Source organism: Coptis chinensis, chromosome 5, assembly GCF_015680905.1.
Source record: "Coptis chinensis isolate HL-2020 chromosome 5, ASM1568090v1, whole genome shotgun sequence".
Classification (NCBI taxonomy): Eukaryota; Viridiplantae; Streptophyta; class Magnoliopsida; order Ranunculales; family Ranunculaceae; genus Coptis; species Coptis chinensis.
The window spans coordinates 18972735-19044823 of NC_141460.1; the positions used below are offsets into that span (position 1 = coordinate 18972735).

The following is a 72089-nucleotide window of genomic DNA, read 5'->3' on the forward strand; positions in this document are numbered from 1 at the left end:
ACTTTTTCTACTAACAAATATCTGTGAACCAAGTTTTGTTTATTTTCATTAGCCACGATCTAAGTACTCGTAGGAATTTGAAATCTTGAACGGACAAAAAGAGTCTCGGACGAGACTGAATTAGTAGCCGCTTGAGACTAACACGGAGTATCAACACTCCGATTTTCAGGTCTGAGCCACTTTCCTTTTCAATTACTCTTATGGGCTCTTTGGTCTGTTTGTTTTGCTAGTAAGCATAAGCTCGGGAGTAGTCGATCGCTATACGAGGAATCGCAAGACGCCAGGTTTCAAACTCTTAAACTCCTCAAACTTTGTCGAGGATATTATTTGTTATAACCTATTTTACCTTGTATATTTGTTGGCATGAGAACTCCTTGCATGTAAAGGTGGTTCGTCATTACATATTCACGTTAACACAATATGATTCAAATATATTTTGATATATGCGTAGCGTCAAACCATCTGCTTAGAATATTTTTGTATGTGTATGTTACATCAATTCCATTACCGCGGTATTCAATTGCATGAGTTCGTTCTCGACATTCTCCTAGCTCACGTATAACTTACATATAGTTTGCGTTATAGGTAATATAGATTTGCATGGGTAGACTTTCTGCGTAAACTAGTATATGTTAGTTAGTTTCTATTTTGGCATCTATCGTTTTAATTGCATATTTCGTAATCACGTCTCCATAATACATTAATTACGTAAACAAAAAAAAAAAATAAAAAATAATAATAAATAATAAAAAACAAAAAATAAAATAAAATATAAAAAATAAAAAAATAAAAAAAAAGTAAAAAATCATAGTAATTAAAAATTTCATCTAAATCATCTTAATAACACCCCGCATAATACACCATCATAAATCATCATCCTATTTCATCAGTGCCTAGGAAACTTGAAAAAAATTGAGGTTGCCTAATTAAGGAACGTGCTAGCACGAACAACCTCCCTCAATTCTCTCAGGTGACCTGGCTGGTGGAATATTCACACGTTATCCTAGCTTCCCTGCTCGAGTTAGCAATAGCTCAGGAAGACGTGTTTCAACTCCCTCCTTCCTAAAATCTAAAACCTCCAGTCATTGTTCGTTCCTTATGAGCCTTAAATTAAAATTATATTTGTATGAGACTACGGTCCGGTAAACATAAGGAATTAGAACTTACATATCATCGTCGAAAATACAAGAAACAACTGTTTATGTTATCTCCTAGACATAGTCCCTCCTCCGTAAATCAACCTTATCAAACATCTCCGTTGCCATTATCTCCTTTAATTATGGCTGAGAAAAATCTCACAGTCGAAAAACCCCTTTCGGATTTCTATACTGCCTTATAGAAAGGACCTGCTTCCTGCATTAAACTCGATGCGATTGTAGGTGATTTTTGTATTCCGCCAAACATTTTCGGTTTGTTACCTGTTTACCATGGGTTAGACCATGAAAAACCGTACAATCATCTTCGTCGGATGCAACAAGTAGTTACCACTTTCCGCCATCCGACCGTTACCAACGAACAAGTCTTGCTTAGGTTGTTTCCCTTCACCTTAGCTGATAAAGCTTCAGTTTGGCTCGCCGGACAAGCGCCGCAATCCATTGACACATGGGCCAAACTTGTTCAAGCATTCATGATAAAGTTTTATACTCAGAAGAAAACTACAGAAATGCTTCAAAAGATTCAATTCTTTTCGCCCGGCACCCCGAGGGAATCCTTCGGGGCGTGGAGCAGATTTACTGATCTACTTCTCGAATGTCCCCATCATCAACTCAACACCGCTGTATTAGTCTGTTCATTCTTTAATGGTCTCTCTGACCATCAAAAGGAAACACTGATTCTTCTAGATCTTCTAAAGACACTCCTACCAAAGTTACGTCTATGTTCGAGGTCAAACCCGATCCGGAATTAAAAACTCTAATCGAGTCCCTAAACAAAAAGGTCGATGCTCTTTCGGTACAAGTAAATGAACAAAAACCCAAACAGGTCATAGCTGCCAACGCTTCCCCATGCCCTCTTTGCTTAAGCCCTGAGCACGCCGATTCTTATTGTCTTTTGGTATACGAGTGTCCTCCCCAACCTTCTGAAGAGGCTTGTGCTTTCAACATCCCTAATGCACCTTGGCGACAACATCCGAATTTAGCTTGGGCACCCCCTGTCCAACAACAAGCACCTTCAGGTGGCGACAACGTTCCTGTACGACCACCCACGAACTACAATTCCTATCGTCAAGGAAATCCTCCACAATTCCAGCAAGGGCAAGGTAATTTTCCCAACAACGCAAATATAGGATACCAAAACAACCGCAACCTTGTTCCCGCTAATCAAGGATATGGCTACCAAAATCAACCCGTGAATAATAACCGTGAACTAGTTCCTGCTACTCCTTTGGTACAATCCACAGCCGATAAAACGGCTGAAACTTTTTCGACATACATGAATCAGCGAGAATCAAATCCTAGCTTCTATCTATCTTTCTTCGGTTGTTAGCTCGGGATAAAAGTCAAAAAGGCGTGTTCCCCGCCAAGCAGCGGTTCAAACGCTAAGCCTACAAACACGCCTTTGAACTCAACAATGCACGGGACCTAGTAATCCAAGCGGGGGGTGAGGTAAATGCCATTACCACTCTTCGTTACGGCGAACCATCGACAATAATATCATTATGCGACCGACGAATCGGCGAAACTCCTGGCGTCCTTCCAACTCCTACCTCACCAACCTATAAGCGGACGAAGTTGTACCTTCAAAATCTACACCTCGTCCCTAGGGAAAGGCATGCGATCGTTATCGCGATTCCATCCAAAAGCTCCATTCCCTGCCCGTTTGGTAAAGAACAAACATGATGAACATTTTGATGATATCCGTGAAACCTTCAAAAATTTGACCATAAACTTACCTTTCCTAGATGCGCTAAAGCATTTGCCCAAGCATGCCAAGTTTTTGAAGGACATGTGCACCACCAAACGATGTACGAATGTACCTCAACAAGTGTTCCTCACTAAGTAGTTTCCCTCGATTACCACTACCAATGGTGTGGTAAAGTACAAGGACCCAGGTCGACCAACTGTATCATGCACGTTGGGCGACAAGTATACCGCTACTACACTTTTAGACTTAGGTGCCATTGTTAACCTACTTCCCTACTACTTATTTAAGCAGTTAGGTCTTCATGAATTAAAACCTACCAATATGACTCTGCAACTCGCGGATCGCTCCATCAAGTACCCAAAAGGCATAGTAGAGAACGTTATAGTAAAGGTCCAAGATTTTTACTACCCAGTGGATTTTGTCATTTTAGATACTGAGGTGGCCTGTGACTCCATTCCTATCATCTTGGGACGTTCTTTTCTTGCAACTGCTAACACTCTCATAAATTGTCGGGACGGTTCAATGACATTGTCTTTCGAGAACCTTTCTGTCGAACTTAACGTGTTCAAATTAATGAAACAGTTTCCCGATCCTATAATGGAGGGTGAGATTAGCCTGGTTGATAGTCTGGAACATGATTATTTCACAAACTCTTTTCCCCCAGACGAGGTACACCAATTTCTTTCTTTTGATAATCCGAAGTTTGACGATGACTCGTACATAAGGGATGTCCATGCATTATTGGAGTCAGTACCACTATTTGACCCTAATGCTTGGTGCAAACTGATTGAAGAACGGATTCGCTCTTTTCCATTGAAGAGATGATCCCTCACGAATCCTTGATCCCCAATCCTCCAACTCGGTTTAAAACCTCTACCCTCGATTTGAAATACGTGCATCTCGATCTCGATGGTAGTCACCCTATAATAATTTCTGCTCACTTGACTACGGGCGAAGAGCCGCGTTTGATTCATGTCATTCGTGAACACCGCTCCGCTATCGGATGGTCCTTAGATGATATCAAGGGAATAGACCCTAGCATATGCGAATCGTATACATCATGATGACGGCACAAAGACATCGCGAGAACCTAGCGCCGCCTTAATCCCTCCATGAAAGAAGTAGTGAGAGAGGAAGTTTTTACGTTTACTTGATCGCGGGTATCATATACCCTATCTCGGATAGTGATTTGGGTTAGTCTGTCCCACGTTGTTCCCAAAAAGTCCGGCATTCAAGTTGTACAAAATGAAAATGGTGAGTGCATCTCCACTTTCGCATTCCTTTGAAATGGAGAATTTGCATTGACTATCGCCAAACTTAATGCGAGAACCGTAAAGATCACTTCCCTCTCCCATTCATTGACCCGGATGCTAGAACGTTTAGCGGTCATGCTTACTACTATTTTCTTGATGGCTATTCGGATACTTCCAAATTGTCATCGATCCGCCCGATCAAGAAAAGACAACTTTCCGTGTCCCTTTGGAACCTTTGCATACAAAGCGAATGCCTTTTGGTCTTTGTAATGCCCCCGGGCACTTTCAACGCTGCATGCTTCACATTTTTAGTGATATGGTGGAGCGTTATATGGAAGTCTTCATGGGACGACTTTTCCATTTCGGAAATTCCTTTAACGATTTGTTTATCCAACCTTTCTAAAGTATTAAGCATTGTGAAGAGAAAAATCTGGTACTAAATTGGGAGAAGTGTCATTTCATGGTTACCAAAGGACTTGTTCTAGGTCATATTGTTTCAAAAGGCGGGATAGAGGTTGATAAAGCTAAAATTGTTAAAATTTCTTCGCTACCTTTCCCCCGTCGTCGGTTCGTGATATCCGTGCCCTTTTTAGGCCATATTTGGTTTTCTGAGGAGATTCATTCAGGATTTTTCTAAAGTTGCTCGACCCTTAACCAATCTCCTGCTTAAGGATGCGAGTATTCAACTTCAATTTCAATTGCAAACAAGCTTTTGATACTCTAAAAACTGCTCTGACTACCGCTCCTATCATTCAACCCCCTGATTGGTCTCAACCATTCGAACTGATGTGTGACGCTAGCGACTTTCTTATTGGTGTCGTGCTAGGCCAACGACGTGATGACAAACCCATTGTCATTTACTACGCTAGTAAAACTCTTAACGACGATCAACGTAATTATACCCTGGCTGAGAAAGAGTTCCTAGCTGTTGTCTATGCTTTGGATAAGTTTCGCCCCTACCTAGTTGGAACATCGACCATCGTATAAACTAACCATGCAGCAATTCGGTAATTACTCGCGAAAAAGGACGCAAAACAACGATTGTTCCGCTGGATCCTTCTCTTACAAGAATTCACCACGGAAATCAAAAAGAAAGAAAGGAACGAAAATGTAAGTAGCCGACCATTTATCAAAGGCTGGTTGGTAACATCGATAGTGATCTGAAGCTATCGGTGATTCCTTCCCGGACGAATACTTGTACTCTATTTTCTCATCCCCATAGATGCGGATATCGTTAACTACCTAATTCTTGAGGAATTCCCCTCTTTTTTGGTCCGTCGATCATAAAAGTTCTTATCCATGTAAAATATTATTTACGGGATGAACCCTACCTCTTTAAGTATTGTTCGACCAACTCATTTTCGTCATTTGCATTCCGATTGGGAACACACCGGCGTATTATCCTTTTGCCATGAACAATCTTGCGGAGGTCATTTCGATGGGAAGAAAAACTGCGGCCAAAGGTGTTACAATGTGGTTTTCTTGGCCTACCCTTTTTCGCGATGCACATGAACATTGCATAGCTTACATTCGTTATCGGCACCTAGGTCGAATTACCAAAGCGAAATATGATGCCCCTAAATCCTATCTTGATTGTGGAATTTTTTGATGTTTGGGGCATTGATTTTATGGGACCCTTCCCTATTTCCCAAGGTTTTCTATACATTTTAGTCATTTGTAGACTATGTGTCCAAATGGATGAGGAGGCACTTCATGTAAAGCTCAAATGACCACAAGGCTGTTGTGAGATTTGTAAAAGAAAATATTTTCTCGTTTTGGTGTTCCCAAAGCTATCATCGATGATGGGGGTACACATTTTGTAACAAAATTTTTGGGTTTTAATGAAGAAATATGGAGTTACTCACAAGGTTGCTACTCCATACCACCCACAAACGAGTGGCCAAGTGGAAGTCTCCAACGAGAGATAAAGTCTATTTGGAGAAAATTGTCAACCCATCAAAAAGGACTGGTCTCTCGCTTATCGGATGCCTTGTGGGCATACCGAGCGACATTTAAGACACCTATAGGGATGTCTCCTTACGCATTGTTTTGGAAAACCTTGTCATCTGCCGGTTAAACTTGAGCATCGTGCCCTTTTGGGCCATCAAAAGCTTTTTAATTACAATATCATCGAGGGCGAGAAGTGAAAACTGCAATTAAATGAGCTGGAGGAGATTGAATTGATGCTTATGATCTCTCGAAATCCTACAAAGCTAAATGAAAAAGAGTGCGACAAGCACATTTTCGCGTAAGGATTTCAAAATTGGCCAAAAGTTTTTCTTGTACAACTCAGATTACACATCTTTCCGGTAAATTGAAAACACGATGGTGCGGTCCTTTCATTGTGTCGGTGTGAAACATTATGGGGCAATCTCTTTGCTTAATCAAAAGATAACGAGTGAATTTCAAGTCAATGGACAAGCGCCTAAAACATTACCACGAATTACGCTCACGGATGTTGAAGCGGACTCTTCTTGAAACCGGTATACACCGACTAGATGTTTCATTTGGCGTACTCAATCTTGTTTCTATAGAGTGCACGCCATTTTGGTAGCGGGCCATCTTCTATCTTATGATCTCCAAAGTTTTTGAAGTGTGTGGTTGCAAAGCGCGGAACCTTAGTCCACGAAAACTCTTTTTCAGGCTGAGTATAAATGTCTTACGCGACCACGAGCAAACATACCTTTTCGGTAAGCGATGGGTACCTAAAATTTCACCTCCTTCCTTCTCTTCCCTTTTCTACTCTCTACCTCGCGAACTTCAGCTAATCATTTGGTGTAAGTCTCACTCATCCGCGAATAGGGAATGGTCATAGTTCTTTTGCTTTCGTAAAAGCGGCGTCTTGCGAAGGATGGGCTGGTGTATGCCAAACACCCTTCTGTCTAGGCTCTGACTTCCTATCCGATACTAGCCAGTTTAAGGTATACTTTTGTCTAACACCAGCTGCGCAGGATAATCTTCGTCGCCGCGCCGTTTCTCCTACAGGTTGGGATTCGTCTTGAGAATCTGACGTTAAAGGACTCAACTCGTCTTGAGGATCTGACGTTAAAAGACTCACCTTGTAAATATGTTTATATTGTTGCCTTTTCCCTTTGCATTAAGTTTTGCACATGGGATTCGTGTCAAACCTCAGATGTTGCATACTTGGAACACAAACGGGCAATGGACTCCACCAGACCAACCCTAGAATTGGTTACTTTGAGTCCCTTGGGGCGGTTTGAGGATAGCCGTATGTAATAAGGGCAATTTTATTAGACCGTGGTAGCGCCGCGGTCGGGGATGGTACCGTCCGCCCCTAACCCCATAATACATAGAGGTGAAGCCCGCGGTCGGCTAGATTGGGTTAAGCTCGAGCCGACATGACAGTTGTCTATGATTTAAGATGGTGACTCCCCTGGACATCCAGTGTTTTTCACGTATATCTCCCTTGTATGTAAATAAAACCTTTGTTTATAAATAAAACACTCTCTGTTTAAAAAAAAAAATTGTGACTTTCAAGAATGACTCATACAATTGGATAGCATTTTTTGTGCCGATCGTTTCGGTATCTCATTCATCCAATTCGGAGTCCAAATGAGTCGTGGGTAAACATTTAGATTTTTTATGTTTAAATCGCGCTTTAGGCTTGATTTGGGCTTCGAGAAATTTTTTGGCCCAACCAAAATATCGATTTCTCGGTCCATTTAAACCCAAAAAAACCGATAACACGCGTCACATTTCCATCACTCTTCTTCCTAAAAAACCGGATCTTGCCCCCTCTCGATTAAGTCTCGCACAAGACAGGCCCACATTAAAACCAGGTCTCGCGCGAGACCCTTACATCTCCGACCAAGTTTTCCTTCCATCAGAACATCCCATTTCTTCCCCTCATCAGTAATCAATAGTCATCCTCGCTCTAAGACCAGCAATGGCAGGAAACAAACGGATTTGTGTGGAAAGAAATTTTGGAAATTTGTTTGAAAACGAGATGTTTGCTCCGTTCTTTGATCACGAAATTCACTCTAGAGGATGGGAGAGTTTGTTATATGCCAATGGAGGGCTTTATTCCAAGGATTTGGTGATGAAATTCTACGACAATGGGAGCTTTAATGGCGACCATTTTTGGGTCACCGTCGAGGGTGTGCACCACGAAGTCACACCTGTGTTGATCTCTGGGATCCGGGCATTCCTCCTCGTGCGACCATGTACTAACTTCGGCAGCAGTCCGTGTACCCGCGGACTTACGACCTAATGCTTTCGACCGCTAATCGAGGGAGAGTACAACATCGGCGGAAATCGTGTATCGGTATTTCGGTCGACGTGGAACGGAACTAGCGGTGACTTCGTGACTCAATGGCTGGACTGAGCGTCATTGGCACCTCGAAGCCTTCCGACATCAACAAGACCTTCCTCCACCTTCTCTGGATCCTCCGGGGGCGAAAGGGTAACTTCTGCATCGTTACCTTTCTTTTTGATATTATCACACATGCCACTCTTAGGTCATTGACCCCCTTGCCATTCTAGTAAGCGCCAAGTCATGATTAATCTGGGTTTTCATGCGCCACCCCACTACTCCCTATACCACAATATGAGAATATGCTTGTCTTCAAGAAATGCATACGGGACCCTTTGGGGAACCCCCACCACCTAGGGCTGCCGAAAGCACGCTTAGCGTAGGATCCTCTCACCCACCATACTTTGATGAGACTGCCATGAATAAGATCACCCAACCCATAGAGGCCATACGTGCTATGAGCGGTGGTGCGAGAGAGACATGTACACTTTCGCCCGGTATCGATGGGGACGTACCTTGGGCGAAGTTAAGGACAGATATGACCACTTTCGCCCAGTCGATGATGACGATGACATGGTCGAATTCCAGCAGGAAATGAGAGCCTCCATAACTGCATTTCAGGACAATATGCTTACTCGCCAGAACCAGTTTCAGCGATTGTTCATGGTGAGCCAGCATCAATTTCAGGCTCAAGTGATGGATACTCTTGGTGATATCCAGGAGCAGTTAGCCTCCACGGGAGCTTGGACTGCACGACGTCGCAGGACTCCTGGTTCTTCTTCTGCAGCCCCTGAGGATTCTGCTACAGCACTTGAGGATCATTAGTAGCTAGATTTATTTTTTTCCGGTCTTGTATAATATTTATATCAGATATTTTATTTACGTGTTTGCATTTTCCAGCTTAATAGTAGATGGTTCCTAAATATTTCTATCTTGATATATTAGCTATATCTAATATTATAGTATATAGGTAGGAACATATATTGGTAATAATAAATTATATACATATATAAATATATATTTTACATGTCATACTTAAACAACAAATTTTAACGTAACTAACGTTTTATAAAACGTTCAGAAAACCGATAATGAAACCGCATAAAAAAGGTCGAGAAAAGCGGTCATGAACCACATCTAAAAAGCGGTCGGGAAAAGCGGTCATGACCACATCTAGAAAAGGTCGGAAAGCGGAGAAAGCGGCAATTTTCTCTCTATAAATAAGTTCAACTCTTCCTCCATATTCACTCATTTCATATTCTTCCCTCTACACTTCTTATTCTAAAACCGTTTTGGATCACTCCAAGCTCAAGATTCATGGATGCACTAAAAAAGTTTAAGTAGCGGCCAGATTGAATATGCTACTCAAGTCTTCATACTTTCGGTTGTTTTATTATAGTCATGTTGTTCATGTGGCATATAGTTCTATCTAACATTTAGGTTTGTATTTAAGTCATCATTATCATTATGTTGTGTTTCCATACCGTTTATGCGTTCTTACATCTTATTGTAATCATTATATCTACAGTTTTCCTTGTCATTCTACTTAAAAAAAAAAAAAAAAAAAAAGGAGCACTCCTTGTCACATGCCCCATTCTTCTCATCCACACTACATCCACTTTTGCGCATATCTTAGAAGATACACGTGGTCTAACTACCCTGTGACACATCGAAACGTATCTTTTACAGTTTCGGATGGGTGCTTATTTATACCAAGGATAGACACCTCAAAAATTTAACTTCCCTTTTTCCAAAATAATTTTTTTTTTTCCACCACTCCATCTTTAATGGCCCTCACTCAAAGTTTCGTGCCCGAGCAAAATTTTATGGAAAATTTCTAAAATGGTCTTTTTCATCCTTTTTTTGACACTGAAATATTACGTCGAGGATGGTACCCTCTTTTACACCATAAGCAAGCATTTTATTCCAGAGAGTTGGTCTTGTTATTTTATAAAAGCGGTTATTTCCAAAACGGACAATTCTTTGTCCGTGCTAACGGATGCGAACATGAATTAACTAAGGAAATCAGCTCTGAGGTACTTCAAATTCCTATTACAAACCAAGGAGTACACCTTCAGGATTCACCTTTCGATAATATCCGACATCTGATGTTTGCAACTATCCTTCACGGCGAATACAACCGGAAAAACCGTATTGTTTATCAAAGATCCTTACAAAAGAACCAATTATCTGTGATCCAATGTGTAGCTCATAATGTCCTAGGCACGTCTAAGACTTCCGAAATAACCAAACCCCTCCTCCATTTACTCTGGGTCTTGTAGAGTAACTGCAATGATTTTTGCATTATTAAATTTCTCTGGAATGCGATCGCACGTGCCAAGAAAAAGGCAGCTCCTTTACCAACCATTGTGACACTTATCATGATACATTGGGGTTTTTCTAGTACTTCTCCTCATACACCTCTTCGAACAGCTAACATTCTTACCATTCACTTTCGGTATGTAGGAGCGGATTACGGAACCCGGCGTTGCAAAGAACCATGTCGGTCACGAGGAACCAACAAAGATTGTTCCACCGACAACATCTTTACTGAAAATGCATTATGCAGCGTATTTAATCCCATGGAAGGGCTTAAAGCAATTCAACAAGGATTTGGTGACATTATTCAAGCGTCGAACATTATTATCACCGGCCTTCTTGAATTTAGGGGACTGCGGACAATAAGCGAAGAGGAACAAGCACAATTCTTGCACAGCCCACAACCAATTCTTGGCAAATCACACTCTCATAATGGAGAACCACGCCCGATATTTACGGATTGAGAAAACAAAATGTTGCAACAGGTCGCCGCGCGGATTACGGCATAGAAAATCTTATAAGCGGATCCCTCCCACAAAAGGATCCTCGCCCGTTACTTGGGCCAATGAAACCATTTAAATTTTGCAATTTTATATTATTTATCATTTTCTTTTTAGTTTTTAATTTTCATATGGTAATTTGTTTTTACTTAATTATTCTCATCATACTCTAATATTTGTTTATCCTTGTCTAAACAGGTCACATTTTTTTCACACATCTTCTACAATGGAAGCTCCAAAGATGATTCGAACAATCTTTCCACTTTCGTTCTTTGAATTCTCCGGCATATGGACATCTTTTCAGAGACTACATCACTCGAGTTGGTTGGAACTCTCTTATTCTACACCCGGAGTAGACGTACTCCCCAGGTTTGGCAACTTATTTTTATGATCACATGGAAGATCTACCAGCTGTCCAGGGTTTCCCTTTGAATGGTTTTACACTACGTATTGGTAACACACGACACGCTTTTTATGAGCCAACAGTGGCTATGGCTCTAGACCTTCCTCCTCTTCAGCCAGATCTCCCCATTCAATACATGATAGAGAATGACCTTAATGACTATTCTAGGGAAGACTTTGCTGCCCAGTATGGCGATGGCCTTGCCCACGTCAAAGAACGTGTCGAAGCTGGCCGATGGTCGGAATTCACTATTACACTAGCCAGTATGACCATGAATGTTGGAACTGCCATGCTATTTATTCTTCTCAACATCATGGGGGATTGGCATTTTTCCACTGCATCAAAATCAGCATGTAAGACATTCCATGCATTGGCCCAGCAACATACCACCTTCGACATTACAGAACTAGTAATTGAGAATCTTAAGAAGGCTCAGTCTTTTCGGCAACACTATATCACCCCCGCGATTAAAGATGCGGGATAGTGAGGACGTACTTCCCTGAGTTTGCGGCCACCTTTAGAACTGGGTAAAGGTCGACTCTATGTGTCCAACAAACAAGATAATTCGTTCTTTGCGATTTCAGACATGGACACGCCCTGCAAGGTATCTTAAGAAAGTTCGTTCTTTCCCTGATGATGATAAAATGATAGCTCATCTAGACAATGCAAAGAAGAGGAAGTGGAGTGAAGTCTGGAAAGCTATGATAGATTGGCGGGATGCAAAGGAATGGCATTTCTACAGGGACGAGGCAAGGAGGGACTATCCCCCTGTTCAAGGATGGGGCAATGTGAGTTGATGCATGTACATATTTGTTTTACGTTTTGATGTGAAATAAATAAATAACCTAACAATGTGCTACTCTAACAGTGTGCTTCTACTTTTATGATGTATAATATATAGTGTGTTACAATAAATTTCTGTGGAAGATGCCAGCTTTATTTTTGCTCAAAGCCTCTCAGGTATACTCTTTCTTCCTCTTAACACTTTGAGGACACAATGTCCGACTGTTTGGAGGTGGTGAGAACTTTTTGCAAAAATTAGGCATGCATAGTTGTATATAGTTTACTTAATGTCTAAATAAACGTATTTAGTGACAAATTCTCGTTTCCCTTTCTATGATGAAAAATATTTAGAAATCTCCCCCTAGCATCAGAATCAGGACTTGTTCTTAGAAACTTAATTTAATACGTATGCAATAGTTTTTATATCTTTTCATAAGCATTCATGCACTGACTATCATTAAATGTACACAGCAGTAAGTTTATGGGACCCATGGTTAGACAACTTAGTTTCCATATCCTGTAAGAATCTAACCAAAAGCCTCAAAATGTATGATATATGAGTAATGACACGGAGGAGTAGTTCTTAGAATAGAAGTTCACACGTCTACTTACTTGATCACTACCCAAATCCTAGGCGAGAATTTAGGCCTTCTTTGGATCGATATAGCCAAAAATTCACACCTGTAAAAAAAAAATAATAATAATTACCGCTAGTCGCCCCACTGAACCTTTCATTAATACTTTCTACTTCACCAAAAAAATCATTACCCATCTAGTAACCACAAATAAATAAGCCTACCTAGATGATGAGTATGAGAAATAGGATGAAGTGCAGAAAAATGAAGAGAAAAACATTGTCACAAATCAAAATCGGGTTAATTGTTTTAGGAAGAAAAGAAAAAGAACAAAATAGAAATATGTTTCCAAAATCAAAAGAAATATCAAGGTTAGAATTCCCCAAAAAAAATCAAATCAAAGGGAATACAAAAGCTTGAAAAATCCAAGTATGGAAACCCATGTTAGAAGCAGGAAAGAAAATAAGGATTCTCTAGTATAAATATCTCAAAGACCTTATTCTCTCATACTTATCATTTTTGAACTTTCCATTCCATTTTCTTCTACTCTACCACCTAAGCCCCATAACACCTAATAAAGACCTCTAGCTCAATTAGGAATAGGATAGTGTGATAATAAGTAGTAGTTGTGACTTCTCGACCTCGGCTCCTCTAACTGTCATTGAGTATGTGAGGAAACGTGTGCCCACTGCACACTGGAGATAGCAAAGCTTGAGTGGAAAAATAAGAGAGAAATTGTGTTTCGACACATACCTGTGAGAAGCTAATTAAGGACGCTATCCAAAGGATCCAGAAATGGCCCTGCTCGTACATTTCATTATTAGATTACTGCATGCATGCTCATACGTAGATTTTTCAATTATTGTATGTATATTAACTTGAATTTTGAAAGAATAAAATCCTTGTTTCCCCTGCTAGTGAGATGTCTAGATACCGGAGATTAATTAAAGAAACAAGTCTTTGTTACTGAGTCGTTGTAGTATAAATGAAGTTTGTGAGTATCTTCTCTAGAAAACTCTCACGAGGCTATAACTCGTCCACTAGGGAATTCCTAGTGGTTCAAGGCCTTGTTGCATACGGTCAATGCAACCGCACTCTGCGAAATGAGATTTAGCTTAAGACAACACATTTTTGACCACTTATCGTTTTAATGTCTCTTCTTTGCTTGAGGACAAGCAAAGTGCTGTTTGGGGGTGGTGTGATAAGCACCCAAAACTGTAATATTAAACCCCGAGAGACATAGCATTTTGGTCGATTATGTGTTTAATAATCATGTAATAATTATATTTTCGTACTTTTGCAGGATTCCGCAATTAAAATAAATATAGTGATAAAACATGCATCGAAGTACGGGAATACGGGAATAATTGAAGTTTCCCACTCGACCCCCGTGAAGCCCAACAAAGCCTGACTAAAGCCGAAGTTTCCAAAAGAACAAAACCCGGTAAGCAGGGTCGACATATAAAGAAAAGAACAAACTTCGAAGCTCAAATCGGATAAATCTAGATGCCGGCGTTGGCTAGTGAATTTGCCAGAAATCTGGGGAATACAGGAATATTTGGAGTTCCCACTCAATCCCTGTGAAGCCTAACAAAGCCTGACTAGAGCCAAAGTTTCCAAAAGAACAAAACCAGTGCAGAACGGGCCCACATATAAAGAAGCAGGAAACTTCCGAAGCTCAAATCGGATAAATCTAGATGCCGACGTTGGCTGGTGAAGCTGCCATAGCGACCCGGGCGACGAACTCTGCGCAAGGACAAAAAGTCGTAAAAACGCCAAAATCGGCGCCGCCACTGGACACACTAAGTGGACACACTCTGCGGGCCCAGAAGGCATGACGAGTCAGCATAGACAGGTGGCAAAGAATGGTTTCAATTTGGTACCACCTGACAAGAGAGAGAAGATCGCACCAATTCAAACCAGGTGGTTTGAATTGGAATGAGCTAACAAACAAAACCTTAAAAGCAAAAAGACAAAAATTAAAACAGTTAAAACAAAATTTTGTTTCGAACCATTCAATTAGCATAAAGCCAAAATCTAAAACATTCACGGATAGCCTTCATGTATCAGCCTATATATATGAAGGGGTCGCCTTCATTATTACCCGCCAAAGATATTAATGCTTTAGCTTCGCTTAGTTAGATTTTTTCCTTGATGCTTACATTACGCCATTTCCATTCCACCACCTTAAAATCGTAAGTTATTTTACGCTTAATACTTGATCATTTCTTTTCTAGTTTAATTTACGTCACGCATTTATTTACTTAATGTATACAACAAGTTTTATTATTCCTTCTATGTCCATGAGCTAATCCCCCGGGGAGGGTTATGCCGCTTCGTGTGAAAATCGGATTGACTTCGTTAATATTCTAGAATCACTACTTAGGAATTAGGCTTAGAATTGACATCCGGTCCCAAAATGACCGAGGCGTACAAAGTTAGGATGCGATGCTCCAGACGGTCTGTGACGACAAAATTTCTGCAGGTGCTGCAGTGTCGACTGACTCTCCAATTCGTCCGGTGATGTGAAATCGAGCCGAGCTGAAATAATATACCGAGAGATGAGGTATTATTGAAACTCCTTATGCTAGTGAAATGCGACCTAGAGATGTGGGCATGCGCTAGGGATCAATACTCGACGTCATCTCCGAAAACGAGACGAAGTAGAGATGTAGTGATTTGGTAATATAAACTGTTAAAAAATGATTCTTGCATGACCATGATTAACTCTCTCCCTGTTTCTCCACCCTTGTTCACCTACATAAAAATCACCGTAGTAATTTACATTATTTGCATTACCGTAAAATTTATTAAACCAACTAAAAAAACCTAAAAATCCTACTCACTAAAAGTTGTAATTCCAGTTGTGAACCTATCCGAGCCCTAAGGTTTGGACGATCCCTTACTCGACCTATCCTACCAAACCCACGTGAGTAAGGTAACTTGACTAAAACGTACGACTATACGGACGTTGGAATTTGGACTTTGGACTTGGGTCTTTGGACTTCGGACTTTGGATTGTGGACCTCGGACTTAAGAAAATAAGTAACTGAAAACCAAAATGTGTATAAAGAGCGTTTTACCACTAAGCATCATTCAGTTTGGGGGTGTTTTAAATTTGTAGCAAAAATTAGGTAACTTGTAGGCTGTATATAGTTTTTACTTTCTTGTTAGTGAATGTACTTAGTCACAAAGTCTTGTTTCCTTTTCAATGATGAAAATTGTCTAGAAATCTCACATTAGCATTCGAATTAGGATTTGTTTTTAAGAAACTTAAGATAATAACGCATCTTAAATAGTTTTACATCTTTTCATGAGTATTCATGCACTGAGTATCATCGATTGTACATAGCAGTAAGTTTCTGGAACCCACGGTTAGTCTATTTAAACTATCAATCCTGTGAGAATCTAACCAAAAAGCCTCAATATGAGTGATTTGTGAGTAATGACACAGAGTAGTTTTTCCGAATAGAGAAAATCACGTGTCTACTTACTTGATCACCATCTGAACCCTAGGCGAGAATTTAGGCCTTCTTTGGATCGACATAGCTAAAAATTCTTACCAGCTACAAATTGTACTACTAGTCACTCCACTGAACTTTTCATCAAACCTTTCACTTTTTCACTGAAAATTCCTTACCCATTTAGTAACCCCAAATAAAAGAACCTACCTAAATGATGAGTATGAGAAATATGATGAAATGTAGAAAAATAAAGACAAAGACTTGTCCTAAATAAAAGTTAGTTACTTGATTTAGGAAAGAAAAATATAATCATGTTTCTTAAGCTTTAAAAATAAATAAATAAATAAAAATGAAATAAGGCTTAAGAGCAAAGTAGGAAAACTCAGGTAGAAGCAGGAAAAGAAAACAAGGATTTCTCTAGTGTAAATATCTTGAAAACATTATTCTCTCATACTTGTCATTTTTTATCTTCCACTTCCATTTTCTTCCACACCACCACCTAAGCCCCATAATACCTAATAAAGACCTCTAGCTCAATTAGGAGTAGGATGGTGTGATAATAAGTAGTAGATGTGATTGATCGACCTCGGCTCCTCTGACTGTCATTGAATATGTGAGGAAATGTGTGCCCACTGCACACTGGAGTTAGCGAAACCTGAGTGGAAAAATTATAAGTGAATTTGTGTTTCGACACATACCTGTGAGAACCCATTTAGGGACACTCTCCAAAGGATCCAAAAAACGGCCCTGCTTGTGCATTTCAATGTAAATATCACTGTATGCATGTTCATATGTAGATGTTTTAATTATTGTATGCATATTAACTTGAGTTTCAAAGGAATTAATCCTCGTTCCCCGCTAAGGAGATGTATAGATATCTGAGATTAATTTAGGAAACAAGCTTTTGTTACTTAGTCATTGTATTCTAGATAAAGTTTGTGAGTATCTTCTCTGGAAAACTCTTATGAGGCTATAACTCGTCCACTAGAAAATTCCTAGTGGTTTAAGGTCTTGTTGCATATGGTCAATGCAACCGCACTCTGCGAAACGAGAATTAGATAAAATTACATATTTTTGGCCACTTATCTGTTTTAATGTCTCTTGTTTGCTTGAAGGCAAGCAAAGTGTTGTTTGGGGGTAGTGTGATAAGCACCAAAAACTGTAATATTAGACCTCATATAGACATAGCAATTTGATTAATTATGTGTTTTATAATTAGGAAATAATCGTATTTTTGTGCTTTTGCAGGTTGGAGAAATTAACGTAAAAATGATGATAAAGCCAGTATTTAATCACAGAATAGGGAGTATACATAAAGATTTCCGATTAGGCCCATGTGAAGCTCAACAAAACCGGACTTAATCCCAAAGACTCAAATAGGACAAAAATCGCGTCAAAAACGGGATCACGTGCGCAGAAGCATAAAACTTCCATAATTCATATCTCTTGAACCAGAACTCCAAATTCGGCAAGTGAGCTGCTCAGACAATCAGTGTGATGAACTCTATGCAATGGCGGGAAGTTGTAAAAATACCAAAAGACCGGCCTGCCACTGGACACAACACGTGGACCTACTATGCGGGCCTACAAGATTTGATTAGTCATCATGCAAGTCAAGACAAAAGGAGCAAATAATTAGAACAAAGTGGACACCTTGCATGCAATTAATGGAGTTAGATAAGATTAGATGTTAATAGTGTAAACCATGCAAGGTGTCACTTTGCTTTGGTTTGGTGGATAAGATGGAAATTAATAGGTTTTGGGGTTTCACGTGGGAGAAGAGGAGAAAGCTCTCTTATGTATAAGGGGGGCTGATTTTGGAGCATTAACTCCTTTTTTTAGATTCCTTTTCATTCCTTGTCTTGTAGTTTAGTATTTAGTTTTTAGTTTTTATGAAAAAGCTTGTAATAGTGTTAATTGAGAACATTTTTAGTTCATAAATAAAAGTTCATCATTTTCTTTAGGTAATCAGTTTTTTTTTGCATTCCTTTCTTCTTTCTCTCTCTCTTTAAAAAATATATCATGTAGCTTTCAAACAATCCAAGGATCATGAGCTAAAACCCTCCAAGGTGGAGGGTTAATGATGCTCGTGTGAGGATTCGTATATGTTCTTAGAAATAGGATTCACTGCTTAGAATTAAGGACACATGTAGCACACTACCCCAAAATGGTGGTGTTCGACCAAACTTAAGGCCTGGAAGTTAAGAAGGACTCGCGTGCGCCTCCCTTTCATGCATGGGATAGCCGCGCGCGCGGGTCTTATTTAACCTCTTATTTTTATATTTGACAGGAATATGTTGCGTGAGTCCAGGAGTTGAGATGGTATTTCAGAGATGAAATACCAGTTCAACTCCTTATGCTAAGGAAATGGACTTAGAGATGAGTTCATCTCGCTAGGGATCGACGTTCTATCCGTTTTGGGTTTGATAATGAACCCAAAACGGCTTAGAGATTGTAGTAATATGATTTTAAGGGATTATAATGAGTCCTTGCATGAGTATCATAATCCTCTACCCTTTCTTTCTCTTTAAATAACAAGTGAAAAATCTTAGTTTTTCCGGTTTTTTATATGTCTCACATTTTTAGTGTCCGAAGTTTGATTTAAAACACATCAAACCTTAGCTAGCAAATCAACAATAAAAACTTACTCACTAGTTTCCTGACTTAGAGCATAAGAAAGTTGTATGTTGTTCTAGACTTTAGGTGGAATGAATCCCTACTCAAACAAAACACACGAAGACATGAATGAGTAAGGATATTGAGTTTACACCGAATGGAGTAGAGAATTCAAATATTTATAACACAAAAGTGTAAATATCAACATTCACCTCAATAGAAAGGTGTCCAAAGGACATGGACATCAAACCATCGCGGCAGTTTATGAGCGCGTTGGCGGTTGCCAAGAAGGGACGCCATAAAATGATAGAAACAGAGTCGTTCGTGACTTCTGTGTCGAGGATAACACAATCAGCTGGGTAGAAAAATCTTGAACTTTAAAAAACATGTTTTTAACGACACCCTTAGGATACGTAATAGAACGGTCAGCTAATTGCAACGTTATTTTAGTTGGTTGCATCTCTTTTAGACCTATTTGTTTATATAAATAATAAGAGAGTAAGTTAACACTCGCCCCCAGGTCTAAAAGAGTAGTTGTCATGTGGGTATCCCCTAAGGTGCATTGTATAGTAGGACGACCAGGGTCCTTGTACTTAACGATTCCATTATAATTCAGATAGAGTGGGAAACTGTTCAGTTAAAAATGCATCTTTTGAAATGTTTGTTTTCCACCTAATAGTGCACAACTCTTTTAGAAACTTAGCATGTTGTGGTAATTTTTTAATAGCTTCTAGAAAATATAGGTTTATCGTTAGATTTCTAAAAACTTTCCTAATCTCATCAAAATTTGTATCCTTGTTTAACATGACTAGTCTCTGGGGAAACGGTGGTTTCTCTTTATATTTAGCATATGGGGTCAATAGGAGTTTTAACCTTGGCCATTTTTTCTTGGGTTGTGGTTTAATTGGTATCGCTACACGAGTAGGATCTTCAGTTTCTATATCGGTATCTAGCAAATTTTCATTTTCAATGACCACTGGTGGTGTATCAATGGGCATAGTTATGGTGTTATCAATCACTCTGCCAGAATGGAGAGTAGTGATGCCATTTAACTCACCTACGTTTAAATTTGTGTTATTAGTATTACCGGTTACTTCAAAAGTTGTGTTTTGTGTTTTAGGATTAGGTATAGCTTGACCGGGAAACACACCTTTTGGTTGGACTTTCTCTTGGGTTAACTGTTATATGGATTGTTGAATCTGTTGTAGAATCTGTTGTTGAGCTTGCATGTAGGCATCGAAACGATCCGGTTGTGAAGGTGTAGTGGCCACAGGTGGTGTGATAGGAACTATCTCACGTTGATTATTAACGGGTGGGTTATGATAGTTGTTATTAATCAAGACGATACCTCTATTATTATTATTATAATTATTTTAATTAGATGGTCCTTATCCTTGTCGTGGTGGAGCTGGGTTGTAGTTGTTTGCTGGCCTAACATTTTGATTATTAAACCCCGGAGGTGTAACTGATTGATTATTTTGCCAACCGAAGTTGGGGTTTTGTCTCCAAGGTGTGTTATGGTGGCTATATATGGAGCAAACATTATCCGGCTATGTGGTGGTTGTTCATAGATGAGAGGATAATAGGAATCGGGATGCTCAGGACTAAAACATAAATTACATTGAATAGAGTTAACGTTCATGACAGGAGTAGGCTTATGTTGAACAGAAATGGCTTCTACCTTTTTTGTGAGAGATTTTATTAGAGTCCTAAGCTCGGGTTCAGTTTTAACCTCAAACATAATGGCAGCCTTGGCTGTGGAAGAAGAATTAGCGGAGCGGGAGATGTTGTTACTCCCCAGTTATTATTGCGCTTATATTGATCTTCTAGAAGCATATAAGCCTCTGAGGCTCCTTTACTATGGAAACTACCCCCATTCATTATATCAAGAACCTCCTTATGATGATGTGAAAGCCCCCTGAAAAAGGCACGAACAAGCGTGTATTTTGCGAGGTTGTGATGTGGACACTCTATAAGAAGATCAGTATACCGGTTCTAGACTTTTGAAAAGGATTCATGAGGGTTCTGGCAGAAGAAATGAATCTTTTAAATCATTTCATCTATCTTCAACGGTGGGTAAAATTGTTCCATAAATAATTGAACGAGTTTGGCACATGAGTCGACAAAATTAGGCGTTTGGGCAGTTAACCAAGACATCGCCTTATCGGCTAGGGTGAAAGGAAACACCCTCAATTTAATTTGTTCAGACCCTACGCTAGGATGATGGAATGTAGTGAGAACTTGTTTTATCCTATGAATATGCTGATAAGGCTTTTCGTGGTCTAAACCATGAAAAACGGGTAACAAATTAAAAATATTTGGGAGAATTCAAAAATCCCCCATTAGGTCTGTAAGAACGATGCAAGACTTAGGGCCATCGTTTAGGGCCATTGATGCAGGTGTAATGTGTGATATTCTAAATAGGCGTGTGCATTGCCGTTTACGATAGATAACGTTAGATTGTTTTCTCTTACCAAACCTTAATCTCATGCAAGGCTAAGTCCAATATGAAATAAAAACTAACAGCAGTCAAACAACCCTGATATACTAGAATTAAAACTCCTCTGACAAAATAGACGAGGAGTGAAAGAAGGAGTACCTGAATGCCTCCTTGCTACGCGTATTAATAGTGTCTTTTATACGCAATCTCAGTGTACAGAAGAGATTTGGAACACTGAATAAAAAATAACTTGAACGAAAAGAGAGTCTATAACTAACCTGTGAATTGGGCTTTCTTCAGTAGGGGCGCGGGCCCGCTCTGTGATTTTTTTTAGAAACAGGCCTATGCACAGTTTCTTAATGGGCTGGGCCTGCAATTTAGAATTAAAACTCAAAATTAGAATACTGTAAATAAGGGAGCGGGCATGATCCGAGTACAATTTCGAAAAATTTCCAATAGACTTCCAGGAGCAATTTTCTGTTTTTCTGAAAAGAAATAAACACAGTGAGAACACAAACAATCGGGTGGGTGGGTGGGTGGGTGAAGTAGGATATTGGTAGAATTGAAAACACGAAGGGAAACTATTCTAAACATAATTAAGATGGCAACGACACCATTTGATAATCTTATAATAACACGTATCTATATCCTATAGAATAATGATTTATGCTAGGAATAAGAAAACTAAATTATTCTAGATTTAGATCAAAGTTTTACTCTCAATTATCATGTAATAACTTGAGTAAAGATTCGTTCTACTCCTAATTGCTTAGAATGTAATAATTTCACTAACTTAAACAATTCAACAATATTAATGAGAGCAATGTTTTTAATAAGACTAATATGTGGGAATAACTAATTAGGATATTCTAAATTATACTATGGCAATTAAATACGAAGATATGAATGAGAAAAGGAGGGATTAGGGAGATTTTATATCCACTTTGATTAATCCCTAACATGCTAGTATAGATTTTTATTGCAACCCTAATCTTTATGTTTTCACACAAGGTTCAACATAAAGGTTAGGTCTTTTTTATCCTTAACTATTCATGGCATCTCTAACCAACTAAAAATTAGCATGACAGGAAATTTAAACCCATTCTCATGGTGAATGAACTACCCTCTAGATTTAAAACTTTTAAAACAATAATTCTATACTAACACATCAAGTCTTCATCAAAGCTTCAATCAAACCCTCTAATGGAGGTTTAGATATGAATCATGGGACTATCATGGAATAAATATTAGAAAGAAGAAAACATAATGAATAACTACTTTATTAAGAATAACTTGAATTGAATTAATGGTGGCTAGGCTAATAAAACATAAACTAGGGTTTCTAAAGAGAAAAACTAAGAGACAAGAGATTAATTAACTAATGGGTGAAAGTGATAAATTAATTAACTAAGGGGTTAGAGTTTTAGAGTTTTGCCTTAGTCCTCTTTATATAGGAGAGGGCTAGGTTTATAATTTTGTGCATGGGCTTTGGAGCTATGTTTTGGGCCATTAAATCAAGCCCAAAACCTAATTACTTAAGTCTAAAAAGGGTTTCTCTGCTGGAAATTACTACAACAGCCTACCTATCCATTTTTACTCCTCTGATTGGATCAACGCCTGAACCATTAGAAATCTCTTTCCAAGTCGGTCATTTTGACATATAATAAGCCTAATTCCGAGGTCTGAGTCCAAAGATACAGCCTGCGGAAGTTCTGTTGACTTTTATGCTCTATTTCTGCCCGCGTTAACTTTAACTTTTCAGCTTCAACTGGACTTTAAAAAGGTTTTTTCTCCTTAAAACTTGAGCTTTAACCATAGAACTTCTTAACAACCAACTTTTTCTCCTTTCTCTTGCAAAAGTGACATATTTCTTCACATATTTGACTCCAAGACCTGAAATACACAAAAGTACGTAAACAGTATTAACTCTTATTTATTATAAATATAATTGGTCTAAATATAATATTATTAAGGGGTTGAAACTATAATTTTGAGCTCTTATCAAAATCCAACCTCCATTTATAAAAAATCCACCAATTTCTTAGGACAGCACCACAAAACCATTTCAAAGAAACTTCAAATTCGTACTTAAGCCAATTGCCTTTAAGATGATTCATAATTTTCTAAACTTTCCCAATAAAGAGACTTTGCCCAACATACGAACTCAAGAGTTCATCATTTCAGTAGTAGAGAAACCTGGCATGTCCTATTCTCCATCGTTTGAGCCTCATAAAGAACCTCTACCACCAACCTCTCACTATTTTGGACAATTCAATTATGACGGGTTATTACATAAGTTCAATGATGGGTTGCATAAGCTTTCTCTTATCATTCTGCATATTACACTCCACATGCATCATCTCATTCTGTTTGGGGGTGTATGCTTTTATATGTTTTTATGGATTTATTCTCAGCTGTTTAGACTATTATTTTATAACAAGTATAAAACTTACTCGCACAAGAGAGCTGATCAACCTTTGAAGCAACAAGTGACGTGAATGAAGCTGGAGAGCTAAAAATTCTTTCTTAATCATCCCATCTACGAGGATTGACTCCACTTTTCTAATGTATTCCTTTCCCATTCCATTCCATTTTTTCCTTTAAAAGGATACATCAATAAGGTAACCAGACCTCTCCACTTGGAGGGTGTGGTTGTAAGTGTTGGAGCCTTAGTTCATAGTATATCTTGCATATTCTTTGTAAAATACTTTTTACTCGTCGTTGGAGTAAGTGTGAATCTGTGGAGCAAGTATACAATTTTTCTTTTCTTTATTTTATACTTCTTTTTCAAAAATGTTTGTTTTCTTTGTGCTATTAATGATAAATTCTCGATATATCAATAGTTAAGTGATTTTTCCAAATGGGCAATGGATTTTACACAGACCAACCCCTAGAACAACGTAATCTAGGGGCAGTTTGAAATCAACTTTGCTTACTAAGGCTCTCATATATCACCAAGCTATTCGCCCGAGTCAGGACATTCCATGTCTTGCACAGTAAATCCCCCAACTCGCGTAGCTGAAGCTCTGTCTGTCTAGATTGGGTTCGCCACAGAGCCGACACGAAAGTTGCCTAAGATTATCTGTTATGATTTGTTTCCAAGTAGTAACATCTAGAATCACAGCTTTTGAGTACGAGTTTCTTAAAACATCTCTCCATAGTTTTCAAAACCAAAGATATAAAAATGAAAATTATACGCCCGGAGTAACCAAAATGATACCGGATTAACGTAAAATTTTATCTTCTTGGCAAAACCTCTATATGGATAGAGATATATTTTGAGTGAGAAAACCAACTAAAAAAAATGACGAGGCATCTCCAAATAAGAATTAAACAAATAGAGTAACCCAAAGTGATAATATTCTCTATTTAATTCTATCTTTTGCCTCCACCTCTCTATTTTGTCTGGAGAATCTGACGTTAAAAGACTCAAAAAAAATTTACAATTTTCAAAATTTTCCTTTTTTAAAAATCTTTCCCCTATCGTTTAAATCTTTTCCCCTTCTAAATCTTTCTCGTTTTTTAAAAACTTTCCAAAAATGTCTTCTATAGCAAATAAAAACCCTCCACCTAGCAGGACTAGATGGATCAGTTTCAATGATCATGTGGAAGCACTTCCTAGAGAACTGCAGCTTAAGATATAGACACATATACCAAAAATCATTCCTGGTTTAGGTAAGAGTTCATACGCACGTAAGAGACGAGCTATAAGAGGCTGGTGCTTGAATTATATGTCAAACACCAACTTGCCCCAGTCTTCAACCTCATAATAATTCTGTTTAGAAAGTCTACATGTATTATCCTCTAGTACATTACGCTCGGTCTAAAAGAGTAATCCACTCATCTGGTTGGGATTGACTCAAGTTTTCAAGTCTTAGGGATTTGACTTAAAACGACTCACCTTTTTAAAAACTTGTTCAAAAACCAAAAAAAATTAATTAAAATTTTCTTTCTGTTATTTGTGCATATTTTCCTACAGTTCCTATACAGTTCTTTCCATCATCTATTTGTTATCCACTATTGGATGTGAGCACCTTTTATTGTTACGTTGCATTTTTTATGCTGATCATTTTGGTACCTCATGGGTCAAGATCAGACGAGTAACGAAGCGTGGATCGGCTCTTGAAGTTGGCAAGGCACTGAGGACAAGATCGGAATTTCCTGATTTCATTTGGGATTGGGCCAAAATTTCAATTTCATTAAAGAGGCATGTGTGAGGCATATGCCATCAAACTATTTAACCCACGCGACCGCCCACATCCCTTCTTCTTCCTCATGAAAATCCCCAACCCTAGCCACCCACACCAGCTAGCGAACACCCCTATCCAACTCGCGGCCGCGACCTTATCTCAACACACCAACACTCTAAATTTTTATAGCCTGCTCCATTTTCAACCCCCATTCCAACTCAAAACCCCAATTTTATCAATCCCTACTCTAAATGGCTCGAGTTCTTAAAATGGTGCCGGAGCAAAATTTTCAAAACCTTTTCTGTTCCTATCAATTTGAAGTGCACTTCAGGGCTGAGATTATAAGAAAAGGATGAGAACCCTTGGTTTTGTTGGAAGGTGCGGCTTATTCTCCCTCTCTTACTCTTTCATTTTATAACTGCATGCTTAGAGGGGAGGATGGCCGCATCACGGTTGTCAAGGATGGCCGTTCACTGGAGCTCACCAAGGAGGTGGTGAATGGAGTCCTGGGGATTCCTCTGAAGGCTTATGTTTAGACGGAACAGTCCCCAGATGGTAAGACCATCGACATCATGATGGTAGACACACTTCTAGAGGGGTTTAAAATCCCTAAGTCTCACTGTGCGTTTCAGAGTTCGCTACGAAGGAACAAGCTAGCAGTATCTCAGTGGACAGCATACAACCTACTAGGCTTAGCCAAGCCTTCGAATATAGGTAAGGCGATGCTTCATCTTTTATGGATTCTTCAAGAGCAAAAGACCAACTTTTGCATCGTCTCTTTTATCTTTGAGCAACTCTGCAAACCGAAGAAGTCAACTGTCCCTCTACCAGTGCTGGTTACCAGGATCATGCAGCACTGGGTGTTCCGGCTAGGCCACAGACGCCCTAGTGGAGGTCAAGGACGCTACCACAGGTCGTATCTATGCCCACTGCATCCAGAAGTTATGGCTTCCACCTAAAGCCAGAGCCGCTAAGCAAGCACGCCCGACCAATAAGGTGGATTATTTCGTTGAAGATGCCACTCGACAGTTCACTCAGCCCATGGACAGAATTCACTTTCTCCATGGAGGCCAGAGGATTCTGCATTGGTATCTCCACCAGCTCAGGGAAAATCAAGGGAACATTATAACGGAACAACGGACCATCAGAGAGAAGCAGCGGTCCTTCCTGCAAGAGCAGCAACATTTTCAGCACAGTGTCACTAGAACACTACAGAGCATTAGAGACGCGCTCCCATGTAGTGATAGACATGCTAGGTCCCGACGTCAGCAAGAAGAAGGATCTTCTAGACGTCGTGATGAGTCACGCACGGATTCTGACTAGGATTCTCCCTAGCGTTCGTATAGTTGGATTTCTTTATTTTTTTTATTCTTTTTTTTCGTGTATGATGTAGTACAAGTTTAATTATATGCTTAATATTATTTGCTTGTTTTATTTTGCTTTTCTTGTGGAATTAGGTATATGAGTAGAAGGTAAAACAGATACATCATGCCAAAATTTCTCATTTTTTCTTTCATGCATTTCATATATGTTTTCAAAAATACAAAAACCCAAAAAGATTTTATAGTAGAATAAATATCCCTAGTATAATAAACCATGTATTTCTCGTTCTATATCAAACAACCCACGCCCCTAACTTATTTGAGGTGGCGTATTTTCATCATGAAGAACATACTATGGTAATCTCTTTCCTTATCTCTTCATACTTTGAGGACAAAATATAGTTCTATTTGGCGGTGGTATAGTAACATTTTGCAAAAAATAGACATTTTTTATATAATAGATATAATAGTATATTTCTTTCTTTCTAAAAAAATTTTCAAAAATGACCAAAAATATTTTCTGTTTAGTATTAAAAAGTCTTGTTTCCTTTTTCTATGATGAATAAAAAGTTTAGAAGTCTCATTATAGCAATAGAGTAAGGATTTGTTCTTCAAACTTAGACTAATATACGTACAATAGTTTTTACATCTTTTCATGAATGGCATGCATCATCATTTGTTTGTATATAGCAGTGAGTTTCCGAAGCCAAGGTTAGAACAATTAAGTTTCATATCTTATGAGAATCTGGCCAAAAGTCTCATCTGAATGATTATTGAATGATGACACAAAGGATGTCCGGCTAGAAAGACCACACGTCCACTTGCTTGATCACCACACCATATCCTAAGAGAGAATTTAGACCTTTTTTAGATCGATATAGCCAAATAAATGTTAAAACCCCAAAAAGATAGTTTTCCTCTATTTACCCGTCTTGAGCCTTCACCCTTTTCTAAAAGCCTTTTATTCTTCACCAAAAATTCCTAACCCATTACAACACACAATAAAGAGCTTAATTACCCAGTTGACAAGTTCAGAACTGGATGGATATCAGAAAAAGAGAAGAGAAGACCTTGTACAAAAATAGAATAGTTATTTGCTTCTAAAAGAAAAGAAAGACCCATCAAAAACCAAAACTCCAAATAAATCAAAGGAGTCAAAAAAATCGAATCTCCCAAAAGTTCAAAATCAAAAGGAGACGATATCATGAACAAAAAGAAACAAAAGAAAAGTTAGAACTCCCAAAAATTCAAAATTATATGGAGTCACAAAGCCAAAGGGCTAAAAGAATGTATCACAATTCGGAAGCAAAAGAACAAAAAGAGGTTCTTCTCTGGTTACAAGAATCTTGAAGACCCAATTTCTCGACTTATCATATTTTGTTTTCCCTTCCTTTTTCTTTCTAAACCATCACCATAACCCCGTAACTCCTAATAAAATACCTTTAGCTCGATTAGGAATGGGATGGTGTGATAGTAAGTGGCAAGCGTGATCAATCGACCCCAGTTTCTTTGGACATCATTTGAGTATGTGAGGAATATAAGTGTCTGCTGCACTTGAGAGAACGAACCTTGAGTGAATCTATCAGAGAGTTGTGATCGCAACACACCCTTGTGAGAACCCACCTTAAGGACGCTCTCCAAAAGCCTGGGAAATAACTTTGCTTTTACATTTCATTGCTCATGTTTTGCACATTTATCTTTAGATGATTAAATTACTATATATATATGTTATTCTAAGTTCAAAAGAGCTTGTCCTTATTCACCGCTAATGAGATGTATGAACTTCTGATAATAAATAAGGAAACAAGACCCTTTGTACAAAATAGAAAAAGTTTGTGAGTGCCTTCACTGGAAAACTCTCATGAGGCTTAAAGCTCATCCACTAGGGAATTCCTAGTGGTTTAAGACCTTGTTGCATATAGTTAATAAAATCGCACTCTGCGAAACGAGATTAGTATAACTTATAATAAATCACTCATTTGTTATCTTAGTTTTTTCTCTCATCCTTGTTTGAGGACAAGTAAGAAGCTATTTGGGGTAGTGATCAGCTCCCAAATGTGTATTTTATTACCTGTATATTGCCGCATTACAGTCTTTCTTAAGCTTAACGAAAAGACAACTCATAGCTTTTATTGTATTTTTCAGGTTATAGAGTATTTCAGACCACTTATCATAAAAGCTGCATCTTAACACCAAAAAGAGCCTTAATCACGCTTATTATGAAGACCAGAAGATACTATGGAAAAATATTGAAAAAGTCAACAGTCAACAGTCAAAGTCAATGGTCAAGGTCAAAGGTCAAAGCCCTCAACTCAGAAGACCAGAGATGGAGGCCCTTATCTCAAAATATGATATTCTCCCAAAACCTACCTTGGTCAAGAAGAAATCAATAAAAAAAAAAAAGCAAAAGCAAAAGTAAAGTGTAAGGTCTCTCATTTGTAATGGAGAAGGGCAAATCTGTAAAAGGCAAAAGTAGAGGTATATAATCCAAAAGTTAGGGAGAGAGAAAGATTGTCTTAAGATCCAAACCATTTGGTTTTTTTAATTTCTTGTCTAGTTTTTCAATTCAAATTTTTACTTTATTGTTCTTCATTTCCTTTTAATTAAACTTGTTATTTTCATTTGTTCTTATTTCAATCTTCAATCTTATCTTGTTGTTCTTATTTCAATCTTCAATCAATCTTTCTTCAATGTTTTCATGTCATTTCAATACCAACAACTAAAGCTTTCATATTTTCATTAGTTTTAAACCAATTTAATCTATACCAAGAGTCTATCTTTCTTCTTCACAACTGACACACTCAAACTCTAAACAATTTAGAATGAACCTCACTTCTAAACTAACTCTTTGAAGTTACACACCACTGTTCAACAAGCTTCAATATCCCTAATTTTGCTCTTGTTTTTATTGTATGTTTGTTAGTTGAGGAAATGGTAGGAAGTTGATAGTTTGGCAATGGCAGAGATACATGAATGTTATCAGTATTTGGCAATGATTGTGAAGAAGAGGGTTCTGAAGAATTTTGAGATGTAGTATTTGATGAGTTATGATTGGAATGTGAAGAACTGGGATTTGAGATTGAATATGTAGATGGAGTTGAATGATGACTTGAATTATTTGGTAATGGTGACACAAATGCATTTTGTAAATTTGAATTGTTGATGTTGCTTGTGTAGGCAAAGAAACAGTAATATGCAGAAATGAAGGGGGAAACACAATAGGAAGTGAATGAGAAGTAGAAATAGAAGATCGAGATAAACTAGATGCTTGTAATGTTGACTTGAAAGGAAAATGAGACTCATTAAACACAACATTTCTTGAAATATAGACTTTACCAGTAAGAGGATCAAGACATCGATCTATAACCCTGATGATTTAAATTGTAACTAATGAAGACACATTCCTTACTTCTAGCTTGGAATTTGTTTGAATTATATGGTCTTAACCAAAGGTAGCATGCACAGCCATAACTTTTGAGAAAGTTATACTTTGGGATTTTTTTGTATATTCTTTCATATGGTGAAGTGTATTGATATATAGTGTTTTATAGGAAGTCTGTTTATTAAGAAGACTAAAGTCAAATATACTTCAGCCCAGTAGGTAAAAGAAATAGAACTTTGAGAGAATAAAGTTCTACTAAGATCATTAATGTGTCTATGCTTACGTTCTACAACACCATTTTGTTATGGTGTGTAAGGGCAACATAATTGAATTTTAATGCCACTTTTTGAAAGAAAATCTTCAAGTAAATACTTGTAAACTCTCCTCCTGCATCAAACCTAAAAATTTTGATTTTCAAATCTAAAAGGTTTTGTATTTGAGCTTTGAAACTTTGAAAGACAACATTGAAATCAGACTTGGCTTTTAACGGAAAAATCAAGCAGTAACTAGAATAGTCATCAACAATACTTGCATAAAATTGAATACTAGATATTTAATTCATTGGAGCTGGTCCCCACAAGTCAACATGAATTAAATACAAAGGATAACTAGCCTTGCTAGTAGACAAAGAAAAAAAACAACTGAGTGATCTTGCCAAATTGGCAGTTATTACAGAAATGATTATGAGAACCTTTATTCATATGTAAAGCAAAGTTTTGAATGACTTTATTCATGACAGAAGATGCAGGATGTCCTAACGTTTGGTTCCAAACCATTGGTCCAGTTCTCTCACCAATATAGGTTGTACTTGATGATGTAGAATATGGTGCATGAGTTGTAGGAAGTGAAATAGGATATAGGCCATTATGATGATGCCCCTGGAAAAGGATCTTCTATGCTAAGTTGTCCTTCACATAAAAATGGGAAGGAGTGAAAGTCAGTGAACAATTGTTATCTGAAGTGAATTTTTGAACTGATAATAGGTTTTGTGATAATTTAGGAACATGTAAAGCATCCTTCAGCATAAAAATAGATGCATTAGGTCTTTTAGGAATGACATTACCATTGTGAGCAATGTTTAGTTCTTAGTCATCTCCCACTGTGACTTGATCAGTGCCAGAATAGGCATTTGGATAGCTGAGATTCTCATAGTTATACGTCATGTGATTAGAAGCTCCACTGTCAACATACCAATTTGTGTTGTTTGAACTTGATGCACCATTCATGTTAGCTACCATAACATGTAGCTTTTTAGGTGGTATTTTACCCTGATAAGCATAATGCATCCGATCATAACAATCAATAGCATTGTGACTAACTTTATCACATATCTAACAAACTGGTTTGTTCCCATAGTTGTAGTATGAAGGTACTCCTTGACCATTTGGACCAGATTGAAGACACTTATCTATCTGACTGAGAGATTGTGAATAAGCATTGTTTTTGTTATTGTTGTTATAAGAACTAGTACTGCCGCTTCCATTGAACCTTCCTCTTCCTCTATAAGAGTTTCCACCTAGATTGTTCTGAGAGTAACTATTTGAACCATTTGTACTCCTTGATGCTTGAAATGCTTGAGTTACATTCTCTGAGTTTGTAACAATACTTCTGCTTTCTTCCAAGTTTAACTCTTCACTTAAGAGAAGGTCGTGTAACTCATCAATAGAAATTTCTTCAGATCGAACTCGTATGGATGTGCAGAAAGACTTATAATCAACAGGTAAATATGCACTTTCAAGACATAGATCAACACAGCTTCTTCATTAACAACACTTCCAACAACATTCAAATTATCAACTGCTTCTTTGAATCTTTGAAGATACTCTGACATTGTAGAATTGCCTTTAGTAATGGATTGTAGTCTTATCTTGAGTTGATGAATGTGAAACCTTGAAACTTAAGAGAACCTTTTCTCTAAAGTAGTCCATAGCTGATTTGATGTTGTAGAACCAACAAGCTTGCCCACACATTTTTGAGTTACTGATTTCTATAAAAACAAGCTTGCCCACACATTTTTTAGTTTTAGTTTTAATTGTGGCAACTTGAGGGAGATTTGTTTTATACGGGAAAATCAGTCTTTTTACAATAAAATTAGGAAAATATGGAAAAAACGAGGCAGAGTATATGGCAGTGGCAGAGGCAGTGAAAGAGACACTATGGCTTCGAGGTCTTCTGGATTATATGGGTATTGAGCAGAACAGTGTTGCTTTGTATTGTGATAGTCAAAGTGCTATTCATTTGGCGAAGAACCAGGTTCATCATGCTCGAACCAAGCATATTGATGTATGTTATTACTTTATACGGGATGTCGTTGAGGATGGTGATGTAGCACTTGAGAAAGTGGACACCCATAACAATCCTACTGATATGCTGACAAAGGTTGTCATCGGAGTTAAGTTCCAACACTGTTTGGACTTGCTCCAAATCCTACATGTTTGAAAGAGCCCTTTGTGGGCATGGCCCTTCGGGGAAGTTGGCTATGAGTTCCGGAGACTACTACTTCTTGCTGGATGTGTTCGGCTCGGTTTTATGTGTTAAAACCTCACCGAGGTAGAGAATGTAGAGAAAAAAAGAGTTTTTTTTCTTTCTCTCGTGTAAGGCGCGCGCCCGCGCTTCTCTTTTTGCAAACGATTAGGTTGTTAGGCGCCAAGACTTCGACTTTGCCTAGCCAATATGCGCCTGCCGCCCAATCAGATTTCAAGACGACTTCGACTATTTTCGGAAACAGTATAAATATAAGTTTTTTCTATAAAAACTTAACTTAACCAAAATCAAGAAAAAGAGATTGTAAGAGAGCAATTCTTAGTGAGTTGAGTGTTCATTTTTTGTGAGTGAATTGAGAGCTCTTGTAATCGGTTACTCTGAACATCTAGTAAAGCTTGGAACTCGTAGTGTGGACATAGGCAAATTGCCGAACCACGATATATCTTTGTCTTGTGATGTGTTCTCTTTTATATTAATTGTTTTACTTTATATGCTTGTTTAATTGATATTGAGAAGTGATGGGATATTACTTGGAGGGTGTTGAAATCTTGTCTAGAGAGAAAGATCAATCTTTGTGTAGGGTTAATCTATTTGTAGTGGATAATGTTGTTTCCGCATTTTTAGTTTATCCACAACAGTTTCTATAAGTGAGACTCCACCTTTTTAGAAACAGCTACAGATGATTGTGCATATATAAATATCTGTAATAAACTCTAGAAAACTATCAAGCAATAAACACCTTTCTTCTCTAGTAGACGTAGGAAGCCGCAATGGTTCCGAACCACTATACATTTTGTGTGTCATCTCTTTAACTCTCCATTATTTACTACAAGCATAAAGCGAAGGCACTTATGAGGACCGGAATAGGCTAACGAATATGAGGGCTAACGAATATGAGGGGGAGCATAAAGCGAAGGTGCAATGAGGAGGATGTGCTTCTTGAAGCTGCTAAGTGCTGATGGGAGCTGAGTTGAGGGACTTTGTTCAAACAAGTCTTTGTTATATTTCCCTAGCTATCAATCGACTGTCTGTTGTGTAGTTCTATAGTCTATATAAACGAACACCAATAAAGTCGGATTTTGCTGAATATTACCTCAATGGCTCAATCTATGCTTGAAGTTGCAGTGTTTGGACGGCTATCATAATCATATTTAAACAGCTCAATCTATTGAATTTTTCAGCGTTTTATTTTTATTCTTTTTTTCTTATGTTTCTTCATGACATAACTACAACAATTTGAAAATAGTTTTTTTGTTTTCAATATTTTGGTCCTTGAACAAATAAAAGAATTTTTGGTCCTTGAACAATTAAAAGAATGCGTCGTATGTACATGATTGTTAGGGACTTGATCCACACACCAAAGCAATAATACGCTTCCTTTTTATTTCATCTGTACAACCAAAACAACAGCTGAACAGTTACTACCACATTTTTATTTGTCTCCTTATTCAGTTATGTTGTCACTGAAGATCGTGTGCTACCACATAGTAGTAGCACATGAGACTATTATTGAAAATCATGCATATGGTAACAATTTCATTGCATGATGGAACTCATACTGATTCAGGACCTCATTTGTAGCATAATTATTTCAAGACTACGCGTTGAACTGCTGATTAGGTAGCTCTTGATTAACATTTCCAACAAGAAGCAGCCACGATGGGCTTTGATTTCCAACCGAGAACCAAGCAACCCTTTTCTTCCACCATTGTATATCCTTCGCATACCTTAACCTTTCCCAGCCACTGCTTGGCCTGTGCCAGCATTTTAATTGGTATGGGCTGAAATCCAGCGCGGCTCATCCTTCTGCGCCACTGATCAACCCTTTCGTGGCGCTCTACCCTTGCTGGCCCTTCACAGCTCACAATGTTTTTTATCTCCTCCGCAAAGTAAAACTGTTCAATTTTAGCACGTCTGGTGTCATACTTGGGTAACATAGCATCGAGTGAGTCAAAAATAGCAGAATAGTAGTGCAACGCTTCCATAAACCTTCCTAAAAAGAAAGGTCCATTATGGCTCGAGTCCTGCTCTACTAGAACTAGAACCTTCGGTGAGAGTTCATGAATTATCTGTAGTACTGAATTTAAAGCTCCACGACTCTCTTTCACAACGCAATGCAATTGTAGGATGCTATTGACAACGAGAACTTCACCCTCAATAAGCTTGAAGTCCTCAGGCTTCAGGTTCTCCAAGTTGCTCTCCACTGCTAAGAACTCAAAATTGATTCCAAGGCTTTGCGCATAAGTCTGTAGCTCATCACCAATTGCTTGGAGTTGGTTGCCACAGTGACCAACACCAGTAATGCGTAGACGACGTGACAGTTGACCTGCGCGACTGGCGAGGCTGTTGATCAGCATGCGCCATTGGTGGCCATGTGGTAGACCCATTGTCATTCCCAAGTCTACCACATGAACCAAACTCTCTCCCTCAAAGGCTTCCAATATTGATGTGTTGGCCACAAAGTGACCAAACTGAATATGGGGGCAAACATCGTAAACAAGGCATAGTGCTTCTTCCTTTTTCTCTGAAGCAACAGCCATAAAATTCATTGTTGGAGCTACAACTCCAACTGCCCCCAGAGGCTGAACAAGTGCGAGGCGGTCAGCAAGGCCTTGAACAAAACAAGATGCAACACGCTGGAATGAAGTTCCGAAGACCAAAGCATTAGCCCGCAGTTCAGACAATAGTGTGGAGGCATGGGACCTGTCACGACAGGCCACAGCCTCAGCACATGAAACAAGTAATTGCACCAACCTCATCCCATCTCCACTCCCTTCGTCGATCCTATCCCCATCCCCTCCAATCATAGATGCTGCTGCCTCTTCCACCGCCTCAGCTGCCAGGAACCTCTGTGTATAAGTCCATATGTGATCCCTGAACTGGAGCTTTGGCAAGCTATTAAGATTATTAGTACTCTCTGTGCGGCTGAGGCAGTTTCCAGTACTATAAAGACTACTATTGCTTCCACCACTATAAGAACTACTACTATTTCCAATCGATTCGTCAGAGCTCAGTGTTGGCTTGAACCTCTTATGGTTCCTTGAGTCATCAGAGGAAGGGAGAAACCATGTGGAGACACTGTTCTCCAATGTGGACCAAGAAGGGAAGGGGTAGAAAGCCATGGCTGAAAGACTAAGATCAAGACCCCTTACGTCCTCAATCTTCTCGTCATGGTACATTTCATTTGAAATGCAAATACTATGAGCCATGTTAAGAACTCTGGTGGACTGCGGACTACGGACTACGGACTGTCCCTCTTTTTTCTAAAGATATGCAATGCAGCTCTAGCCGCCCACACGCCATGTATGAAAATTTATATAAATAACTTAACAAGTCTTCAGGGCTTTTTACAAGGGTGATTTCCACGAGGTTTCATTGCAAATATTAAATTTGAAAACAAAAAATAATGGGTTTAGACTTTGTTTCCTTTTTCAGAATCATAGAAGCAAGGAAAAGCATAGAGCAATCAGAGGATACGTGATTACCCATCGACTTCACAAGATTCCAAGTCTTTTGGAGCTCATAGTTTGTCCCTCTTTCTTTCTAATAACTGTCCAACATAGGCGATCACCACTTATTAAATAGAGTTATACTTACATGTACAGTAGATGAATGGAAACTCAGTACCCACTGTAGCAGTATCTAGAGTCCCTAACCATGTGTACAGTTATCCAACAGCTCGGCTGGTCATGGCCCAGGTTGTTTTACCAGGAGGTCTGGGAGTTTTAATTTGTTCAACACCTAGTTGCTTGGGTGGTAATAAGCAATAGCCTCTAAAAAAAAAGAGTAGCTAACTAATGGCTACTTACCTTGTGTTCCGTCAGGTCTCACCTCTTCGTAGGTCGTAGGCTGGTGGTCTAGGCTGAAAGACCGTTACACCTGGAACGAGTAAAATCCTCATTAGAGGAAGCTAGTCTACATCATACTTGATCTATGTGGGTTCTCTGAAAGTGAATCCATTTATTTTCATTCTATTTTTCCAATTAAGCGCTTTCCAAGAATCAGTAAGATTGAATCTCTAAAATGAAGTGTTTAAGTCCATACTTGGATTGAAAAAATCTGTTGACATGGCCCTATGGAATGTTATTTGACGCCAGGCTGCATCATGCATTCATGCCTACCAAGTTTATAACGTTGCAGCAGTGTTAAACCAGAATTGGAGGCATAATCTTTATTCAGTCATCCTTTCCGTAGTGCCGGCTTTCGTAACCTATATCACAGGCAAACTCGAAAGGTAATGAAGAAACAGGAGAATATAAATGTCTACTTTATTTAGTATGGAGACCTTGAATTATGCTTTGTTGACAGGTTCTTCAGCCAACTAAATATTGATATTATATTGCTATCAACTTACGCAGATTGGTATAGCATGGAACACAAACGCCTTGCGGATACTTTCGATGCGATCAGAGTGGTATATAATATGGTGTTACAACTTCCTGATACAACTTTTTGGTCCCACTAGTCGCTATTAGAACATTGTTTCTCATCGGCAACTAAATAAAATAATCAATTGTCGGTTTTTGTTGAATAAGCTGGACATGTAGCTATCAGCCAACCAACACAATATCACATACAGTTACAAAATTATACATGGTAGGGATCTTCCAAAACATTACCAATATATAACCAACGCAGATATAGGAAATTCTCCAAGAAAAGAAACCATGGTATGCATCTTGTTAAATTATCTAAATGACATAAGTAACACAATTTTCAGAGCTGAGAAGTACATCAACAAATATGATAATGGGAATTGGGAATATCCCAATGTTGAAACGTGTCTCTTACAAATGAATAAATCCTAATTAAGGCTAAATTTACATCATACAAAAAGATACTTGAACAAAACTGACTCTCGTAAGACAGCAAAGCTGTAAAGCTAGGCACTGTCTCTTACTATAACAGGCAGCGATATTGATGCTTTTGCTGCTACTGTTTCTGACCGAAGGGTATGCCCGCTCAGTATGAGAACTCATGGCCACGAAGTGAAATATACTTCTTTACCCAGATCGCTATGTCTTCGGCACAAGCCTGGGCCTGTGGGGTCTTGAGGAGCATGTCAAGGGTTGCAAACTCGTGCACAGCATCCTTGTATTCAAGGACAGGTGCATCAACGTTTACCTTACGTAGCTCCTCTGAGTATGCGATTGCCCGATCTCGCATCCAGTCATGCTCTGCCACCACTGTAAGTGTTGGTGGCATGCACTTCAGAGGTGGTTCACTCCTAGGAATGAGGGGGTTTGCAGCTGGATGGTCCAGACTAAAATCGTCCTCAGGTAGGAAGAGCTTCAATGCGAGTACACACATTCCCTTGTCATAGAAGTAAGAATTTGCAAGCCTGATCTCTGAATGTGTAGGGACACTCCCGATGAAGAAGGGATACATCAGGACCTGAGCCACAACTTTGACAGGATCAAGAAGCTTGCCTGCCTCTACGGCCTTACGTGCCACATAGTCTGCAATGGTCGCACCGCAGCTAACTCCAAGAAGAACACATCTGTTTCAATGACATCATACCATGTCACAATTACGTCGATTGCTAAAATCATTATAACAAATTATAAATTATTAATGACAATGACAATGTTGCTACTAACTATAAATTACCTCTGCAAGGAAAAGGAAAATCTTTCACAAAAGGATACACGAGCTATAGCAAGAAAATCATTTTTCGACAGTTGGAAACCTTTATTAATCAGCAAAACCACAAAATGACAAAAAATAAAATAATGCACCAATGAGTCCATGACTCAAAGTAGGAGCAAAGAGGATCCTGAAATTAGTTATATCAATATTAGTATTTTAAGGGATTTTTAGAAATTGAGTCTTGGTGTTTTAGAGTGTTTTTGGCTTTTTCTATTTTTTAGGGTATTTGTTATTACGAATTTCATGTTTCTATTTCAATTAGAATTGTTTTTGGAGTAGGCTTCTATTCTCAAAGTTGTAGAAAGTTATAAATTGAGTTGTAGGCCATTGGACATAGTTAGAGTGGATGAATAATAAAGTTTGGGTTATAGAGAAAGGTATTCTCTTTGTAAATTCTTGTGTGAGAGTCCGTGTTATTCGCGAGGAACAAGGTTGTTGAACCCTAAATTCGACATAGATTTTGGAATTAGGTTCCAAAATTATATCTTGACAGAAAAACAATAAAAAACTTCATCTGGAAGAAATCTACTACCGTTTTATCCAATAACAAAAACTGAAATAGGACTTCCCAGTTCTGAAGCTCTCCACCATAAGAAAGGCATGTCATGAGCACTTGACCGTTAAAATAAAATTCTTATGCTTCAACTCTAAACTCACAAGACAACATAGGAAATGCTCTAAGAGCTTAACGGAAAAAGCTCCATCCCCTAAAATGTCACATACATAACTTGGAACAATCTAAGACCATTCTATAAGGAGAGGAAGAGAATGTGCACGGGATCTAAAATGGGTAGCAAACTACTGGTGAGAGGAAGATCCATAATCTATAATGAAGTATCACACACTTCCCCAAACAATAAATTTTTTAGAATCCCACACATGAGCAGGGAGGACAAGGTTAATAGAAGCAGGAGCTGCACTAACCAATAATCAACAAATTTCAGAGTTCCAAACAATCAATAAGAGCATCTTCAATGCATACACTTCATTTAGAGTCTAAGGTGATGTCATCAAGTTAAAAAATGATATTAATTGAAGTCTTGAAAATTATCCACACCAACCCACACACTCTATATTATTGTTTTTATAATGAAACTTATCTTATAGACCCATTGGACACTTATGCTAAAATATTTTGACCACTCTCAACTTGCCAACACCCCACATCTTTATTCCATATTTGACCCCTAAAATGGAGTGTAGTGATACAAAAGTAATAAAATTGGTTGTTTGCACATGTGACAAATTAGGGCAGCATGGGCAGCTAGTATGGAGTGTCACTTGATAAAGCAAATCAAACTCTATATTTGACCCCCAAAATGGAGTGTGGTGAGTTGTCCACTTGATATAGAGCATGGGTTGGTGTGGAAAATTTGAGCGGCCCACTCAACACGTAGGACTATAGGGTATCATTGAAGATGTTCTAACGTGTATAAGAAAAGGCTGAGAAAAAACAGGGAAAGAAAAGTAGGGGGGGGGGGTGGTGTATTCTTAACTTGATTCAATATGGCAACAAAATCACAAAACAATTGTGTATCATTTGTTACTCAAGAAACCTGGCAGCAGCTCTACTGCTTATAACCTAACTATATTCTACACACCAATAATTTTTTATCTTTCAATTGGTATCTACAATATACCTACTCCATCTTATCCACAACAATTCTAAGGTATTAGAGTGTCATCAATGTCTTCATATTTGATCCTTCCCACTACATCCCTTGCCAACAAGTTAATCATCTTAAATCTTCCACTCAATGTTTTTGGAGGCTTTTCCGTCCAAGAACTCAACTTGGAAGGGGACTCCAAAAACCCTTGAAGCTCTACAAAAACGCTTTGTAAGCCTTATTTGACATTAAAAAGCTTCAGCTTCCGGGGGAGTGACATGCTTTGAAGCCTTGGACTAATGCAGCTAATATTGCAAAGATTATTGTATTTTCTTTTTCTCTTTGCATCATAAAATTCATTGTTGTATTCTTTACTTCAATATGTTATGTTTGGAACATGATGAAAGTATTCAATCACATAGCTTTACAATTCCTCGAGTTTGTCTTGGACGCGGACCTCATAGTGAAAATGCAGTTTTCATCTCTCGACTCACTTCTCATACTTCTTTAGAGGTCTAAAACAGAGTAACACTCACTTTCTCTCGATAGTGATGTTCAATATAATTTCCAAAGTCCTTAGCAAGAAAACTAACTAACCCGTTGGATGAGAGCCTCCTACATGGGATCAAAGCTTCCCAACAGATAATTGACTTCCTCCTCTCCAATTTCGGGAAGCCCTCTTATACTTAGTGCCTCCATGGAAAATGCCAATAATCTAAAGCTTCCACTTATTTGGTTTTAGATGTTCTCTAGCTTGCACATCAATTTAGCAAAAATGGAGCTAATTACTTGGAATGTGGTGTGGATTCCTTCCCTACCACCTACCTGGGATTGTCTTTGAGTGCCAAAAGAAAATCGTAAAGACATTTGGAACAAGTTGATAAACATGATTTCTACTACACTCGGCAAGGTGAAAAGCCATATGTTTATCTAAAGGGGAGAGATAACTATATTTTTCAATGTTGGCACTGGGCATTTAAGGGAATTATAATAACTTGTGCAATAAACAGACTGATTTCATCCAGTCAGCAAATACTCCTCCCCATATGCATTTTTCTATGTCAAACATTCTTCCCCATATCACTCCATACAAACTCCCTTCTCTAAATTAGTTTTCTACTCAACCTTTCAACTCCCTTCTCCACTGTCTGTTGTCTCTCCCTCTCTTTCTCGAATCACAGTTCTTCATCGATGCAAACAACACCATTTTCAACAGGTTTGATTCTTAATTCCTAATCTAAATGATACATAATCATACATTTGATTCTATTATTTTCTCTTCCTTTTTTTTTTCATTTTTTACAGGTTCATTAATCATGAGTTTTTTTATCCAAATCTGCGTAGTTAGGAGGTTATAGTATATATGACTTCTACTTTGACAAATATAAAACATTGGTTTTATATGTAATGCGCTACATAAGTCTATTAATATTCTTTTGCTGAAGACAAACCTCACTCAGTTCTTGAAGGAAAAGGCTCTAAAGATTCTAACACCTTCAACAATTCGACTTATGGAACCAATTCAAGTTTTGGGTGGTTAACAATTGGAATTCAAACCCAGAGTAGACTTACATACTATCCTTAGTGGAACCTCCATCAGCTATCCTAGTGTGGAAGACATCGAATGGTTAATGTAGATTTCTACTTTGGAGGATAGAGTTCTTCAACATTACAGAACATTGATTATTTGGCTATGTGAATCGAAATAGATTGGATTAGTTGAAAACTACATTTCCATACTTTATTTTGCAGTTATTTTGCAGAGAATTTGATTGTATGAGAGATTTTTCTCTTAGCTGAACCTAAATTCTCGGTGTGACTAAATATATGGGAGGATCTCACACTGTAGGGCTGGGGAACCAATATTTTGTCACCCTATTGTTATCTCTTTTCTCGTCATGGGTGGGACACAAAGATTTATTCTTTTAACTCTTAGCTACTGTGGGGAGGCAAATGTTTGCACTCCACCTTCAGTGCCCCATTTCACATCAGATTGGGATTCATAATATTGAGCCCTTTGTTAAAGTTTGACAACTAAGAGTGCACTTAAGCCTATGCAGGCGGAAGTGGGGTAGTAGACCAATTTCAACCCACCCTGGCCGCCTACGCAGCGCAGTTGACCAATCAACATACGAAACCTATGTTTTTACATTAGCATATACATGTCTACATCTCAAAAAATATACTTCATGCAGTTTATTTACTTTTGTGAATATATTCTCTTAATAATAAATTATATTTCATAAACATTTAAACACTACAAGTGTAGAAGTGTCATTCAAATTACATAGTGATTAATCATTTTTAGAATTGAATAGAAGTTCGAGAGTTTTTATTAAAATGTGGGTTTCTTTTTTGGCTCAACGGTTTTGGGCTATTTTGGAAGTTTTCTATTGGGCTTTTATTTTTTTAAGTTGCTTATAGTTTGAAATGCCTTTCCCGCCTAATAAACCGCCCTGTCTTGCCAAAGGATCCTGCCTAGGCGGCCTCACTGCTGCTGGGCAGGTCATGGGCTGACTTTGAAGCAGGCGGGCATTGGTGTGAAAACCCTGCCAAAGCACCCGCCCAAGCAGCGCCAAGGCGGCGCCTTTGATAGCACGGACTTAAACAATGTTGCAGACGTTCTGCCTCGATTTAACTACCCTCTCAACCTATTTCTTTGTCCCCTCTACTTCTGTAAACCATTGTGAGATTGTTGTAGGCAGTTTGTTCCTAAAACAAATGATGGTTGTCCTAACCTGATTGGGAAGTCGTAAGTTTATGAGGGATTCTACTATGAAGGATGGAGTTCTTCAGCCTCACAAAACATTGATTATTTGGCTATCATGTAAAGACCAAAGTTCGTAGTTTGTGTCTCCTTGACCTACATTTGTTCACTTTATTGTGGGGGAGGATAATAATGTTAAAACTGTCAATCTACTGCTCAACCCGCATCCCTTATTTGGATTAGGTACCTGACATTGTCCCCTACCCAACCCCATAACTCCCACTAATGTTATAATCCTTCCAAAAATTAAGAAGTTGACATAGACCCCACTCACTATCTGAATTCAAATTAAGCCTGGGATGCCAACACTTCTCTGACCCTTATCATCAAGACTTTCACGTGCCTACACTCTCTTTATTGCTCTTTTATCTATTCCAACCCCGACACTTGGGTCTTCCCTCTTCTAGATTAGCCCTTCCATCTACACACTTGCTCCTCCACCAAGTCAATCTTCCCTTCCTTCTTCCTTCGATGTCAATGAACCTGATTTCTGAGTCTGTACCTGTCTTTCCCACCACGCCGATCTTGCCTCCTCATATTAGAATCCAAAGGAACCGAAATTTCCAAATTAAGAAAAAGTACCTCAGATTAAATGGGGTGTTGCTCCTAGGGGTTTGGCCAAAAAAGAGAAGAGACCAACCTTCAACTTTTTGCTTTAAGCGCTAAGGGGAATTGAGCTACTTTGTTTTGGCTCTTGTGGGTGTGTGTGTGACATTTGGAATTTTGGATAAAAGGGTGCAGGTTTAGTGAACATAGTGAGATCCTTCTCAGGTTCCATTGTGTGTAGATTCAAGGTGTAGGGGGAGGAGGATTTCTATGGTGTGATTAGGATTGTTTATGGTCCCTCAAAGAAGGCTGACTTTTCCTTTCTGAAATGAAATGGATGGTGTATAAATTTACAGTGGGTGGTCCTTGGTGTGTGGTAGGCGACTTCATTGTTATTAAATTTTCACACGAGAAAAAAGGAGGGTGTCATATTTCTCCTCAAATGAGAATTTTTTTAGATTTTGTGATGACAAATGAGCTCTTGGATCTCCCTCTTTTGGGAGGCAAATGTACATGGTCTATTAGGCAGGAAAACCCTATATCATCTAAAGTTTAAACTGGATTGAATTTTGGTTAGTAGAGACTGGGAGGAGATTTGGCCTATTTTATTGCACTCCATTTCCAGCATACAGCCTCACACTATCATATGGGGAGGGGGCAGGCCCACTCCATTTTGTTTGAGCTCACGTGGTTTGGTTGAGCTGTCAGAGGTCCAGAAGAAGCATCCGATTGGAATTAGCTTGTAGTAGTGTGGCAGTCTAGGTGATTGATCCTCTGAACTAGCGCGCCCAATGACCATTAAAAAGCTCCTAATTTTCATATTAATGGAATTCCCAAAGAACTACCTCGATCAGAAGCTTTTAGCTACCTCAAACAGCGCACAACACTGCTTGAGATCTAAGTATTTATAATGTTCTATCTGACCTTGGTATTGCGAGCACAAGAGCTTTCACGGAAAAACTGGATTAGTGATGTAGGGAAGAACTTAAAGCTTGCGGATTTACACAACCTACACCAAAGCATGTTGATTTCCTAAAAAATATCAAGGTACTGCACAAGGGCTGAGGCTTGCTCGAATAAAGCCTTTAGGTAAAAGACCCTCCTCAACTTGACAACGAAGCTCTTCATATTCCAGTGGACTCATGTGATAATGTGGTCAATTAGGAAGATTAGAATCAGGAACCAAGTCAATTTGATGCTGAATAGCACGTAAAGGAGGGAGCCCATCCTGTAGAAACACATCCTGGAATTCTTCAACCAAAGGTTGTGCAAGTTATGGATACCAGGATAAGCACCAGTATTGAAACACCAAACAACAAATAAACCATCCAAGATTCTTGCATTTCAGTCTCAAATTGTCTCATAAAGAATAGATTAGAACCCTCTCCCTTAGCTGGTTTAGGTGTAACATTTTTTGCAGGCACCAATAGAAATACTCCACATAAAATTGTAAGTATTCTTCTTTCCACTATGGGCAACATCTCTATCAAACTGCCAAGGACTACGAAGCAAAAGAGGACAGGCGACCATGGCGACAACATCACACCACACTTTTTCTTTGCATTTGGACCCAATAAAAAAATAACCAGGCAACATTTAGAAACAATTACTTTGGTTCCTTTTTTTAGCCATGTCAGAGCATAAATTTTGGGATGTGCAGTGGTCTCCAACTTCAACTTTAGAACTGCTTTCTCTGAAAGCACATTCTCACAACTACTAGAATCAAATAATCAATCACCATGTGACATACTTTACCTCCTACGGTACATGTAGACTGAGAAGTATTGTTACAAAGCCAACAATCTCCTTTGGCATCTTTTGGAGTAAAACAGGAACACCGTATCACCAAAGTCTGCCCTTTGATCACCTGAAACATATTCCACTTCTACCAATTCATCTTCATTAGTATCAAAGACCGGTTCACTGTCAAAGTCACCATAATAGTCAACTTGTGTATCGTCAACGTCAACAGTCCTTTTCAACTGTCTTGATTTCCTCCAGAACTACTAGCCCACTGATTATTGCCACTCATTCTGTTTAACTGCCTCTCAATAGTCTGCTTTCTGATGTGCTACTGTAACAGAGTAAAGCATAAGCAGGTTCGAAGGATCTTGGAAAGGTTGACGCAAACCACTAACATATTTGGAAACCATCCGATCATGTGTTTCTGCCAAATCATTCTGATGCGAGGACGCAATAGATTATCATGAGCACAGCACATGCATAATGCTACAGCTAGAGTTTATCTTTTATTCTACTTCTATTTTGAATCCTTAGTTAATTAGAATTAGACTAGCTTCTATTTTAGTTTCCCAAGTTCTATTATGATTAGGATTTGTTAACTAGTTCTCTATATAAGCAGATGTAAACCTTAAGATTTTCAGACTTGATTATTATTGAATTAAGAGAATTCGTTTTTATTCATTAAACCCTAGTTTTGGGTATCTTTATACATTGTGTATCTATTGTTCTTGCTTCCGCGACAAAGATACATCAAATTGGTATCAGATTTTTAGGTTTTTTTCCTGGTTTGCTTGTCATGGCCACTCAACGAAGAGGACGCGGACGACCACCAGCAGTAAATACACGACTACATCGTGTAGAAGAAGCACTACAAGGTAGCAAGATGGAATTGCGAGAGATTAAGGAGATGTTGTCGCGAACTTCGTACCTGATTATCGACGCATACGCAACTGTTGAAGAACAACTCGTGCCAAGGGATGAAGACGATGCCCCTAGTGGTCACAGTTTGCATAGTTCCAGTTCGCTGTCGATGTATGCGTGACCCTCCAGCACCTCGCCAACGTAGCCCACGCGACCTTCTAGACCACATTCACCCCAATTTCTAGCAATACGAACGTATTGCTCAATGGGTGGCTGCTGCAGACCCCCACAATCGCAGCATATCGAACCCACCATCTCCAATTAGGTGGAATTCAAACTCCTACCACACCCACGGAGTTAGAGAGAGAAATCACAGCACTTACAACAACAAAAATCTTGATTTTGAAGGAGAGAGAGAAGATCTAAGAACTCACCACCGCCAAATTCGAATTTGGTTCCTCCAAATCAAGTTGACAACCACCACCATCAGCGCCAATCAAGGAGGTCGCCAAGAAAATCAGCAAGCTTACCTCACAGATCAAGCTTTTTGCTCCAAAGGCAGATCGTCTTCCACAGCTAGTTCGGGGGGAAGAAGGCCTTTTCTTTCTATGTCGTTAGGTGAGATTGAAACCCCAAATTGGGCTTCTACTGACCAAGCCCAGTATGCTACTAGCACTGGACCAGGTTCTAATTTTGCACCTTATAACCAACTGCGGGCTTATCCAGACCAGGCCCACGGCCGACCACAACGTGCTTTCAGGCCCAATCCTCATGGTCACGCCCACCAGAATTTGAGACACCACCAGGATGCTACCATTAACCGTGGCCGACGAGCTTCACCACCAAGTTCTCCACGACGAAATCGACGACAGCCCCACCGTATTGCTCCTGATTTTGATCCACCTGATCCTTCAGACTCCTCATCTAGTCCATCACCACCTCGTCGCAATGGGAGAAATCGGCGAAATCCACGACATCGAAATTTTCAGCACCCCTCAGGTAATTTTGATATTAATCGTTTATTGCGTATTTTGGAGAAGAATCAGATGGGTGATATTAAATTAGACATGCCTGAATTTAATGGAAAATTACAGCCTGATGCTTTTGTCGACTGGTTAAATAAGATTGAAAAAGTTTTTGATTATAAAATTTTGAGGATCCCAAGTGTGTTAAATTAGTTGCGACTAAATTAACGGGCTATGCACTTGTTTGGTGGGATGAACTTCAATTGACTCGTGCTAAATTGGGTTACAATAATAATTACTACATGGGATAAGATGTAGAGTTGAAAAAGAATTTATTCCTCATGACTATGAAAGGGATTTATTCATGCGCCTCCAAAACTTGAAACAACGGCTTCAAAGTGTGGTCGGGTATCTTGAGGAGTTTCTTTTGTTGTGCACACGCGGGCTGATTTGTGCGAATCATGTCGATCAAAAAAATTGGGCGTTATTTGAATGGGTTGCGAAAACCACTTCGAGAGGCATTAGCTTTCAAAGATGTTTATGATATGTCCGATGCTATTAAATATGCTCTCAAAGCTGAAGATCTGCTTCGCTCATCCCCTTCAGCTACTGCTAGTGCCACTTCTACCCATGTTCCTTCGTCATCCAAACCTCCTCCTACCAGAGTGGGTCCAATCACATGCTATGAGTGTAAGGAAATTGGACATGTTCGTAGTGACTGTCCTAAACGCAAGCGCGTGGGTTTAACACAGGATGAAGAAAATCTCAACCATCCGGAAGAAGACGTCACTGAGATTGATGACTTTTTAACTTATGCAGATTCTGGTTGTCCCCAATTGATTGTTCGTCGTTCTTTAATTACTCCAGTTGTTAAGCATGATCCTACGTCATGGCTTCGTCATAATATCTTCCGTACTCGCTGCACTTCGAATGGCATGTTATGTAATGTTATCATTGGCCGGTTCCAATTGATAATATTGTTTCTAAAGATATGGTGGACAAGTTGAAACTTCGAGGATGAGCCACATCCCGAACCTTACACTATTTCTTGGTTACGGGATGGTGCCACGATCAAGGTTACTTTCGTCGTTGTCTAGTTTCGTTCTCCATTGGTCCTAAATACAAGGATGATGTTTGGTGTTTCATTTGCACCCATGGACGATGCCACTTGTTACTTGGTCGCCCCCGGCAATTATGATCTCCTTGTTATTCATAATGGGCGTGAGAACACTTATACTTTCACTTCTAGTGGCGAGAAAATTGTTTTGGCACCATCGACTCCATTTCGCCCACCTTCACCACGCCCACCCGGTGAAACCGGGTTTTCTAGCGGGGGCGGACGTCATTGCGGTATGTTTCTTGCTCTTATGCGTCATTTCTTGCAAACCCTACTACTATACCACGTGTTACAACCAATGCTAGATTCATATTCGATGTTTGTCGAGCACGCTAATGGAGGATTGCCCCCTTTACGAGATATCCAACATGCTATTGATCTTATTCCTGGAGCTCCCCTCCCTAACTTACCACATTATCGCATGGCTCCTTCTGAACACGCCGAGTTACAGAGGCAAGTTACTGAGTTATTAGCTAAGGGATTTGTTAGAGAGTATGTCCCCTTGTGCGCCTTTACTTACTCCTAAGAAAGATGGGAGTTGGAGGATGTGTGTTGATAGCAGGGCTATTAACAAAATCACTGTGAAATATCGTTTTCCCATTCCACGCCTTGAGGATATGCTTGATTCCTTGCATGGTGCTAAGGTGTTTTCCAAGCTTGATTTGCGATCTGGATTTCATCACATTCGTATCCGCCTTGGAGATGAATGGAAAACCGCCTTTTAAAACAAAAGGCGGTTTATATGAGTGGTGGTTGGTCATGCCCTTTGGTCTTTCTAATGCTCCTTCTACCTTCATCGTCTTATGACTCGGGTTTTGAAGCCTTATCCGAATAAATTTTGTGTTGTCTACTTTGATGATATTTTGATTTCTGATTCTTCCGAAGTCCGAACATATCAAGCATATTGAGATTCTTTTGGGTGTTTTGCGTACTGAGAAGCTTTATTTACAACTCAAGAAATGTTCTTTCATGGTTGACTCTGTGGTATTTTTGGGTTTCGTGGTTTCTGCCGATGGTATTCGTGTTGATGATTCCAAAGTTCAGGCTATTATTGAGTGGCCTGTTCCTTCTACGATGACTTCGGGTTAAGTAGTTTTCATGGTTTAGCTTCTTTCTATAGAAGGTTCATTCATAATTTCAGCAGTATTATGGCTCCTTTAACTGCTTTGACGTGTGAGAAATCTTTCAAATGGACTCCTGAAGCTAATGAGGCATTTGACTTGATTAAGAAGAAGATGACTTCTGCTCCTGTTCTAGTTTTGCCAGATTTCACTCAACTCTTTGAGGTAACATGTGATGCTTGTAAGTACGGCATTGGTGTTGTTTTGAGCCAAAATGGCAAGCCGGTTGCTTTCTATAGTGAGAAATTTACTGGTGCTAAATTGAATTATTCTACATATGACTTGGAGTACTATGCAGTTGTCCAAGCTGTACGACATTGGCATCATTATCTTATTCATCGTGAATTCCTCATAAAGTCTGACCATGAAGCTCTTCGTTATCTTAATACTCAGAAGGATGTCAGTACTTGACATATCAAGTGGAACTCTTTCTTGCGAAATATACTTTCCACTTACGGGCCATTTGGAAAGGATAATCGAGTTGCTGATGCTTTGAGTCGTCGTTCACATCTCTTGGTTACTCTCCGTACCTCTTTGTTTGGTTTTGATGAGTTACGCGACTTATATGCTCAGGATGCCTATTTTGGTCCTATTCATGCCGACTATTTGGTACATCATGGCGTATCTGGTGAATTTTTTCTCCATGATGGTTTCATATTTCGGGGTTCCGCGACTTTGTATTCCCGTTTCTTCCCTCCGTGATCGATTATGATTGAAATGCATCTTTGGGGGTTAAGTGGTCACTTTGGGATCATAAAGACCATTGCCTCTATCGAGGGGAGAAGTACTTTTGGCCTACTATCGTAGAGATATTAACCGGTTTATTGGCGATGTTATGTGTGCCGGAAATGAAAAGGTAAGCACACTAATCTTTGGTTTGTATACTCCACTTCCGATTCCGACAAACCTTGGGTTGATGTCTCCATGGATTTTTGTGTTGGGTTTACCACGCTCTACACACGGAAAGGATTCTATTTTTGTGGTTGTGGATCGTTTCTCAAAAATGGCTCATTTCATTCCCCTCGCGACTCGACTACGATGCGCGCATTGGGTTGCTCATTTATACTTCCGTGAGATTGTTCGTTTGCATGGTTTACCTCAAGACTATCACTTCGGACAGAGATGTCAAATTTACTAGCTATTTTGGAAAACATTATGGAAGCTTTTTAAGAGTAAGCTCAATTTTCTCTGACTTTCCACCCACGCATGATGGGCGAATCGAGGTTGTAAATCGTAGTTTGGGTGACCTATTGAGGTGTTTGATTGATGATAATCCCAAATCTTGGGAGTTTGTTCTAAACAAGCGAGTTTGCTTATAATAACTCTGTCAACCGTTCTACAGGCCTTTCTCCTTTCATGATTGTAACTGGAATAACTCCTCTTACTGTTCTTGATCTTGCTCTTATTCCATCGACTGTTCCCGTTTGTGCATCTGCAGAGGAATTTGCTTCCCGGATTCACCTTATTCATGAGGATGTCAAGAAGCGTTTGGAGAAATCTTATGCCATGTATAAGACTAATGCAGACAAACACAAGCGCTTGGTGACTTTCGAGGTTGGTGATTTGGTGATGGTTTATTTGAGAAAAGAACGTCGGCCTTCATCTCACAAGTTGATGATGCGACGTTTTGGCCCATTTCCCATTGTCGCCCGTCATGGAGAAAATGCTTATGAATTGGACCTCCCTCCCGAGATGCGTATATCTCGCACTCATAATGTAGCGGACCTCACTCCTTTTGTTGGCAATAGTATTCCACCTATTCCCCTACCTGTAGATCATAGTGTTGTTCCTGCTACTGCTACAGATCGGATTGAAACTGTCATTGATGTTTCTACTACTACGACTTCGCCGTGGTACTACTTATGATCGTTATTTGGTGAAGTGGTGTGACCGTCCATTCTCGAAAAATTCTTGGATTTTACGATGCTACATTTCAACTCATGGATCCTACTTTCTACCGTAAATACAAGGACTTAATCTCGAGGATCGAGCTCTTCTCAAGTGGGGGGATTGATGCGAGGGGCCTTAATAGATTATCATGAGCACACATGCATAATAATGCTGACTAGAGTTTATCTTTTATTCTACTTCTATTTTGAATCTTTAGTTAATTAGAATTAGACTAGCTTCTATTTTAGTTTCCCAAGTTCTATTATGATTAGGATTTGTTAACTAGTTCTCTATATAAGCAGATGTAAACCTTAAGATTTTCAGACTTGATTATTATTGAATTAAGAGAATTCGTTTTTATTCATTAAACCCTAGTTTTGGGTATCTTTATACATTGTGTATCTATTGTTCTTGCTTCCGCGACAAAGATACATCACATTCTGTGAGACCAATTGAAAGAACTCTTAGGAGTATTCATCAACTATTTTGGATCTTTGTCGCAGATTTTGAAGGCGTTGATACAAACCCCTCAAATAATTGAAAGGCAAAAAATCTGAGCGCATATGCTTCTTAAGTATTTCCAAGATTCAATTTTAGGCTTACCATGTCGAAGACATGTTTGCTTGATCTGTTGCCACCAAACGGTGGCGCTCCACAAAAACGAGTAGAGCCACCAGTTGAACTCGTTTAGCATCAGGAACTTCCTTGAAATCCAAAATTTCCTGAAGTGTATTAATCCAATCAAGTAACTCCTCTGGCTGTCCACTTCCATGGAACTCTGAAATTTCAATCTTAAATCCTGATTCCCAACGTCAAGATTCTCGTTCTTCCCTAGGGTTTTCACGAAACACCCTTCTCCTTCTAACAGGACCATATTTAGCATTCTCAAAATCATCATCGTTGAGATCTTCCCCCTCCTCGCCCCACAACAAACTTGATTTGGGGTTTGGTTTTGTGGTTGTGTCAATATTGCAACCATCTGCAGCATTAACGAATCAACTTGTCATAGTAATCTTGCAACCATCTAAAGCTTTAACGGATCAACTTGTTAACTTTTGTCCCTAGCGTGCTTCCACATCAGAATCTTAACTATAGATAACCTTTTGAAAAGACAATACAAGGAGCAGTTTGTTAACTTTTGTCCCCTTTGTTTGTCGTATGGTGCATCAATAAATCATATCCTCATTAGGTGTCCTTTATCTTGGCAAGTCTAGAACTGTTTCATTCACTTGTCACGCTTCTACTGGGTGTGTCCTGGTTGTGTGAAGATGTTATTATCTTCTTCGTTCTCGAGCGTCCACTCACTGAAAGGGTCTTCGCATTTGATGCGTGATACATATAGTCCGAAGTTATGTGGGGCATTTGGTTGGAAAGGAACGGGTAGCATTTTGAAGAAGTGAAAGAGTTTATGGAGAAAGTCATTTTCTCAATTGAGGGAGTTCTCTTCTTTTGGTCTAAGGTTGATGAGGAGATAAAAGATATATCTTTCGGCTCCAACTCTAGGAAGGCAACACTACAGCTCCTAGAGATCTGAAGAACTCAAGCAATGGACTGTCCTCAACTCATACTACGTAAACATAGAAAAGAACTACAAGAAAGAGCTTCCCTAAACTCTACTCTTAACAATGAGCACAACTCTTTATATATATAAAAGACAAAATAAATCCTCTAATAAAAATACATAATTAAACAACATAAATGGTAACATGAATTACAAAATAAATAACTATTTTCTTTTACAAAGTTAAAAGCTCAAAAGGGGTTATAAAATATAACGAGTAAATAATATTTAATCATCATTAATATTAAATAAAATATGCAACATATTTACAGAATAAAAAAAAATCCATTGGGGCGGTGTTTGGTTGTCACCTAGGAATTGTTGTGCGAACACTATGTTGTACGCTTTTACCCATATAAGGTATAAACTTCTTATCACACTAAAGGACACAAGTTAATTAATATGCTCACGAGACTACCAAATCACCATCTCATTTTCTTCCTATTTTCAACTTCCTTTAACATCCTAACAGAGAACAGAAAGCATGAACTTATTACTAGTAAACATCAAGAAAAGGAAAGATAATCAAACAAAGGACAACAATAATAAATAGTCAAGCGTGGAAGAAATAAAGAAAAGGGGAAGAGGGGTGACACAGGTTATACATTTCAAGATGATAATCAGAACTTAATTACCACAATGAACGGAGAAAAAAACCATCTAAGAACACTCAAAGTACACGCAAACGTAGAAAATGCTGGTTTCGAACCACGAAACCAGGAAAGTGGCAGATGAGGAGAATTTGGTTGGAGAATAAGATAATTGATCACACACCCTGTTTAACAGCTTTTTCTTTCTCCGATTCCGACAATTCTATTCATAATCCCATTGATTGTTTTGTAGGAAACAGAAAACAACCCTTTACTTGCAACTGGAATTCTTTTGAAAACATTTTTCGAACTCCCAAACACGCATTAAAATCCAAAACAAACCCATTACCATTCAATTTCCTTTACAATCGACCAAAAAGACATACTCTTAGTTCATATACCACCAACAATGACATTAATATAAGTCTTTCTTACATGGGTGATTTACGTCAAACTAAATTTTGTAGAAACGCGGGATATCAGTATTCTTTTAGAGGGTTACACCTCTGCGGTATGTACATGCTCAACAACAATCTTGTCACAGTGTGGGAAAAGCTGAAAACAAACATACAGAACAAAACAAAAGAAACAACGTGCTTACGCTTTAAAATTTAGTCTCAATTTATAAGGTGAAAAGCTAAAAACTCTTAGATTAACACCTTCACTTGCACGAACACACACCTGTGTAACTGTGCAAGAATCCTTTGCTTGCTCTAGATAATTATATATCTCAACCTATACATTTCTAAAGAAATTACCTTATGCTTTGAAGTCAGAGTCCTTGAGTAACTTTATCAGTCAATCTCTAGTTTCCTACAACCAACTCAGCTCCGACACCAATCCTCCCACTGTTAATAAGTCAACAGGCACTATATCTGTGTTGCGAATATCAAGTGTTCTCGACACTTCTGAGTTTCAACTCTAGTCTTTCTCAACTTTCTTCACTTCGCAAACCAATATTTGTCATTATGTTTCTTTTTTCAACATATTAAGCAGGGACTGAGTTACATACCTACGTTTCTGGTGGGAAAACAAGACAACTTTCAATCTTTTTAATAAATGTGATTTACAAGAGACTTAGATTCTTAATATATGTCATTGCAACTAATTCACAAATCCACCAAAAATCACAACTATTCTATAAGCTCTCTAGTTCAAACGTTTAACAGGTCTATGACTATCACCAAATTGAAATTGAGTTAATACAATGTTCAGAAATCTTGTAAAATTTCATTCATCTGTTAACTAATGTGTTGTGTATCAATAAATAACTAAATCATCACTAGTCATTTACACGTAAAACACAACATTAGAATAAACAGGAGAACAAAATGTAACCTGGAAGGATCCCCGTGAGCAGCCAGCCAAGGCTCAACCATAGAAGCACCAAAAGCATCTGCTATCCGCCCATGCCCATCCAATTTCCTCGACTCACCACCATTACCAGCACCACTATTCCTTTTATTATTATTCCCAACCACCGACGAAGACTTACTACACTCCGCCAAATTGGCTTGCTTCCCTAACCAATTCAAAACCTTAACCCCATCCTCAAACGCAGCCGGATACCTATTCTCAGGTGCAAGTCTATACCCAACAGCAATAACCATAACATCACATAACTTAGCAATCCTTCTACAAAAATAATCATTGGCAACTGTATCGTTACTCCCAAAAACAAATCCTCCACCGTGAAACTGTAAAATGATTGGTAACTTTTTATTAACTAACTTTTTATGATCATCTAAAAAAGGTGAGTACCCACCATACTCACCTACGTTAGGATTTATTTGGGAAACTGATATTGACGACTGGGGTAAAAATATCCGGATTGTTAACGACGTAAATGGGTCAACATGAATATCTTTTGTTGCCACTCCATCTGCTTCTGTAAATGTTGGATTAGCAGCTATGATTGATTCCTCGGGTCTACATGTTACGCCGAATATTGCTGACGTCGATGCTTTTTTATTGTTGGTTTGGGTGGTGATTAGATTGTTTAATCTTTGTTTTAACATGAATTTGAAGAATACGCTGTAGAGTTTTACACCCACACTAGGCATTTCTTTTTTCTTTTCTCTCTTTGGATTTTTTTTTTTTTTTTTTTTAAGGTGGTGAATTCATTTGGAAAAAAAAAAAAAAAAAAAAAAAAAAGGAAAAAAAGATAAGGATAGATCTAATGACACATCCTACCAAGTACGACTGAAACAGGAGACAACAGAAAAAAGGGACTTGCCCAGAAAGACACACGACAGAACATATACATTCAGATCTACCTGTGACTATGACTGTGGACTAGTTTACCAAATATATCAGAATGGTCATGTTTTTCGAGATTTCTAGACAGCGTAGATAAATTGATATCGCGGGTATTTCACGGCAGGGATGTGAAATTCTTTTATTTTTGGGTTTTCAATATGGACACCACTCATTTTACCTAAAATAATCTTTTAAAATAATTTATTAATAGTCAAAATACAATTTAAATCAAACAAGAAATATTTATAAAATTTATGACTAATTGAAGATACTCATTGATTTATTTATTTTAAGTTTTTCTTTTTTTTAAAAAATTGATTGAATTATAAAATTTATCAAACTTTGGAGGCACCCCAACATGAAAACAAATAAGTCTCGTAATATAATTTACGAATCAAAATCATAATATTTTATCTACATTATTACTGCTGAAATCAAAGCAAAATTTTTAATGAAATTATTCAATCACACATTTGAATATACGTATTCATTCAATTTTATGGAAAATGATTAAAATTTTGAATTTTGTCAACATTAAAAAGGCACATTGATTCAATGGAACGTAAGATAAAACCAAAATAATCAAAATTTAAACAATTTTTTATAAATATATATAAAAAAAAATCGCTTGAGTGGTGCCTATTCAATTTTCAAGTGGTGCCCATTTGGTCTACGGATCCGTTTGGTTTTTGTTTTGGGTGTGGGCAGTCCTTGGCAAAATGAGTGGTTTTGTTTTGGGTGTGAATAATAATGAGACTTAGAGCTTACAAGAAGAGGATGACTCTAAGGCAGAAAATGAAATGGAAGCACAACAAATAGTGGCAGAAGCAGCTGACTCACAAGGTGAAGTTCATGTCATGCGGCAGGAAGAGCGGGGAGCAGAACATGTACATATAGAAAGCCAGCCAGCAGTTGGGATTACTTGTGTACTGCCTTTACATGCCACAATGCCTCCACAATCTGAGAGTACAGATGGTTGTGGAAGTGTTGAGAGAGTACTGGACTCAACTCTTGGAGCAGGATCAAGTTGTTAGTAGTGTTACCCAAGATAGCGTATCACAAGGACCAGCTACTCCAATTCTGATTGGTAATAATTAACTTTACTATACTGGGGACAGAAGAATAGGAACCTGTGTCACATGTAGTACAAGGTAATGCAATGACTAAGGTAACTGAGAAAAATGAGAAGAAGAAAGCTGAAAAGAAGAATAACAAGGACCACTTAGAAGCTTCTACATCCCATAGGCATGGGACTAGATCTCAAGCTAGCAAAGGTGTAGGACAACTCTATCCATATTTCTAAATGAGGACTTTTTTTTTTCGAATATTAGGGGAGTAGTTAAAAATAAAGGTAAAGATAGACTGCGAGAACTCATTAAGGCTCATAATCCGAATATTGTTTGCTTGGCTGAGCCTCTAGTTAGGGCACAAGTACACATGGTTGAAACTTTTGGTTTGAATTGCTTTGAGAGTACCTTGATTCATAATGATTCTCTGAATAGGATTGGTAACCTCTGGGGTTTTTGGAAGAGAGGCATCTCTGTTTCAGTGGTTATGGCATCTAATCAACATATTACTATTTTGGTGGATGGTTGTTTTATATCTTTTGTGCATGCAAACAGTTGTTTGGGTATAGTATAAGAGATTTGTGGGGTGATTTGAGCAGCTTTAACCCCACTATGTCGTGGTTAGTGATTGGTGATTTCAATGTTGCACTGTTCTAAGAAATGATGAGAAAAAAGGAGGTAGACAACCTAATAGAGTGGCAATGCAGGCCGGAGTTTAATGATTTTGTTAATACAGCAGAGCTGATGGAGAGTAATTGGGATGGCACTAACTATACTTGGTGTAACAATCAAAGAGGTGTTAAAAGGGTAGGTTCTTTGCAAACTGGATAGAACCTTTTATAATGAAGCATGGAACTTTAGATTTTGTGGATGGAAATGTATGACAGAAGCTCAACAAGCATCTGATCACTCTCCTTTGCTGGGCATGCACCCTAATATTCCAAAACATAAGAATACTCACTTCTGATTCGATAAAATGTGGCTCTCTCATCCCACCTTTTTTGACTTAGTAAATACTAGCTGGACACAAAAGTTTGAGGGAAGACCACTCCCTCCTCTCCTCAAGGTTATACGCAAACTGCAAAGACTGAAAACTGATTTAAAGAAATGGAATATGGAGGTTTTTGGGCACATAGATGTCTCCATTAGAAAAATAGAGGCTGAACTCCTTCGAATGCAGCAACTGGTTTATCAAACAGTGGATGATGAACTTCTTATAGCAGAGGTAATACATAAAGAGTTTGAATTGGATATAGCCAGAGGCAATAGGTCTTCTCTATTAAGACAAAAGAGTAGAACTTGTTTTGAGGATGAGGGTGACAGAAACACTACATATTTTCACAATATTTGTAGGGTCAAATAGGGGCTTCTATGATCACTGAGTTAGTGACAGAGGATGGCAATGTGCTTGATGACCAGGAACAGATTAAGCAGTATGTAATAAGTTACTATGACGAGAAATACAGGGAGGTCCATGTTTAAGAAGGTAAAGAATTATTGAGTATTATACCCAAGATGATTAATGAGGAAGAAAACTACAGTCTGACAAGAGTGCCATCTAATGAAGAAATTCAAAAGACTGTTTTTAGCATGAAAATGGATAGCTCACTTGGACTTGATGCATTCCAAGGACATTTCTACTTCAAATGTTAGAGAATCATAAAGAAAGATGTGTGCTTGGCAATACAATCCTTCATTATTCAAGGTTGTTTACCTAGAGGATTAAATTTGAATTTTATTGCTTTAATTCCGAAGGATAAGAATGCCAAGAAACTCAGCCATTATAGACCTATATGTATGGGAAACTTTCTCTTCAAGATTATTACTAAGCTTCTACAGCTACGTCTCAATGTATTGGCTGATGATATCATCACTAAGTAGCAAACTGGTTTTGTACCTACACGATGCTCTCAAACAAGCATTTCCATGGCATTTGAACTGATGAATGAGTTGAAGAAGGATAGATTTGGTGGATCTTTAGATGTGAAGTTAGACATAACACAAGCTTATGATACAATGAGTTAGATGTTTATTTTCCATGTTATGCAAAGAATGGGTTTCTCAAATATCTGGATCAACTGGATAAGAACTATGGTGAGCTTGGCACAAATCTCTATGTTAATTAATGGTGGATCTGTTGGTTTCTTTGCTATGCACCGAGGGCTTAAGCAAGGTGATCCTCTTTCACCATTATTGTTTGCTATTGCTGAAGACACTCTGAGTAGAGCTCTACATTATCTCAGGGGCAAAAACCATCTCAAGTCACTGACTACCATTAAAAAAGTGGCAGCACCGAGTCATCTTATTTTTGCAGATGATATCATTATCTTTGCAAATGGAGAGATAAGAGGGATTAGAAACTCAATCATATCCTGAAGAGGTACCAGAAGGCAGTTGGACAACTTCTCAGTCAAGACAAAAGTAAAATTTTCTTCAGTAACTTTACTCAGCTGAGAAAACAGGATGATTTGATGGAGTTGATTATGAAGGAAGGTTTTTTGCTAGATAAATATTTGGGAGTAAGTCTACAGCAAGGTAGAGTTAATAGGGCCTGCGTGACACCGATCCTTGATAAGATTTAGAAAAAGCTTTCAAGTTGGAAGGGAAAGAGGTTGTCTTTTCAAGGGAGGATTACTTTGATCAAGTCAGTGCTATGTAGCATTCCATTTTACGCCATGTCAATTTATGAATGGCCAATGTCTATGGTCAAAGAAGCCGAGACTATCATGAAAAATTTCATATGGTCGGGTAATCCAAGCATAAGAAAAGGTGTCACAGTCAACTGGGATAGAGTGTGCAAACCTACTTGGAAAGGAGGGCTTGGGATTCGAAGGCTCAAGCAAATCAATATTGCGGTGCTAATGAAGTTGGCTTGGGAAGTATTAAAGGGTGAAACTAATTTTGCTTTATTCATGAAAGCAAAATGCTTCAATCAAGATGGAGAGTTTATTCAATCTTACAAATTAACCAACCTCTGTTTGGCGTGGGATAAGAAAAGCTCTTGTGGAAGTAACAAATAGAATTGAATGGGTGATAGCAAATGATGAAAATGTGGATATATGGAGGGACAATTGGTTGGGTGAGCAATCACTGAAACTCATGCTCAATATCAACTCATTTGATTTAAAGGGATGTCGAGCTAAGGTTTGTGACTTGCTTGAAGGTGATAACTAGTGCATCCCTGATGCGTTACAGGAGATAATGAATAGTGTTCATAGAAGCTCAGCTGATGTTCTTAAATGCAGTCATGCTTTTGATGAGGACTATATCATCTGGTGCCCTGATATGAAGGGAAACTTCTCAACTAAATCCACATATGATGAAATAAGAAAGAGGAGGCCGACCATTGCATAAAAATGACTGGAATAGTTGCATCCACCTTCGAACTTCAGCTTTGGCATGGAAAATCATTCAAAGAGGAATTGCAACTGATGACAGAATCTAGAAAATAGGCATTTCTCTATCTTCTTGCTGCCAATTGTGTGGAATTGCTAGGGGAGTCTACCCAGCATCTGTTTTGGCAATGCCAGTTTGCGCAAAAGCTATGGGATTGGGTAAAACAGGTTTTTCAGGTCAACACTGTTATTAATAATTTTCCACGCACAATGAAGCTTAATCAGAACTGGAGTCCTTTGCTACATGATATGTGGAAATCTCGTGTTGTTTCATCTCTAGTAAGCACATGGGAAGAAAGAAACAAGGTGCAATTTGACGGGAAGAATACAAAGCTCTGGAACTGCAAGTCTTATGTTCGATTGCTGATGAAAATCACAGGTAAACTGTCAAAGGGCCACTGTTACAACACCCCTTTTGAAATTGGGATCCTTAAGTACTGGAATGTTGATATTCGACTGAGAAAAGCACCGCAAGTTAAGCAGTGTACGTGGATTCTACCAGAGCCAGACATTGTGAAACTTAACACTGATGGGGCATCAATAGGGAATCCTGGGCCATCTGGGATTGGTATCGCTTTCAGAGGTAGCATGGGAAAATTCCTACTTACACTAAGCATGAACATTGGTCCTGGTGATAACTATAGAGCAGAGTGCATGGCTATTGATATATCTGTAACACAGCTATCGGGTTTGTCATTTTATTCACATTTCAATAAAATTGCAAATGTTTATTTATAAACATAAACTATTAATTCGATCACGTGATTTAGTGAGAAAGTGGAGGAGAGAAAGTTTGATTTGATTTTGAAAGCATTTTGACATTTTTCTATTTCCTAATTGATTTAGAGATTGAAAATAGAATTTGAAATCAGAAAGCAGTATAATGAAATTGAAAACTGAAAGTAGTAAATGAATTTAAAACAGAAAGAAGTAAATTAATATAGAAAGCATGCAGTAAAATTAGACTAGAAAGCAGTAAATCTAACTCTACTCCTACTGATGGAATACTAACTATTCCATGAGAAAAATTAAAACTAGACCCTTCTATTTATAGTTGAATGAACAGTCGTGATCGAATCTCAGAAATCTGATCCAACGACTGAGATTTGATCATTATTCAACTTTTTGACTTTAAGAAATAGTAATCACTATTTGACACCATTCAACACTATTTGACACTATTTAGAACTATTCATCTTTTGACTTTACAAAAAGTTAAATAATAAAAAATTTAAAATATCTACGTTGTCTTTGATAAATAGTGACGTTCTTGGCTTTATCTCTGATTTCAAACCATATGTCCATTTTGTAGAAGCAATATACTGTTGGATAGAGTTTTCTATGCTGATCATTTTGATAGGTCATATGCTTCAATTAGAGTTAGGAGATGGAAGATGTCGCCATTTGAGCTTTCTCATGATTCTCGGGCTGTGATTAGGTCAGTTTGACAAAGTCTTGACCTGAAAATGACTCCTTTGGCTGGCTCAGGGGCTTATGTTTGTTCTTTTGACTTGTTTCAGGGCCCTTTCCATGGTGGGGCCCATTCTTATAGTGGGACCCATAGCTTTTACTAGTGAGATCCGAAGTTGATTTTTTTTGCAAAATATGGCATTGGATAAAGCATGTTGCACTGATCTTTTGGGCAGGTCACTTGCAGAATTTAGAGTTCAAAATAAGAAAATATGAGCTCTGGAATTTGGTTGACTTGTTGAAACTATTGACATGTTTTGGCCTATTGAGTCCACGAGCTTTATTTTGGCATCTGTGAGCTTTAAACGGCTGAGACAGAAGATTTCAAGACCAAGCTTTATTCGACCGTATTATGTGCTAAAACGTAGATTTTGCTTGTATTTTGTCATTTGAATGCCAACACCTGTAAAAACACAAAAATATAATTAATTTACATTTATTAAACACATATTTAACCAAAATGTTATGTCTCTACGGGGCTTATATTACAATTTTGAGTGCTTATCACACCACCCCCAAACAGCATTTTGCTTGTCCTCAAGCAAAGAAGAGACAATAAAACAAATAAGTGGGCAAAAATATGTAGTTCTAACTAATTCTCGTTTCCCAAAGTGCGATTGCATTGACCGTATGCAACAAGGCCTTAAACCACTAAGAATTCCCTAGTGGACGAGTTATAGCCTCGTGAGAGTTTTCCAAAAAAGATACCTATAAACTTTACCTATACTACAACGACTCAGTAACAAAGGCTTGTTCCATTGTTTACCAAAAAAATCCCTAAACACTTCCCTACTCAGGCCTATCTTTTCTCTCTCTTTCTTCCTCACTCTCTTTTTCTTTTTCCTTTTTTTTTCTCTTAGGTTCAATTTTTTTTTTTTTTTTTTATATCCTCCATGCCCCCTTTCCATCCGTTGATTTGTCCTCCATCTCTCGGTCAGCTTTCCCACACCTGTCCCTCTAGGGTTCCGCGGCCTTAATCCTATATACCCCATCCCTTATTTCTTATCGTGCCCTCAGTTTGACTCTGACACCCCCTGGATCCCCAGTCCGTAGGTGGCCCACGCTCTTCTAGGATGCCGCAAACTTGCTCTGGTGTTTTGCGTTCTTCTCTCCTTATCCCACTTCGGGCCCTCGGTCATAGCATCTCATTGGTCCTAAATTAAGCTGATACAGATGCCCCCTCTCGGCCCTTGGATCTCAAGGGGTCCACGGGCCGAGACTCACCAGCTGGCCATGTGAAGAGTTGTCCCATCAGGGGTCTTCAACTCATTATTCGCTCTGCCATCCACGATTATGCTCCTGCCTTGGGCTCTGAGTCCATGAACACGTGTGCTTGGGCATATGTCTCCAGACGCATGCGTAACTACCCTTTGCCTCTTCAATTTTTGCGCTGACACGTGCCCTCCTTTGGGTGCTCTTTCTATCTGTCACCATATTCTCTTTTCCCTTATTGCCCTTGTCTTTTCGTATCCCGCTCAAAAACTTCGCACACACCCTTTCATATTCTCAACACTTTCCTTTTTCATTCTCACCAGTTGCCTCCATCCCTATTCATACTTTGCCAATTCCGTTCATTTCCTTCTCTTCCGGTGAAACTGCTACCACACTTCGCTCTCGCCCACCAGTTGCGTTACTCTCATTACTTGCTTGTCATCGTCCAGGTTTGTTCCTCTTTCTTTCCTTAACTTTATAGTGTATTTTTGTTGACCACATGTATTTTCTTTTATTCAACCATCTCCTTCTCCATTGGGTACTCCCCCCCCACCTTGTTGATCTTGTCCCGTTTGTCGTTCAACTCCTCCTTATTACCATATTCGATTCTGATTCGGGTGGTTCGTCCGCTACCCGATCTGCTGGATTGACATCCTTGAACCCTAGATCTGTCCATTCCTCCGCTACATCTGGATCTGCCAGTCCCACCGCGAAACGATCAGAGTCACCTCTAACTGAGCCCATTCCTCCATCCGCTACCTCATCTACCTCCGGGAGACAAACTGCCCTTCCCCATCCGCCATCCGCCATCCTATAAATGTAGACCCAACCTAGCTGCGGTACAAGCAGCATACGGTATTCCTGGGGACGTGGTCTTAGAACATGTGCTTGCAGGTGTCACCCAATTTCCTCACCTTGTCCCCTCGCGACCAGGGTTCCTAGTAGCCACCATGGGTCAAATAGCGGCTAACATGCGCTTCCCCCTGTCTTTATTGGATGTTGAAGTTTGCAACCACTTCAATATTCTGCTGTGCCAAGGCATCGGTAACTTCTGGCAGATTATGTACGCCGCTAACTACTACAACAAATCCCATACTCCATGAATTTCTCTTCACAACATCACTGCCCACTACTTCATAAAGAAAAGCACCAAGTTTGGGACCGTTGGGTACCAATCATTCTGCGTGCGTTCGTGGAAGAAATCCTTCGTTCTCCGCGTCACCACCTTCGACAAAGTGTAGCACCACTATCCTCTCTATATTTCGGGGAATTTCCTTTCCGCGGACCTTCCCCCCGACGTGTCCTTAAGGCAATTCCATTTCCTCAAAAGAGGTGAGTGCGGTTGGTTGTTTGCTTTATCGGCTTGATGACCCCTGTGTTAACATATCTATCTGTCCGTGTTCCAGGTTGGGTTCTGGATTCGCTGTCCCGTATATACATCAGTGTCTCTTCTGAGATCTTTTCCAAACTCCGCGATCTGGGGAGTAATCAGTGTGACATCCTCGGCATTGACCCCAACAAGGGCAATCCGCTTCTCCTAGATCCCTCCCTTAAAAACATCGGCAAATATCAAGGCCCTTTCTACCGATTGCCACCGCCCAAATAATGTAAACCCAAACCTTCTCTGCCCCAAGTCCGTAAGGCAAAGCACCCGGTTCATCGATCTTTTGGCTACACCACCAAGATCTCTCATTCCCAAGCGCTCGCCCAGAAAGCAGCCAACACCAAGGCCCACACATCCCCCACTGGTACTTCCTCATCCACTCCCAACAGCCTCCCCAGGTCATACTCCTCCATCGCTGACTGGGAAGACGACTTCGCTAACCCCATTGCCACTACCGCTGCCATGGATGTTTCCTAGCTCAAACTTTGGGATAACGAGTCTGACGGTGACACCCCCACCGATGTCGCCGCCCAGGGCCCTCCTGCCAAAAAAGCTAAGGTCTTCGCCTTCACTGCTTCAACCAGTGAAGTACGACCGGGCACACCGTAGGCAGTGGCTCCACCATGCCACTCCGAGAAAGAGGATGTTCCCATTGGTCCCATACTCGCTGGGCCAGTAGAAATCTGGCACCCACAATTCAAGGCGAGGGACCGGGACGTCACCACCCGCGACTCCGTGCTAGACAATCCGGTGGTGGCCGCGTCCCTATTTTTCATCTCTCATCTCCCCCGAGATCAAGCTTATGGGGACTTCGGCTCCTTCGCCTCCCACCGGGCAGCGATATACACCGGATGAGAAAGGGTATGTCTTTCCCCTTTTTCCTTTTCCTCCCTTGCTATCGAATTTTCTCTAACTTTGTCGTCATCTCCAGCTGAGTCTCGATATGGGCTACGTCATCCGCGGTCTCACCAACACCTTGGACGCGTTTGACTCAGTGAAAAATGAGATCCACGGTCCAGAGGGGTGGAAAGCGAAGTATGCCCAGCTGGAGAAGGAACGAGATGACGCCCACCTCGCGGCTCAAACATCACAAAGAATTCCAGCGTGCTGAGCAAGCTCATAAGGACTACGTGGTTGGCATCACCTCACAACTGGAGAGCCAGATGGAGGCTGATAGGGTTCCTGCTCAAGCCGTCCTAGAGAAGTCATTGACGGACGCCGCTAAACACTTCAAGGCCTTAGCCTCTAAGAAGATTGCCAGGGAGCTTAAGCAACAACTGGATGCCCTGGCAGTAGCTGGCTGTCTCCTCCCTGCTCATCCTTCCGCTCCGGCCATTCCAGACTCTACAGCTCCACCCTAAACCACTGAGTTAGAGGCCGCCATCCAGCCTGGAGTGGTGACCTCCCCCATTGATGTTGACGAAACCATCGCGGAGGGGAATGGGGGCAGTCCTCAACGAAAGTGGCCAAAGTTCGCTAATGACCATCTCTCTTGTGTTTTTGTAATACTCTCCTATATTGTTGTAATACACCTTTGGCCTGGTATTTCTGGAACATGATTTCCTGTCAAACACTTGTTTTAGATATGCTTTCTGATTTGTATATTAAGTTTTGCTTAACGTATTGCAACCAACTCATTATTACATATGTGTACCACGCCAGTACTTGCCCATCATGCACACTCATACTTACATACTTTATCCCAAGCTGTTGCTAAAACTGTTTGGGAGCAAAGCCAAATTGCACCCCAAGCCTGAATCACGGAAATGTTGGGGCATCCCTATTTGCCTCCATGTTGGGCCATGCAGATGTTGGGGGTCGCTTAGTTTGCCCCCAAGTTAGGTTTGGAACTTGTCGTCTGTGAAGGACTCATCCCTTCCGTTGCCACAAAATGTGGGAGGCAACTCAATTTGCTACCCCCCCCCCCAGTTGAGTATAGAGATGTTGGGATCGGATCGGCTTAGCCCTTAAGTTGAGTTCGAACCTCCTCGTCCGTGAAGGGCTCATCCCTTCCGCTGCCATGGAGATGTTGGGGGGCAACTCAGCTTGCCCCCAAGTTGCATATGGAGATGTTGGGGGCAGATCAATTTTGCCACCAAGTTGAATTCGGACCTCATCGTCCGCAAAGGGCTCACCCCCTCTGCTACCGTGGAGATGTTGGGGCCGACTCAGCTTACCCCCAAGTTAAATATGGAGATGTTGGGGGCAGATCAGTTTAGCCCCCAAGTGGACTATGGAGATGATGGGGGCAAATCAGTTTAGCCCCCAAGTTGAATTCGGACCTTATTGTCCGTGAAAGGCTCACCCCCTCCGCTACCATGGAGATGTTGGGGGCAACTCAGCTTGCCCCCAAGTTGATTATGGAGATGTTGGGGGCAGATCAGTTTAGTCCCCCAAGTTGACTATGGAGATGTTGGGGGCAGATCAATTTAGCCCCCAAGTTGAATTCAGACCTCATCGTCTGCTGTCTTTGGCCTAATCTAAATACAAACGAATAAACACAAATCAGATGGAGGAAATTTGATATCACTTTCATTGACATACTAAAGGGCTCAAAATATCATTATAAAGCTTGATGTTCACATATCATGAAGCAAATAAACTTTCATTTAACTGAAAAACTATACACAAAGTCACTCATGAAACTTTTTCAATATCCTGATGTTCCATGGTCGTTTAACGGTCTCTCCCAGGGGCATCTGCAACCTGTACGTCCTGGACGTTCCAGCCTCTACCACGATGTATGGTCCCTCCTAGTTGGGGCCCAACTTTCCATATGTCTCCTTCTTGGTGGTAGGGGTCACCCGCCGCAGCACAAAGTCACCAACATTAAATGTCCGTGGCTTCACCCGCTTGTTATATTCTCTGCAACCTCCTGTGGTACTCTTCTAATCTGAGGCGCGCGGTGTCCCTTCTTTCCTCTGTAAGATTCAGCTCCCCGGCTAATATTGTCTCATTAACTCCTCCTTCAACAGCTTTGGTTATGTTTGTCGCGGCCATCATTTCCACCGGAATCACTGCCTCCACTCCATAAGCCATAGCGAATGGCGATTCCCCAGTAGAAGTTTGCGGAGTCGTGCGATATGCCCAAAGTACCCTGTGTAACTCCTCTGCCTAGGATCCTTTGTGCTCCTCTAACTTTTTCTTCAAATTATTCATTATCGTCTTATTCGAGGACTCTGCCTGCCCATTCCCCTCTGGATTGTAGGGGGCCGAGAACCCTTGCTTTACTCCGAACACTTGGAGAAACGCTTTCACCTTTCCCCCTGTAAACTGTGTACCGTTATCCGCAATTACGGTGTGTGGGAGTCCAAACCGGTATATGATATTTTCTTATAGGAACTTCCTTACCTGTTCCTCCTTCACCTGTTGCAGAGCCACGCCCTCAACCCACCTCGTAAAATAATTTGTCGTGGCTAGCAAGAACCTTTTTTTGCCGCTTGCCATGGGCAGGGTCCGACAATGTCCAACACCCACATAGCAAACGACCATGGACTATAGACCTGGTGTAAGGGTTCATCTGGCGCGTGTATTAGCAGTGCAAAGCTCTGGCATTTCTTGCACCTCTTGGCATATTCTGTTGCATCTCTCTTCATATGAGGCTAGAAGTACCCCTGTGTCAGCAGCCGGTGCGTAGTAGTCCTCCCCGCCGAATGGCTCCCACAATCTCCTTCATGAATTTCTCCCAACACCTCTTGTGCATCCGCAGTCCCAAACATTTCAACAGCAGTCCGTTGACACTCCGCTGGTACAAAACCCCATCCAGCAATGTGTACCTCAGTGATACCTATTCCATCTTTCTCCTTTCTCGCTTGTCTTCTATCTCTACCCCCGAAAGAAAACTCTTGACAAGCTCCATTCACCCCAGCTCTTGCTCAGTAGTTAGCCATACCCCCTCTTCCTCTGCAGTACTCGGTTTGCTCAGCACCCTGACTTCAATGGATCTATCCTCGGTTCCAGGAAGTACCGCGGCAACATATACCAATACATCGGCGTGTCTATTCTCTCACCTGCCTAGATGAGCAAATCTAACCTTTTCGAATTTGTCTGCCCTTCTCCGTAATACCTCCAAATACTTCGCCATTCTTGGACATCGGGCCGTGAACCCTTCGTTGACCTGACCTACTACCATGTTCGAATTTGAATACACTATCAGCTCTCTCACCCCCAGATCCCAGGCCAAGTCCAAACCTGCTATCACCGCTTCATATTCAGACTCATTGTTCGACGCAGCAAAACCTAGCTTCATTGACAACTCCAAGCGAGTATTCTCGGGTGTGACCAGCACCACCCCAATTCCATTCCCAGTATCGGTAGCGAACCTATCTGCAAAGACTCTCCATCCGTTCCGCATGTCCCACGAATCCAGGGGGTCGTGGTTTTGGTCCACTTCCTGTTCCATAATCATTTCCTCCCCCCAGGTGGGATCCTCGGCTGGAAACTCAGCCAAGAATTCAGCCATGGCTTGTGCCTTCTCTGTGGTCCTAGCTTGATACTCAATGTCATACGAACTCAGCATCACAGCCCATTTCAGCATTCTCCCTGATTTCTCGGCCTTCAGGGCCGGCCTATCTGTGGCAAGTTGGTCACCACTACCACCGAGTGAGCATCAAAATATGGTTTCGGTTTCAGCAACGAAAAAACCAAAGCCAATACAAACTTCTCAATCCTATTTTATCTTGTTTCGGCGTCTAACATCGTCCTACTCTGGAAGTACACCGACCTCTCTGCCTTGTCCATTACCCTTATCAACACTGAGCTGATTGCATACTCTGATACCCCTAAGTACAAATATAGCCTCTCCCCCTGCCCTGGTGCGACAATATTGAAGCCTTTCCCAAATGCTCTTTCAACTCTTGGAAAGCCCTTTTGCATGCAGCGGTCTACTGAAAGTCGGTCGTCCACCTCAAGAGTAGATACAAAGGTCGGCATTTATCCGAGGACTTTGATATAAACCTATTGAGAGCCATGACCCTCTCGACTAATCTCTGGACCTCTTTCACATTCTGTGGAGATGACATTTCCAACAGTGCCCTTATCTGGTTCGGGTTTGCTTCTATTCCGCGGTAGGTGACAATGTACCCCAAAAAATTTTCCGGATGTCACTCCGAACGTACACTTTTCTGGGTTCAGCATCAGTTTGTGTCTTCGCAGTATAGAGAATGTTTCCCTTAGCCCTGCCAGGTGCTCCTCCTCGGTCATACTATTCTCTACCATGTCATATATATAGATTTCCATTCCCTTCAAACATCTTCTCCCCCACTCGCTGAAATGTTGCCCCAACATTCTTTAACCCAAAAGGCATTCTGGTATAACAGTACGTTCCCCCCTCCACTATGAATGTGGTCTTCTCTTGGTCAGGGCCATACATCACCACCTAATTATAGCCCATCGATGCATCCATGAATGAAAAAATCTTAAACTCTGCAGTTCGGTCCACCAACTCATCTATTCGCGACATGGGGTAGCAGTCCTTTGGGCATTCCTTGTTGACGTCTGTGAAGTCCACGCACATCCTTACTTTCTCGTTCTTTTTGGGGATCGCTACTAGGTTTGACAGCCATTCAGTGAATTTGCATTCGGGGATGATTCCTGTGTCCTTCAGCCTTCTTACCTTATCCCGAATTCCTTGTGCATACTGTGGTTTCACGCTTCTCATTTTATGATGGACTAGTCTGGCCCCTTCCCTTATATACAATCTGTGGCACGTGAACTCTAGATCCAACCCCACTAAGTCCTCAATCGTCCATGCAAACACGTCTCTATTCTCAGTTAACACTGCAATCAACTTCGCTTTCCAATCCTCTGACAAACTTGTCCCCACATTCACAAACTTCTCCTCCTTCGTGACCCCTATATTCACCACCTCCATCTCATCCATTGTCTTGGCCCCGACGAGCAACCCCTTCTCGTTGGCCATGGTCTGTAATTGCTATGCTGACTTGTCATCCTTGTCCGATGCCTCTTTCTCTGGGGCGCGGACCAAACCTTTCATGGTCACTTGTTGTATGTTCTGAGCCGCGACCTAATTACCCCTTATCTCATATGTTCCTCCATTAGTTGGGAAGCGGATCACTTGATAATAAGTGGATGGGGTGGCCTTCATCTTGTAAATCCATTTTCTGCCCAAGATCACATTGTATTGCGAGTTGGTATCTACTATCATAAAACGGGTAAAAACTGTCACCGGCCCTGCCATCACGGTAGCACCAATTCCCCTAACGGCTCTGTCCTGCTGCCGTTAAAGACGAACAAGTTAGTTTGAGGGGGCTTCATCTGCTTACTTTTAATGCCCATTTCTTCCATCGCGCCCTTGAACAATAGGTCCACTGAGCTTCTGTAGTCTATCAGGACCCTTTTCACCATGTAATTACCCATCGCGATTGTGATCACCAGTGCATCCTCGTGAGGAGAGGTCACTGCCTCCAGATCCCTCGGAGTGAACTTAATCTTGTCATTTCCCTTGCCGGCCCCTGGTACGGGCCTCAGACTACTCAGCAGCTTGTTTATCTGCTACAGACTGGTGGTCCTCCACACCTTATCTCTATGGGCATTCCTCCCCAGTGTTTCTCCACTGAAAATAACAATAATCGTACCCAAGATCTTGGCTGCGGCTTGCACTCTTTTGACCGGCTGTACCTCCATGATGAACTCCTTTAACTTCCCTCTCCCAATCATTCTCTCTACTAACCATTGCAATGCAAAGCATTCATTGGTGGCCTAATTCGAACCTGGTGATAGGCACAAATGGCTTTCCTTCTATTTCCCTATGTGTACTCCGCGGTGCTTCATAATACTGCTACCCATTGATTAATGGCAATATTTCTTCCAACCGCTTGTTCAGTGGGGTTAGCTCCGTTTTGTAGTAAGGCTTTCTCTCCCTGTATTCTCTTCTGGCTTGCTCCCTACCTCTTTCTGCTTTCTGTGTTTCCCCCCTATAAGCTCTCCCCTCTCGAGCCACGGTCCTTTCTCGGTCTCTCCTATCTCCCACGACATGTACTAACTTTTCAGGCTTCTTATGTTCCTTATTACTCCTCTGCAGAATATCCTCATATCTTATGTATCTCTCTACCTTCAGATACAAAGCAAGTAAGGTAGTAACCTTAATCTTGGATACTGACTCATGGACTCTAGTTCCTTGTTTCAACCCATGTTGGAACGCTATGACCACGGTGCGCTCATTCAGGTTTTCCACTCATAGTGTCTCTTCCTTAAATCTGCACAGAAAATCTTTAAGTATCTCGGTGGGCTTCTGCTTGACATTAAAGAGGTCCGCGACATTTACTACCCTTTTTTTGATGGATGAAGTGATTTACGAAGCCTGCTCCAACTCCTCAAACCTTCGTATATTTCGTGACTCCAGTTGATAGTACCAGTCCGAAGCTCCCCTTTCCAAACTGGCAGGAAACATCATACAGCGGAGTCCATCGTACTTCCCCTCTTGCTATAGTGGCATCTGCTGCCTGAAGTGGTGTAAATGGTTTGCCGGGTCTCCTTTCCCGTCATACCTCTCGAATCGGGGTTGCGTGAACCTCTTAGGTACCTCTGAATTCCAGATTGAGTTAGTCAGTGGGTTATTATTTAAGCTGGACACCACCTTCTTTGCCGTACCGTGTTTTTCCTTCTCCGCCGTGCGGTTAGCTTCTCTGTCCCTTTCGATCATCGCTTGCACCATTTCCATGGTAATACTCCGGGCTCATGAGGGAGTTCCACGCCTTGTCCTTCCACCTTACTACCCTCAGGTTCTGCTGCTTCTGCTCCCCCTTGAGTGGATTCCCTTTCTTTCCTTAACTCATCATTCTCTTCTCTGAGCCTCTCTATCTCCTCTTGGAGCAACCTAGTTGAGTCCACCTCCGTATCTTCGACCTCATCTCCTCATTCTCAATATTCACCGGTTCTTCCTCTCTGACCTCAGCTCTCACTCTTCTGGGTCTTCCCCTTCCTCTCCCTCTTCCCCTCTTAGCTACAGGAGCCATGCTCTAACCTTTCCTTTTTCTCACTAGGTCGTGGACTATCTCG

At 39.9% G+C, this 72089-nt stretch overlaps 2 protein-coding genes across 2 annotated transcripts; both read right to left on the reverse strand.

Annotated features, from left to right (window-relative positions):
• Positions 1 to 34219: 34219 nt before the first annotated feature.
• LOC147496992 (GRAS family protein RAD1-like) lies at positions 34220 to 36312 on the reverse strand. The gene has a single exon (XM_086559786.1). The coding sequence runs from the start codon at positions 36073 to 36075 to the stop codon at positions 34498 to 34500; it is 1578 nt and encodes a 525-aa protein (XP_086415912.1). The 5' UTR covers positions 36076 to 36312; the 3' UTR covers positions 34220 to 34497.
• Positions 36313 to 37524: 1212 nt separating this feature from the next.
• Positions 37525 to 55567, reverse strand: LOC147496993 (putative carboxylesterase 16). Its single transcript, XM_086559787.1, has 2 exons — positions 54622 to 55567; positions 37525 to 38366 (listed from the first exon to the last, which is right to left on the reverse strand). The coding sequence occupies exons 1-2, from the start codon at positions 55344 to 55346 to the stop codon at positions 37829 to 37831; spliced, it is 1263 nt and encodes a 420-aa protein (XP_086415913.1). The 5' UTR covers positions 55347 to 55567; the 3' UTR covers positions 37525 to 37828.
• Between the last annotated feature and the right edge of the window lie 16522 nt (positions 55568 to 72089).

Bases quoted from the DNA above. Each gene is read 5' to 3' on its own strand.
- LOC147496992 (XM_086559786.1), bottom strand. From the start codon at position 36,075: ATGGCTCATAGTATTTGCATTTCAAATGAAATGTACCATGACGAGAAG.
- LOC147496993 (XM_086559787.1), bottom strand. From the start codon at position 55,346: ATGCCTAGTGTGGGTGTAAAACTCTACAGCGTATTCTTCAAATTCATG. The intron at 38,367-54,621 runs GTTACATTTTGT...TCATTGAAACAG, and splicing joins GCTCACGGGGATCCTTCCAG to ATGTGTTCTTCTTGGAGTTA.